Consider the following 68,806-nt stretch of genomic DNA (forward strand, 5'->3'; position numbering starts at 1 on the left):
CAGGCAAAGCTCACCGGGCGAACATCCCTCGGCCTCGGGGGGGGGGAATGCAGCCCTCAGCCTGGGGCAGAGCATCCCTCGGGTTTGGGGAGAGCAGCCCTTGGCACCGGTGACAGCACCTCCCTTGGGCAGAGCATCCCTTGGCCTTGGGGAGAGCATCCCTGCACCGTGGGGAGGGCATCTTTAGGGGAATGCATCACTCGGCCTCAGGGAGAGGATCCTTGAGCCATGGGATAGCATCCCTCGGCCTCAGGGAACGCATCCCTTTGGGCAAACATCCCTTAGCTTCAGGGAGAGCATCCCTCGGGGCACACGTCCCTCGCTGGGGCGCTGCCTGCATCCAGCTGGGGCTCAGGAGAAGGTGACCACCTCACCCTGGGGGTAACTGGAAGAGAGGACGTCTTGGCAGGTGTCTGCAACGAAAGACAGAGGTATTAAGCGTAGCATTGGGCACCGCTTCCATCAGCTGTTTGTGGGGAAAGAGAGGGAGAGAGACACTGAGCTCCACGGGACCAACACTTCATGCGGTGCAGAAAGCGTAGTGCAAAGGGATGCAGCCTTCTCCTGCTGTTCCATCAATAAACTGATAAAACTACTTTTTTAAATGCCTTCAAATGGGCTCAGACACCCTCAGCCAAGGTGGAGACGTGGGAAATGGGTGGAGAACCAAGGAGAAATAGACGTAGGGGTGGGAACGTGAGGAATGCCTCCACCTCAGCTCCTCCTTGGTTCTCCACCACTACTGGAATTGAGGTTAAAGAGCAAAGAACAAAGAAGGAAATCATCACCCTCACCGCATCCTCCAGGAAAGCTGCTTGTGACCAAAGTCTCCAAACCAACCCCCAGCCAGATGTCCCAAAGCCAAGCTGAGTGCATTAATATCCTGCAGTGGTTTATTTCTCTCTCTCTCTCTCTCTCTCTTTCTCATTCGTTATCATTGAATTAATTAACATTGATTGGAGCTCTGAGTCACAACGCCGCCCATCCCCGTGTGCCAGGTTTCCAGGGGCCGTCAGGCGGGGAGACAGCTCTGATCCTCCTGATAAGCACGGGGCTGCCCTTTCCTCCCAGCAATATTGCTGCAGAACCCAGCGCTGGGCTCTCGTGGCTCCTTTCACCCCCCCCAGCTCCAAAACTTGGCTTCCCCAAAAGAAATCTCCCATCCTCTGCTGCTGCGGGTTGGGTTCTCCACGCGCACCGTCTTTTCGATGCCACATCCCAGCCAAATGCTGAGGGATTACAGCCCATAACTCCCAGGGCAGCGTGTCCCCAGTGATGGGTTGCTTTGGGGATCTGCCTTCATCCCCGTGCAGAAACATGGGTGAGATGCAGCTGCTGCAATTCGGGGCTGTTCCCACTTTGGAGAGCAGCTGGAAGCTCTCTGTGGGTCCCTGGGCCAGCTGGAGCATCCCCAGCAGCTCTATCGATTTCCCAGGGACACAACCCAGCTTTTAACTCCCATCTCCTCCTCCTCCTCCTCCCTTCTCAGAGCCGTTCCATGCCTGAGCTCAGACCTGCTGCCCGCATCCCCCAGGGAGCTCCTTGGGAAGCAGCTCAGCAGCCCCAGAGAAATGAGCGCGACTACAAAGAAATCACAACAGATGAGAGTTTTGTTTAATCGCCGTCCCCAGATAAAGCCACTGCCAGAAAACTGCCCTCCTGTTTGCACCCATCCAATGCGAATCAGCCTCCCCAGCTGCAATCCGGCCCCAAAACCCCTTCGGTTTGCAGGAGGAGTTGCCAGATCCACCCCCAAAAATGCCCACTTTCCTCCTAATGGATTTCCCCAGACAGCCCCACCTCTGACCTCCACCTCCTGCCCCAGCACAGCGTTTGGGCAGGTCGTACCCCAATTCTGCAGGTGGTTTTCCTGTTTCTTTTATGTTCTGGGAGGTCTGTTTGAGGACAAGAGGCTGTGCAGGCGAAGCATCAGACCCGATCCCACGGAGAGGCCGCAATGGGCAGCATTGGGCTGGAGCCACCGATCACCCTAGAAAGCATTTGGGTCCAACCCACAGGATGCTTTTTCCAACTCCATAGGATGCTTTTCTTCTCTCTGCTGCAACGGGGGGGAGGGATTTGCAGAGGGGCAGAGGACCCCAATCCTCACCCAGCACTGCAGAGCTTGGGATGAACCTCAACCTGCTCCTCCAATCAGAGCCACTGCCCAAGCAGAGGAGCAGAGCGCCGGACTGCGAGGTGGGAGAAGGAGGCACTATTTTTAAGCTCAGCTGCGTCTTATTTTGCATCTGCCTCTGCTCTCTGCATTCCTCGTCAGCACGGGCAAAGGCTACGGCTGCTTTTTTTTTTATATCATTTTATTGTCATCACATCAGCACGGAGGATTTTTTCCTGGCAGTCAGGGGAAGTCAGAAACAGGCTGCTTCTGGGTAGAGCAATTACTCTCCTGACATCTTCACCTCCCGCCCCACCGCCTGACAGACCTTGCTATTTTCTCGGCTCTTTCGGGGCATCTCCTGAGAAACAGAGCAGTTGTTGCAGCAATAACAATTAATACTTTGCACGCAACCCGGGCTCCTGCCGCAGCACAGGACGGCCCCCGGAGCGACAGGCAGATGAGGGTTGATGGGGGCACTGCCCCAAAGCCCCCCCAGCTCCTGAGGATGAGCTGCTCGCAAAGTGCTGCCAGCCTCAGCAGACAGACAGACGGATGCAGGGACACAGATCACAGCCTGGAGCTCTGCAGGTGGGAAGAGCATCCCTGAGCCCATCCGTGCTACAGAGCAGCACCTGCAGCTGTGATGGGGAGGGCAGCACAGGGTGCAGTTCTCCCCGGTGCTGTGCTGGACACAGGGATGCAGCGCACGGAGCACAGCGTCCTGCTGGGACGAGGTGATTCCAGCAGCTGAGCAGGACAGGACACAGCTCTGCCTTTAGGGCTGGTGGGGCAGCAGCAAGCTCAGCCGCTGCATCTCAGCCACTGCAGCTCAACCACCGAGTTCAGCCTCTGCAGTTCAACCATCACTGCAGCTCAACTACTGCAGCTCAACCACTGAGTTCAACCTCCGCAGCTCAACCGATGCATCTCAGCCACTGCAGCTCAACTACTGCAGTCCCGTCACTGCAGCTCAACCAAAACTGCAGCTCAGCCATCACTGCAAGCCCACCACTGCAGCACAGCCATCGTTGCAGCTCGACCACTGCAGCTCGACCATCACTGCAGTTCAATCACCGCACACTGCTGAGATTTTAAACCCCGTTTTTGGAGCTGGGCAGAGGCAGCCCGTGCTGCTCTCAATCGATCCCCTTTGTCAAGAATAAATCAAACCACCTTGCTTTCTCCCGGTGCGTTTCAACTGAGCCGGAACGCGCGCTCCTCTCCAGATCCCTAAACATAGACAAGTGGCTGGGAGGATATTTGGGGGAAGTATCGTATTCACTCGCTCTATTCTTATCCTATTCTCCAGGCAGCCAATTTTGGCCACCGTTTGTGATAAGACTCCAGGCTGCAGAGCCATTTAGCGCTCTGCTCTTCTGATCCATCGCAGCTCCTCTTATATTCTTAGCAGCGGCATTAACCCCTGCTCTCTCACCCCCAAAACCCACCAGGACCTCACCCGAAAATCCCAGCACCCCGCTGCCCCCAAACTGCTATTCAGAGGAAGGCGAGGGGGGAGGGGGGAGGAAGGAGAGCGAAGATGCTGTGGGTTTTTCACCAGTTTGGTGCCTCCCACAGAAATGCCTCTGTCTCCCATTCGGGGCCCTGTTGTTTTAGAGGAGCTTTTTGCACATTAGTCATGCCTTCCACCCAGTTGCATAACGCCGAGGCTAAAAATTGCAAAGCGTGGCTCCACGTTGGCTCTAACAGGAAACCAGGGATCAACGTTGTGGTGCACCGAGGGTTTTCCACACCAAACCTGTGGCTGCTGGGGTTAATTCTCTGCTTGCAATGCTCCTCCAAACCTAAAGCCTTTCTGCACCACGCAGGGCTGCTGGCTCTGCTTGGCTTGTCCCCAACGCCAGCACCTGACCTTGAGTAAATCATTTATGATGCCGAGCCCACGGAAAGCACAGAGGGTCACCTTGTGCCTTGCATGGATTCGGGAGGGGGGGGAAAATCTCAGCTCCTCCTGCTCCAAACACAGAGAGTGCTCCGAGGGGAAGGATGTGCTGAGATGCACCAGGACCTCACCCTCACATGAGCCCCATCCCCCTCCCACCCCATGGGATGCTGTGCCCCACAGCCTGAACCCATCCCAGCAGAGCACTGCCTGCCCCTTGGGCCACCACCAGCTCTCCCATCACACCCAGCTCTCCCACTCCCCAGTTCTCAGCAGCAGCTTTCCCAGCTGCTCCTTTCCCCACATCTTCTCTCCCCCCACCTCCCAGCTCTTTATGGACCATCCCACCCTTTATCCCCCCGTCCCCCCCTACTTGAAAGGGGCTGTTGTTGAGGTTGCAAAACCCCATCCCTCCTTGAGGCCACCCCAACTCAAACAGAGAAGCAGACACAAGCAGAGAAGCAGAGTTAGGCACAGAAAAGCACCAAACAAGAGGGGAACTGCTGCCGGGCAGGGAATAGAGATTTATTCATCCGGTTCCTCCAGAAATTGGAGGCTGTTTGAAAAGGAGCCCTAAAATGAGATGAACTCAGCCATTTCCAGCACAACGATGTGTAATTTGATGAGTCAACGCATCCTTCTTGCATTCCCAGCCCAAGTGCAAATGGGCCACGGGAAGGGACCGCACACCTTCAGCCCAAAGTACTGGGGACGAGCGAGGTGTCCAGGGGGATGAAAAACACCGAGCAGCCCTCCCACCCCTGTGGGGACTGTCCCAAACGCACGGACACGAGAGGATGAAGTGCATGGAGACGTCAGGGGTCCTGTTTGCAGGCAGGGGAGCGGGGCTGGGCTGCAGGTTAAGGCCCGCTTCTTGGTGATGGGGACATCCTGGGCACCGCTGGGGACACAGCATCGCAGGGATGGGGGGACAGAGCGACACGGGGAGCGCGCGGCTGACACACAAAGCGGGATCCGGGCGGCATTTAGAGGATGGAGGGGACGGGGGAGCAGGGAGAGCTGTAGCGCGAGGCGAGGGGAGCCAACCCCCCCGCAGGTCCTGCCACACCATCTATGCTGTTTAGGCTCCGGGATTTTCCATAGCCTTTGTGAAGAAAAGGGACAGAGGTGAGGTTAGAGCTGCATTCAGCCCCGCGCCTGAAGGCTAAGCCCCCTCCCCGAAAGATCCAGCAAGAGCAGCGCCGCTCCTTGCAGCCTCTAAGAGCCTGCTGAGCCCTCTCCCCCCCCACCCTGCACCCCACAGCCACCCCTTCTGCAGGGGGTGCCCCACAGCGTGGAGCCGTGCTGGTGGTGGGGCACTGCATCACCCCACTGCTGGGCCTGGAGTCTGAATGAGGGATGAATCCGGGCAGTTTGTGGGCTGAAGTGATTGGGGAAAGCAGTGGAATTCAAACCAATGTGGGATTTGGAAGGAGTTATTTCCCCAGCTCTGGATTGTTAAGCAGCAAGCTGCTGCTGACACCTTTCTGTATGCAGAGGAGCAGGTAGAAACGCTCAGGATTTTCCGTGAGCAATCGCACTGAAGAGCAAACATTTCCATTTCTGTACGTATGGGAGCTCTTTGCAAACTCCCCAAAAGCCAGGAACTGCTTGGGCTCAGATGGAAAAGCAACAGCCAGATGTTCTCCCAGGTCAAAAGCAACACTTCTTGGGGAAAGAACCCAACTATTTGCACTGAAAATGGGATTGATGTCCAAACAGCAGCCCTGGTTAAGAGCACACGTGAGCCCTGAGCTGTGACATTTGCCCCAGCCCTGAAGGCCACCGCGGCTTCCACCAAGGGCCAGCTTTGCTAATTGCCACCAGCCCACTCCGTTTGAGGAGCCGCTCTCCCAGCAAGCCGTGCAGGTGCTAACTGAGGTCACCAGCATTGCTTTCAAAACACGTTTGTTGCCAAGGAGCAGCGTGCACCCCAGGAGCCAGCAGTCCCGTGCACCCCACGATGCAAATCCTTGTGGTGCACGTGCATGCTCACACATGCTTTGAGCCAGCAGCAGATGGGGATGGGGTAATGCAAGCAGGCAGCAGAGCCCAGCAACACGTGTGCGTTTACCAGCAGCCTGGTGCCCGCATGCTGCTTGCACACACTCACGTCCCTGGGCAAACGTGGGTTTGTCCCTGCACCCTCGCAGCCGAGCATCACCAGCAGATGCTCACACGAGCACACGTCCACATGCCAGGCATGGCTCTGCCCTAATAGCGAGAAGCAGAGCGAAATCAGCGCCGTGATGCACTGAGCTCTGGCAGCCAAGCTAAAGACTTGGTGCTTTGCAATGCTGGGTGCTGCTAAAGGTGGTAAATCCCATTCTCTCCATCTAATGCCATTCGCCATGCCCTCTCTAGAAGGGTTGCTCTGGTTTTTGCCTTGCTGTTCCTAGACCATCCTAACTCACCTTGCTTGCTGCTGGCCTTGTCCTGCCTCCATATCTCTGCATGAAAGCAGAGGATGTGTGCTCAGGTGCCAGGAGCCATGCCAGTATCTGTGTCCCAGCAGGACGCATTGCTGGAGGGAGATAAGGGGTCTGCAGCAACCCCCAGCAGCAGGGAGGAAGGAAAGGGACTCTGCTGGAAGCAGCCAAAGGGACACAAGACAAATGCCACCATGCAGGTGTCACACCGCGTTCTGGTTCCATCCGAGGGGTGGTGGGCAGGGGGGGGCTTTTCTCTTTGAGCTGCCCCCAAAGAAACCAACTGTTGGCATCAGTGCTCCAACCGTAGCAGCCGCCAAGATCTGCAGCATGTTCCTGAAGCAGCCCCGTCTCCTGATTCCCACAGCTTGTACAGACATGGGTACCTGTCCCAGCATCTGACAGATGGCCATCAGCAAATCGGGCTCCGAACCAAGCTCATCTCAATTTGCAGAGCTGCCAGCATCCCAGTACCAGAACAAACAGCCTCAGCAGGAGATAAATCAGGAAAAGGTGCTCTGCAGCTCCCAGCACCCTCGGGCACGAACACGGGAGGATGCTCTGCCCTCTGCCCACCTCTGACCCTACCCACATTGGAATACGTCACCATGGAAGATGTCAGCCTGAACCCCAGTCCCACCTGCCCATCCCCAATGGCACAAGTACTGAGGTTTTCCCTTCCTAAAGGGTCTCACACATTGCTGAACGCCAGGCCACCTCCCAGCAGAGCCTTCAGGAGGGTGGGTGACCCACGTAGACACGCATTCTTAATTGCAATGAAGCACTCTGGTATCTGCAGGAAGGGCAGCAGAACCACCCAGAGATCACCACGGTGCCCTTCTGAAGAACTCTCAGTGCCACCCCACAAGGAAAACAACAGCAGTATTAATTTCCTGGCCTCATTTCTTGGAACGAAATGGTCTTTAAGGTCCCTTCCATCCCAACCCAATTCACACGGTCTGGGAGCCCAGCAAGAGCTGCACTGCACCCTCAGTAGTTCGATCTTCCAGTGGCTTCAAGGGTTCCCAGCTGCAATTCCTCAGCTGAAGAGCTGCCAGACCTGAGCATCTCCCAAGGATGAAGGCTTCCACCCTCCCCCCCATCCCTTCCACTGTCATCCCCAGGGCAGAAGCAGAACCCTTCCCCTCTCTTTAGGGAGCAGCGAGGAAAGAGCCCAACTTCAGAGGAAACAGCACCTCCAGGCAAAGCACCGAGAACTTTGAGCACATATTTGTACAACGCTCTGCTGCCCAAAGATGAACGTGGCTTTTATTTTTTTTCCCCTTCTTTTTAAGGGAGGAGGTTGTGTGGGAACACCAAAGGGAATCCTTGATTTCCCAGGAGAACGCAACCAATTTGCTCCTGCTAATATAATAACTGCCATCATCCCAAACACCAACCCACAGCTCCAGGGCTGCTGGAGCCCGGGGAGCAAAAGGCACTGGGGGGTGTGGGATGGACCAAAGCACCACGGCTGGGGGTCACAGCCCCCAAAATGAGACCCTTCCTCTTTGCCAAGCAACGAATTGAGGGCTTGCAAAGCACAGCATCATCCTTCACCCTGCCTGGCCCCAGCTCCCATGCGCTGGGGTGAGGGACTGGGACTAACTGGGGTTAAGCAGTGCTGAGAAGAGAGAAGTAGGTCAGTGCTGCAGCTCTGCATCCTCCCACACCCCCTCGGATGTACAAGAGAGCAGGAAAACTGCACAACTAAAGAACAGAGCCATGCCCTAAGGATCAACCCAGCAATCCAGGGTGCAGGTGGATTCCATGGCTGCAGGTGGGCAGAGGATGCAAAGGGACCCAACTGAAGAAGACTGCCTCTTTGTCACTGGAAGAAGAGCTCTGTGTTTTCCTGGCTGGTCTCCCCCACAGTTTTCTCCCAACACTTCCCAAAGCTCACTTCCTAAACCCAGAGGAGACAGCCTTCCTGGCAACCCCGTGCTTTTGGCAAGGCAGCAGTTGACACAGCACGATTCCCCACGCTCAAAGCCACCAAAAGGCATCAGAGGAGGAGAGGGAAGGGACAGAGAAAAGACCACAGACTCTTTTTCCCTGCTGAAAACCTTTCGACCTGTTTCAGCCACAATCTCATCACCTCCTCAGGAGAGGCACAGCACCCTGATGGGTGGCTGAGGGGAGCAGAGGCACAGCTGTCCCCACAGAAGGCAGCGTGACAAGCATCAGGTCCCAGATCTCAAACGGTGGCAATCAGGGGAGGAGAAAACAAGAAGGTAAGAGCTGCCACAGAGAGACACAATGGATGGAAATGAAGCAGATGGAGAGGCAGAGAGACAAGGGGACTTGGGGGCCTGGAAATGGAGGGAGCAGAGAAGAGCCAGGCAGGCAGGTGGAGATGAATCCCAGCCTCAAACAGATGCAGGAAGCCTTGCCCCCAACCCACGGCTCCCAGCACCAGCCCTGACTGTACCTTTTTGGATGCCTCCATCTGCTGTGCAGGAGAAGTCACCCGTGGCCAGGAGGAAGCACGTGGAGGATTTCTTGTTCTTGTCCCTGGTGCTCGAGCGTCGCATGGGCCGCTTCTCCTCATCAGATGGGGACAGCGGCTGCTCCTCGTCTGACAGCACCACATTGGCCTCACCATTCTGCTTGGAGTCTGCAAGAAGGGCAGCAGACATCCATCAGCAGGAGGAACCTGCAAGGCAACGTGCTCAGGGCGGCCAGAAGGGGCTCAGCAGACCCCTACAATGGGATCATAGGTAGCTCAGAGCAGCTTCCAAGAATCCAGGCATATCCAAGCCAAAATACAGCTACCATGGAAGCAGAACCACGCTAAATCTTAATCCCAAGTAACAAACAACAACTCTTCCTGCTACTGAGGACTGTATACCCTGGGTCTTTGAAATCCACCTCCACAGCTGATGGGAATTTGCTCTTCCACATTCACACCATCTGCAATAGGAAGTGCTGATTTATGCCACCTGACTCTCATGCCATCTGAGAAGATGCTCTGCACGCTGAAGATCCATCCTGAGTTCCTGAATCAGTGCTGGGGTGAAGGAATGGGCTTTTGACAGCTCCTCCTGCTTCCCGCTGTGGGGTCTCCTGGGGCAGATGGGCTGTGAGGCACTTGGAAAAAATATGCTGGGTGCCCAGCATCCCCCTAGCTCAGCCCAAGTGATGCTGCCCATAGGCTGTGCAGAGACAGGGACGTCTCTTCTTCTAACTGGGAGAACACACTGGCAATGCCCCAAACTCCAGCTCAGTGCATGAGACCAAAGTACAAACGTATGGAGGTTGGTTTTGCTCCTGCCTGGGCAGCACTGGGCTCATTGCGCAGGGAGACCACATCTCATTGGAGATGAATGGGAAAGTGAGGTCAGGCAGTATCTATGGAGTTATCAGTTTTGGTGAAGCACAGCCTGATTGACAGCGTGAGGAAGGAAAACAAAACTGACCCTGACAAAGTGAGACGGGGATTGGGATGACGGTCTGCAAGAGTTGCTCTGTGGGCCATAGCAGTTGGGTCAGTGGTCTTACCTCTGTCAGGGTAAGCAGGATGTACAGCAGGCAGGGACCCCCTGAATCACACCAAGGTGGCTTGATCTGTGTTTGGAGAGCAGAACATGGCCCTTCCCCCGTGCCCAGCTCCAGTGGGAGATCCACCAACACCGCTCCCCATACCCAGGTGTCCCAACCAAGACCTCAGCAACCCGTGAGCCCATGGCAGTGTATGGGAACCGAGCCACAGCCTTGGGGGCTCCCAGAGGTCTCCCCCTCCCTCTGCCCCACCTTTGGGGTCTCACCTGACCGCTTCCGCTCGGCCACCCCTTCCTCTACCGCCAAGGGGCAAGTGTCGCTCTGGGTGCTGTTGCGGGGGGAGTTCTCCTCAGATTTGCAGTAGGTGGGGGAGTCCATCGGGGCCGGACGGGGTATATGCTTTTTCTTCTTCTTTGGCAGCTTCTGCTTGGCCATGGCCAGTGAATAGTACATCCCAAAGTTATTGACAATGACGGGCACAGGCATGGCGATGGTGAGCACCCCAGCCAGCGCACAGAGAGCCCCCACCACCATGCCCGACCAGGTCTTGGGGTACATATCACCATAGCCCAGCGTCGTCATCGTGACCACGGCCCACCAGAACCCGATGGGGATGTTCTTAAAGTGAGTCGGGTCGCTCCCGCTGGAGTCAGACGTCTTGGCTCCGATCCGCTCGGCGTAATAGATCATGGTGGCAAAAATCAAGACCCCCAAAGCCAGGAAGATGATGAGGAGCAGGAATTCGTTGGTGCTGGCCCGGAGAGTGTGACCCAGCACACGGAGACCCACAAAGTGTCGGGTCAGCTTGAAGATCCGAAGGATCCGGACGAAACGAACCACTCGCAGGAAACCCAGCACATCCCGAGCAGCTTTGGAGGACAGGCCACTGAGACCTACCTCCAGGTAGAAGGGCAAGATGGCCACAAAGTCAATGATGTTGAGCATGTTCTTAACGAAGAGAAGCTTATCTGGACAGCAGATGATACGAACCAGGAACTCGAGGGTGAACCAGAGGACGCAGACCCCTTCGATGTAGGTGAGGATGGGCTCTGTCTCCACTTTGTGCGTCAGCAGGATCGTCGTGGTGTTGCCCACCACGAGGGTCTCCGTCACGTTGACGTTGATGTTGAAGGCCTCGTGTGTCTCCAGGCAGAAGGTCGTGATGGAGACCAGGATAAAGAAGAGCGAGGCAAAAGCAACTACCTGCAAATGCAGAATTACCCAAGCTGTTAGCTGAATTTCTTGGGGATGCATGGAAAGATTTGGGTCACCTGGCTGGGGAGAGCGCTGATGTTGTGGAGCACCATGATGATAACTGCAGGGCAGCCTGAGGCAAGCTGCTGGTGTCACCTGAGTTTAGTACATCCCTCCTCATCCCTGCAAGCATATAGGAACAGCAGGGATGGGAGAAGTCCTCATCTGATAAAAATGAGGCTCAAAACATCCCGGGAGCTGTGCTGCTGCCACCCACCTCCAAGACCAAGGATGGAGAATGGGGAAGTTTTGTTGTTTGGGTGTTCCTGTGTGGAGCCAGGGGTTGGACTGAGTGATCCTGGTGAGTTCCTTCCAACTTGGGATATTCTATGCTTCTACGACTCCATGATTTCATAATTTCCCATCAGTTGCCAGCAGACCTCAGAGCCTGAGGCCATCAGGGCCTTTCTCCAATGGTATGGATTGGGGAGGGTGTGCTGAGTTCCAGCTGTGGCTGGAGATGCACTGGAGGTGACAGTGATGGGAATGAAGGCAGACCTGCCACAGCCTCTGTTTGGAGCACTGGGCGCACATGGGAGAAGGCAGCTGTGAGAGGACTAAGTCAAAGAGCAATTCAAACCAAACCCCCAACTCAGGCCATTCTATTACTCCATGAACCCAATGTGAGGTCTGAGACATGGGCAAGAACCCCTGAAAAAAGCATCAGAGCAGAAAATCCCTTCGTCTCCACCTCCACCTCCACCTCCATCTCCATCTCCATCTCCATCTCCATCTCCATCATCTCCATCTCCATCTCCATCATCTCCATCATTTCCATCTCCATCTCCATCTCCACCTCCACCTCCACCTCCACCTCCACCTCCATCTCCATCTCCATCTCCATCTCCACCTCCACCTCCACCTCCATCTCCATCTCCATCTCCATCTCCATCTCCATCTCCACCTCCACCTCCACCTCCACCTCCACCTCCACCTCCACCTCCACCTCCACCTCCATCTCCATCTCCATCTCCATCTCCATCTCCATCATCTCCATCTCCATCTCCATCATCTCCATCATTTCCATCTCCATCTCCATCTCCACCTCCACCTCCACCTCCACCTCCACCTCCACCTCCACCTCCACCTCCATCTCCATCTCCATCTCCATCTCCATCTCCACCTCCACCTCCACCTCCATCTCCATCTCCATCTCCATCTCCATCTCCACCTCCACCTCCACCTCCACCTCCACCTCCACCTCCACCTCCACCTCCACCTCCATCTCCATCTCCATCTCCATCTCCATCTCCATCTCCATCTCCATCTCCACCTCCACCTCCACCTCCATCTCCATCTCCATCTCCATCTCCATCTCCCTCCTTCCAGGGCCGCTTTGGTTTCATGGGAGCAGATTTTGCTCCAGCGCCCCTTGCTGCTAACACAGCTGCCTGCACCAGGCAGGATGCAATCTTCTGCTCCCACTGCATGGCTCATGGCATTGCAGACCCCCCTGCCCAGCTGCACTCTGCACCTCGAGCTGCTGGAGGCAACAGCCCGGGTCGTTGGCTGGAGTGAATCAGCAGAGGAGACAGCCCTGAGTCACGCTGGAGAAAAAAAAGCCCCAGCACCGGTGGTAATGTGAGAGCATCCTCACGGGGTGTCCCCAAGGGCAAACCCACGTGGGTCTGGCATTGAGGAAAGCATCATCCCTCCCTCCCAAAGTGAGGTGTGAAGTTTAAACAGACTCAAATCGGCGGAGAAACCTCTGGAAGATGATTCTCCCCCCAGCGATGGGTGCTGGCCCAGGGATGGGCTGAGACGCTTCCTATCCCTCAGCAGAGCCTGATGGTGAGACCCTGCACTGCCCTGAAGGAGCAGTAGGGCAATGGAATAGGGCTGCTGTGTGAGCCGTGGAGGTGAGAGCTGTCAGCCCCAGGAGCAACAGCATCCTCTAAAAATAGGAGTCAGGTTCACAGCCAGTGCCAAGCAGTGCCTCCCCCCCCTCTCAGTCAGCAGTGCTGCTGCAGTTTTGTGTCAGCTGAAGACCTGACCTGAGATCGCCCAGCTCTAACCTCTGTTTTGCTCCAACCTCTTTTTTTTTTTTTCCTTTCCCCTAAATGTCTTTAAAATAACATAAAATCCATGTCTATACACAGCAACCACCAACACAGCACTGCGAGTCCCACTAAACGAGTTCCCCAGAACCTGCAGATGATCCCTGTGCTTGGATGCAGCTTGGCAAGGGTGATCCCAAAAAAACCATCTCCCTCCATGGGGTCTCTAGCCTGGAGGTCCCAATGGGCATGAGGTCAGTGCTGCAAAGGGGAAAAAAAGGAGGAGATACACGTAAGCAGGGTTTGGAAGCAGAGCTAAAACCACAGACAGAGCAGCTTCCAATGGGGAGCAGTGGAGATCGAGGCTGAACTTGGATGGCATCTAACCAGATGCTGGGAGAGAGATGGTGGAGGGAGAGGAAGATGGAAATAGCCACGAACCAACTGACTCAGAGCCCCAGGGGCTGCTCCAGGTGTGAGGAGGAGCAAAGAACGGAGGAATTCAGCCCCTGAGACTCTTAGTCACCGCTGTCACAGGATGTAGGGGCAGCACTCCTTCCCCTGCGGCCAGGTTTGGTGAGAGCAGCCATGGGACGTGCCGCATCCCCAAACCCCAACAGCCAGCACTGAGCCTCTTCCAAAGAGCAGGGGCACCCCAGAATGGGGAAATGCTAAAGAAATCTTGCAGCATCGCTCCCAATTTGGAGGGGGATCCACGAACGTCGCACCAGAGGAGCATCCGAGTGCCGAGTGGTGACACCAACCTGGTGACAGATCCCTGCAATAAGGGAGAGCACTGGGCAGGCTGCTGTCACTTGGGTTGGGTGCACTTCAGTTGCCCCTTCTGCTGGAGCACTTCTCCCAGATACTGCAAGACCACGTTGATATCTCTGCATGGAAAATATGACCCTGAAGGAATCATGGCTGGAAGTTGGCCATCCCCGCAGCAGTGCTGAGCTGAGCCCTTATCTCAGAGGGCACAGAAGGAAGGGAGCAGGGAGCTCCCAGCACAGCCCAGTGCTGCTCCATCCATCCCATCAGCTCCCAGTCAGACTTTGCAGCCTGGCTCCCCCCCTGCTGCTTCTGTTTAACGGATGCCTTTCCTGTAGCAGCTCGGCACAGAACAACAAAAACCCGACCTGAGTTGCTCTGCTCCATCATTTTGGTGCTGTGGTTCTTTAATTCTTTCGACGCTCAGATGCAATGAGCCCCCCGAGATGGGGAGAGGATTGGGCACCCCTTCTGCAGCAAGGAAAGCTCAGCTGCCCCAATACTGTGTGTGTGTGTGTGCTGTTCCTGTGTCAGCTGCAAAAACACCTCCTTGACAAAGTGACCCCTGCCCTCTGCATCGCTGGTGGGTGGGAAATGCCTCCGGGATTTCTTACCATTGATGGGTTTTTGCACCTCTAAAGGCATCCAGAATTCATTTTGTTCCCAAGTGCCCACGTCTGTGTGTGTGTGTGTGTCTGTGGCATGGGTACAGTGGGGGAGCGTGGATGGATGGGCCCAGATGGCCTTGGAATGGGGTGGGAAGGTGTCTGGGGTCAGTGGGCAGCACTTTGGGGGTGATCTCAGAGCACTGGGGAGGGGAGGCTCTTTGGAAGGCAGAGCCCAGGCAGTGCTGTGAGCCCAAAGAGCCCAAAGGCAGGGGTTGGGAGCATGAGGAGATGCCCACTGTGAGAGATGGAGCTGCAGATGTGTAAGGATGCCAAATACACGCTGGGACTGCACGAGGTACATGGAAGGGTTGGGGGGGAACTGGGAGGTGAATGCTGAGCCACTCTGTCACATTTCAGAAGTTGTGGCAGTCCAGCAAAGCTTCCATTGACTGGAAAAGGGGAAGGGCAAAAAATAAGAAGACGTGGGGTAGGGCTGCCAGCCAGCCTCACCTCCGTGTCCTGCAAGGTCATGGAGCAGATCCTTCTGGAAGCAATCCTAAGGCACACGGAGGACAGGAACAGCCAACACGGCTTCGCTGGGGGCAAATGGTGCCTGACATGTCGGGGGGCCTCCTGCAATGTGGCTGAGACCGTGGCACTGCTGCCCAGAGCTGTGAGCGTCCCATCCTTGCAGTGCACGAGGCCACGGGTGGTCCTGGGCAGCCTGAGCTGGGGGAGACCCGGCCCACGGCACAGATTGGGCTTTTAGATCTTCGAGATCCCTTCCAAGGCAACCGTGCTGTGATCCTATGATTCTGAGAGGACTGTGTGTGTGTGAGAGCCGCAGCTGTGAGCCTGTGCTCACACGTGCTGATGGGGACCGTATGCTGAGCGTGGGCTGCATCAGTGTGGTGACAGCGAGGGGCACGGGTGCAGGGCACCAGCAGGGCTGCGTGGGGCACCTTCTGGGGCTTGAAGAAGGGTACGAGCTCCCTGGAGACAAAGGTAAGGATCCCATTTACTTCAGGACCCGATTTGGTATTTCCCTGCCCAGCATCTCCTGCCAGCACTCACACACGCCATGGCACAGACCCATTAAGTGCTGTTTTTTTGGTATATGCACACACACACACACACAAGCAAGAGGAAACAGTCCTGTCTGTCCTAGAGCATCCCGAAACTCTGCCAGGGCTCAGCCCTGCCAAGGGCTCTCGCAGACAGTCCCACACCTCTGTGACAGGCCAGGAGGTGCTCAGCAGCACCCAAGGGTGCGAAGGGGACCACCAGCCTCAGCCCACATGTGGTGCATCGGGAAGGGATGGGGAGATGATGGAAGAGGTTTCCCACGGGATGAGAGATGGCTGGGAGCACAGCACGCAATGGGATGGGAGGTGGTCAGGAATGGGACACCCCATGGAGCTTCCCATGGGATGGGAGGTGGTGAGGAGCACGATACGCAATGCATCCATCCCACTCTTGAAGATGGGGAGACGGAGACGTACCTGTAGCACGGCCCCAACCCCACTCACCAGCACATTTTGGGAGCTTACCCTTGCTGCCTTGGATGAATAGGGATCCTCAAAGAGCGCCCACATCCTGGGCTGCCAATTCCGACAGCAGCCACCCCCTCCGGCAGCCCCCGCTGCCCCCGGCGGCCTGTCCTCCATGCCCAGGCGTTGAAGGGCCATCTCCCTACCCCCTTCCTCTTCGGGCTCCTCTCCTCCGGCCCCTCCTCCAGGTTCAGGACTCTCAAAGATATCCAGGGCCTCTTCAGCATCGCGGTGCTGGCGGTACGTCATCCAGCAGCAGGGCTCCACGTCGGTCTCGTCGATGCCCCAGTAGGTGAGCTCCTCCTCGAAGAGGGGCCCGCAGATGTCGGCCGGGCAGTGCAGCTTGCCGGTTCGGTAGTAGTTGAGGACGTAGGAGAAGATCCCGGGGTGACGATCGAAGAAGAACTCATTGCTTTTACCATCAAAGTCAAAATTGCTCTGGGCATCGGGGTCGGCGAGCCAGGCCAGGCGGGTGCCCGGCAAAGTCCGTAAGGTGCTTTTGTAGGTTTCGTGCCGGGTGCCCCCTACGTTGATGGTGATCTTGTCCGAGTCTTCCCCTTTGCCCATCTCTTCCTTCAGGCATGTTTTGGAAGGTGGTTTGTTCCCCGACTTGCGTCCGCGGTAGGAGGAGACACACACCGAGCTGATCATAGATTTCGGTGGACGGGAGACGCGCGCTACGCGCACCCTTCCTCCGGGCGAGGAGCCGGGGGTCGGCGGAGGCGGGCGAGGGGAGCAGCGATGGGACTGGGGAGGGCAGAACGGGGGAGGGCTCAGCCTTCGCTCCGGCCTCCGCCAGCCCCGGCGCCGGACGAGGGGAGCGGGATGGAGCCGAGCCGGACACCGCTGGCTGCCGGGGGCCGGCAGGGGAGGCTGCAACCTCCACCTCCTCCCAAGCCACCCCCCCGGATTAAATCCGCCCTCCGCCCGCAGCCAGCGCGGCCCCGGCGGGCAGCAACAAGTGGAGGCGGGTGGAGCGGGGGGAGGCTGCGGGTGGAGGGCCGGGGGGGTCCGGCCGGGATGGAGAAGGCCGGGAGAGGGGAACGAAACCCGGTACCTGCAGCGCCGGTTGCCGGGGGGGGCCCCGCCGCCCGCCCCTCCCGCCCCGCTCTCCCTCCGCCCCCCTCCCCCCCCGTTTCCCGGTGGCTGCGGTGGGTTGGGGGGGGGGGGATGGAGGCTCTCCCCCCCCCCCCGGGCCCTCCCGAGGCGGCTGCGGCGGTGGCAGCGGGGGGTGGGGGGGAGGCGGCCCGGGAGGGCCCTGTTGCGCTGCAGCCCGGCTCGGTTCGGGGGGGGTTGGAAGCGGTGAGGGCTGCTCCGGTGCTCACCGGAGAATCTCCGCCGCCGTCGCCTCCCCGGGGGGTTTTATAGGGCTGGGAGCGGGCGGAGGGGTTTCAGGAGCCGGCGCCGCCCCGACGCGGGGCTGAGGACCCCCCCGCCCCAGCCCTCCCGGTATCTCCGGCCCCTGCCCTCCATCTCTCCATCCTTCCATCCCTCCCCGGCACGCTCCTCCATCCCCGCATCCCTCCCTCCATCCCCCCATCACGCCCATCCGTCCGTCCCTTCCACTCCCCACACCTCAGCCCCCCGGCTCCCAGCTCACCTCCCCGCGTGCAGCGAGGCGCTTTGGAGGGGGGGGCTCGGTGTCAGCGAGCTGTCAGCCCCGGGCACCCCAGCTCCGCTTCGCTCCGGAGGGGAAATGCAGCCCGGAGCCGCCTGCGGATCTGAAGCCAGCTCTTGGCAGAGGCTCGAGCAGATCCCATCCCTCCCTGGCTCGCAGTCCCTCAGGTCAGGAGAGAGCGACCCCGGGTGCGGGCCGGTGGCTGAGGGGGGAGCAGGGCAGCGCAGGCAGAGCCGGCCCTCCTCCCCTCCCACGACCACCCCTCCCCGATCATCCCCGCTTCGCCTTCTGCGGGAAACGTCTCCCCTCCCCGGAGCTGTGCCCGCGGGTATCGCGGGGCACCGACCACCCCCTCCCCCCAAAGCCCCTCCCTGGGGGGGCTCTTCCACTCCCTTGGGGGCCGGTGAAACTCAGCTCCATCTCCTGGTGCTGGGGAGGAGAAGAAAGGAACGAACCTGTCGCCAAGGCGAAGACCCCCAGGGACCTGGAGCTGCCTGCACTGTTTACTCCAGCAGTGGCACCGGGGGATGCAGGTGGGGGCTTTGGGGTCATGGGTAGGGTCAGAGTCTGACACGGGCACGCTGGTGGGGGTGGAGGGCTGAGATAGGGGTCAGTGGCCGAGTAACAGCATCCTCAGTGCGGAACGAGTTGACCATAAGTGGGGGACGCTGCCCCACTCCACCATCGTTTCCCCACTCTGCAGGGGGTCCCAACGGGGTCCCAGCTCCTGTCTCACCCCTTGTCCAGCTCTGTCCCCCCCAGTGCCACGCACACCCCTTTGGCTGGGGGGACACAAACACTCCATTCACCCCAAAGCCACGATGGCCATCAACACCACGCTTAAAACCTTACCCCCAAAAAGCCCAGCTCCAACTGTAGCTGCAACCCCACAGCTTCCAGGGCCGGTCCTGAGCGGGTGGAGGTTGGCACAGCTCCACACCCAAACCACCCGGGGCTGCACCAGCAGGGGAGCACGGAGCCTGAGGGAGAGCCGTGCTGGAAAAATCGAGCCTTGCATCACCGGGCAGGCAGTGCTGCTCAGCTCCTCATCAGCAGTAATGCGAGTTTGGGCAGGAGGAAGGAATGCTGCGACCTGATGCTCGTATTTTATGTGGTCACTCTCATCCCCAAGAGATCACAGTGCTCCCGAGTGGGAGGGGGTGGGCAGGCAGATAGATGGGTTGGATCCAGGGAAGGAATGGAGCTTTTAGCCAGCAGCACCCGCCCAAAGCTGGCGGCTCTGTAAATATGCCTTCAGATTTTTAATGTCCAGGGGAAAAGAAAGAGAGAGAGGGGGAAGGGGGGGGGGGGGGAAGAAAGAGGAAGAAAGAGAGAGAATAGAAAGAGCTTAATGGAGAAGGTCCTTTTTGGAACTGCAGGGAGTCGCTTCTGCAGGGACCTCCCTCGTCCTCACTGTGGGGTTGAAGGCTTCTCAGATTATGTCTGGGCGAGGGACAGAGCAAAGAGCAGGAGCACGTGGAGCACCAGCATCAGCCCAGGAGGCAGCAGCCTCTGGGAGGGGTTCGAAGGTGAGGAATGGGGTTCCCAAGTTCACCTGGTGGTCTCTGCTCTGCCTCCCCATGAATAGGGCACATCCCCACACACAGACCAGCACAAAGGCTGGAGGGAGCTCAGAGGGCTCATGGGCCAAAGGAGAGGAGGGGAAGACGTTGGGAACACGCAGCGATCACAGAGGAACAGGGGAGGAAGGTGAACTTCATCTCAAATTGGGGACAGCGGATCCTGCTTTGGGGGAAACAACAGCCAAACCAACCCTGCTCATCCTTCACCACGGATCTGCGACCAAAAGCACATCGACCTCAGCAACCCGCAGGAGCCCTGCCCTCTCCCCTTCGTTCTCGGGGTGGGACGGCTCAGCCCAGGGGCTGACGGGGGGGCTGTGAGGTCCTTTCCCATGCTGTGATCCGGTGATGTCCGTGGCGGCGGCGGTGCCCGCGTCGCTGTCACACAGTGCCACCTCGTGGGTCCCACCCGGCAGGAAAGCCGGGCAGGCGGCTCCACCTGGTGCAGATTTTCGCTCCGCAGAAGCAATTCGGGGGCTGCAGGAGGTCGGGTTGGAGGGGAGCGGCGAGGATGCTCCCGTCGCCTCCATCCGGAGCTGCTGACTGCACTCAGTGCCTCGGTTTCCCAACTGGAAGACTCAGGGTAAAGCCTCGGGTTCACATCTGCATCTCATTCTCCAGGGCTGCCGGGAGGTGGGATACCCAAAAATCGGCCCCCCATCCCAGCTGTTCATCCCACCCCGCTCAGTGCCTCACCATCAAAGGGAATTCTCCCTCATTTTATCGAATTTAACATTTCTCTGCCGGTTTTTTTCTCCCAACCCCGCACAGATTCTGTTTCCACGCACCTGCATTGCACAGAGCACCTACAGCAGGAGGAGAGGGGGGTTCAAGTGCCCTCCCAGCCCCATTCTCAGCACTGGAATTCCTCCAGGGGGAAAGAAGTCACATTCCTGGTTCTTTCCTATGGCAGCAGCCCTCCCACCCCGTGCCATAGCTGCCATCCCAAAGGCACACCAGCGCCTGCTGCACTTTGGGTTTCCTTGCTGAGTGTGTTTTTTCAGACAGCTCTGCTGGGAGAGGAAGAAATCAAAGCTCCCCCCCACCCCCCCGTGCTGTGGGGTGGGCTGGGGATGAGGCAGCAGCACAGCAGCCAGGAGTGGTATTGCAGGGCCTTCAGCATCACCCCAGGCTTTAAGGGGGGCTGCACCCATAACCCCTCATCCCTCACTGGAGGTGGCTGTGGGGAAGCTGGGAGCATCTGCTCCTACAGAGCTGCCCTTTGGCTCCTATTGTCCCAACCCTCATCCTGCAGCATGTGCCCTGCTCCCGCTCCCATGCGCCGTCCCCTCATCTCCAGAGGACGTTCAGCAAACCTGTGCGACCCTTCTGTGATGCCACCTCACCCTCAGCGTGAGTGCAGCCACAGCCAAGTGCCCCCATGGTTCCCACACCGCTGCACGGCTCCTCTGCTCCCACCCATCCTCCCCTCTTTCAGCTCTCCAGGGCTGAACCAGCAAGGGGAACTACAAAGATAGGAGGGGAGAGGCAGCCCTGCTTCCCATTGGGCTCAATACTGAGCCAGTACCCAACAGCTGAAGTAACTGGAGATCCCTGATCCTCTTCCAGCTTCCCAGTACTCCCAGTGCTCTGGTTGAGCCACCAGCACGTCAGCAGGGCACGGCAACAGGAGCAGATGTCTTACCAGTCCGTGTGCCCCATCCAGTGCAGGTTGAGTTGGTGCAGGATGGAATCACCCTGAGTGAGGTCCACTGCTGGATGGAGGCACAGAAAGGGCTCAGAGAGGAGAAAAAGACAGAAGGACAAATAGAGGTGACAGGACAGGATAGAGGCATCGACACCCATAGGTGCTGGCAGCCCTGGTGCTCTCTGCAGCCCCACAGGGACCCACAGCCCACCCCAAGGAAGGAAACAGAGGCAGAGAAGAGGCTTGGTAAGAACAGACTTTTAATCAGACTCCATCACGGCCATTACAGGGCTTTTCTCACCTGCTGAGGAGTCCGGCCGGCACAGCAGGAGTGGTAAATACACCGGCTACGAGGATACATGGGACGAGTTTCTATCAGATCTGTGCTTTTACCTGTACAGGAGGGCTTGGCCAGCATTGTGCTTACCCACTGCGGAGCAGCCCGTGTGCTGCAGGGGCTCTGCCTGAACCTGGCTGCATCCCTGGGGGTTGGCAGAGCCACCTGGGCACCTGCACACCCCGCTCCTGCTGGTGAGAGCTGGGGTGGAGGGATGAGGGAGGCAGTGGGAGCAGCTCAGGAGGAGCTGGGGGGAGCTGCAGGGAGGGCAGGAGGGGAAGCCCTTCTCCATAGTGGGGCTCCTGATCCAGCCCTGCTCTGAGCAGTAGGATCTGGGCTGGGAAGGAAGGGGAGAGCTGGGGGTAGGGGGAGGAGTATTGGCAGCATCCACCGCCCCCTGCTCCAACCGCCCAGAGGGAAACTGGAAAGTGCCTGTGCTGACAGCTAGCAGCTATTCCCTGTGCCTCTGCGGGGAGAAAACAAACCAAAAGTGATCGCCAAGGCTAAAAGTCACCGGGGATCGACCCCAGGAAGGTGAACGGGGGGGGAGAACCAGGGGGAAGAACCCCCCCATAGGCTCCCAAAGTGACCGAGTACAGCAAGAAGTGACCCCGAATGCGAGAGCAAGGCGCACACCCCACACACGGCGTGACTGACAGACAGACACACGCACACAGCGACGACACGGAGCACCCACAGCTTCACACCCCCCCACCCCATCCACCGACCCCCCCAACACCGAGCAAACACCACGAGAAATACACAACCTCCACGGATAAAAAGAAAGGCATCCGCCCCCCCCCATAGCCCCCACCTCCCCTTAATGGGGGTCTGGGGTTTGGGGGGGGGGGTCGACACACAGCCACCCACCACGCACGAGAAATAAAAAGGTAAAAATCGGTCCGATATACAGTGAGAATTGATCTGTACAGCACTGGGGGTGAAAACAGGGTCACGGGCCACTTTGTCATTGAACAGCATTTACAGTGACATTTACAGAATAAATATACAGTAGAAATAGAGAATCTGTGGGTTATTACTCCATCTCCTCTCCTCTCCTCTGTTTTATATATATATATATATATAATATAGCTTTCTTGGTACCTTCCTATTGGTTTTGCCTCTTCCTGGTGCTGCAGTAAGAGAGGTGGGAAGCGAACACCTCCCTGCCCAGTTTGGGGCTGGCAATGGGAGGGATGGGGGGACTGAAGTGTTCCCCCAAGGGCTCGAGGAGCATCGCAGCACGGCAGCAGATGGGACCTGGTGAGGTGCCCTGCTCCCCAACTCCATGGGAGCTGCGGTGGGGATCCAGCCCCTGGGCTCAGTCACTGCCACTGGGAAGGTGACACTGGGCAGCGATGGGGGAAACTGGGGACACAGGGAGGAGGAGAGGTGGAAAAAAGGGGTTTTGTGCTTCTCCCACTTGGAGGTGACGCAGTGGGGACATCTCTGTGTCCCTCCGCAAGGGCAGGAGGAGGGGAAGGTTAACCTGGATGAGGGCTGGAGAAGAGGTGGGAGCGCAGCTGATCCTGGGGCTGGTGCTTCCTCTGCCATCAGCAGGGCGAGCTGCTTTGGTTCGGTCCCCATCTTCGTTTCCCCTCTGGAAAAACAGCTAACGAAGGGCCTGTGCTAATTGCCCAGTAAGACACTCCAGCTGAGCCCACGATGAGGACTGTAAACACAGCATCCCAAACCAGAGATAGACAGGTGGGAACCTCCCAAACCTCCCACCTGTGCATGGGCAAGCAGGGCTAGAGGGGCTCGTGGGCATGGGAGCCAGGAACGTGGCCTGCAAAAGTGTTTGAAATGCCCCCAGATGTGATCTCAGCCCAACAGGACTGGAGTAAGGAGCTCACTCAGCTTCTGAGACCATAAACAAGGCGCTGCTCCCCTGTGCCCACGGAGAAAAGAAGGAACGGTCGCTTCAGGCTGTACTGCCAACAGAAATTCTTGGCTTTGTGTTTGATTCAGGGAAACCTTCAGTGTCAGAGGGAGAAACTCAGAACTGGGAAAACCCAACCGACCTTCCTCACTCGCACAGGCTTTGCATCCATGCGCTCCCCAGGCAGCGTGGAGAGGCACCAAGGAGGGCTCAGCAGTCTGGATGCAGCTCACGGGGATGCTGGGACCCAGTGCTGGCTGCTCAGACATATCCTTCCATCCGCCATCCCCAAAAGCCAGCTCACCTCCCACAGCCCAGGGCAGTTTCCTGAGAGCCGAATCAGGGCTGCTGTAGGACCTGGTACCCCACAGCTCCACGTGCCTACAGAAAGCAGCAAGAGGAGATGACCACCACACCGGGGACGGTGGTGCAGTAGAGCATCCCGTAGGTCCGGGGCCATTCCAGCAGGGCGCTCCCTGCTCCATCCCCACTGCCCTTCTAGACCTCACATGAAATCCCTCATTTTGGAGGTGCCGCCCAGTAGATCTGCCTGCCCACAGCCCATGCCATCCCGACATCTCAGAGCACACATCACCCCAGCACACCTGGGAACACCCTGCAGACCCCGTCCCTGTGCTGGTGGTGATGGGGCAGCCTCCAAAGAGCCGCCAGCTGCAGTCCCACATGTCACCATAACTCAGCCCCGCGCCGCTCCCTGCCAACCCTGGCCAAAACAGTGGGGTTATCTGAGTGTGTCCACAGCTAGAAAAACTACAGGAGATACAACAACAACAACGATGGCAACAACGGCAGCACCCTTTTGTGCTATGAACATCGACGGTTAATTGTGCTCGTTGGAATAAGGCCATGACTCCTCCCAGCTAAAGGGCAACAGACGAAGGGCAGAGCGCTGGGCTGCAGGAGGAGGCATGGCTGGCTTTCCACCTGACGCCAGGTCCTTTTTCCAACCACCAGCTGCTTGAAAAGAGAGATTGGAGCTGCGAGAGGACAACCCTCGGAAAAGCATCGCAGCATCCCTTGCTCCTCCCTTCCCTAAGGCGAGCCCCAGGTCCTGCCCTTTGCTGAGGGCTGTTGGAGGAGTCCTGCCCCTCCCGCAATCCCTTCATCATCGTAGGAACGGCTGCTTTTGGTTACAACTTAAAGAGGGGTTTCTTCTTTGATAGTTTTCCCGTTGCCTGGACAGCCAGGATCCACTCCCCACGACCTCTCCTCTCCCGGGGGGTGGTCAGCTGCCCAGCATCACAGTTCAGACTCGGGGGTGCCGGCCGTCAGGTACCCGCTCCCATAGCGTCCGTTGGGCGCGCTGCTCATCTCCATAGGGGAGTTGCTCCCAGGACCCAGGTAGGAACGGTGGGTGGGCATCGGGGATGGGGTCTCACTCGGCACCTTGCTCAGGATGAAGCGCGTCTCGTCGTTGTCTTCCAAGTTGGAGATGTCCTTCATCATCCGGCCCTTCTTGTAGGTGACCGAGAGGGTGTTGGAGCCGTCTGACACCAGGTGGAACTGCCGGAGGATGAAGACCAGAGGCAGAGGGAGGGAAGCCAGGATGATCAGGGAGATGAGGATAGCCATGGCCCAGGTTGGGTAAAAAAGGAACTTCTCTGCAGCCTGAAAAAGAGAGAGAGATTGGTGTCAGGGAGCTGCGACGCACGCCAGGTCCAGCATCTCCTAAGCGCTCAGAAGCTCCTGCCAGCCTTCATCTCAGGAAGTTATCAGATGGTGAATCAAAGTGGATAAAAGAGCACGCACTGTGGTGGAACCAAGACAAAGCCCAAGGTCACTCTTCAGCCCATGCTCTGAGCTAGCTCGAGCCTTCTGGGCAGCAGGGAAGAATGACGGCCAAGAGGGTGGGATGCGTCCCAGCTGGAGGAATAAGCAGAGCTGGGGTGGGAACCCTGCTCACCTCCTCTCTGATCCACGCGCTGTAGCCCGGGGGGCTGACTCCCAGCTGGATGATGCTGGCAGTCATGAGCACGGCCATGCAGATGGGAGAGACGTACTTCCAGGTGTAGTAGTAGAACTGATAGGGCCGAAAGCCCAGCATCTCTGTCAGTTCCTGCATGAACCTGCCGAGAGGGAGAGATGGAAACACACTGCTCCCCACCTTCCAGCAAGAAACTCCCTCCCAGGAGCCCTGCTGCAGATTAGACTCAAAAAAGAGCCTGGGGAAGAGCCCAGCTGAGCCAGGAGATCATCGCAGTCTTTCAAACCCATGGGATGGGTTGGGAACCTCCCATGGAAAAGGTCACCTGAGCCTCCCTTGCTCTGGCCAACTCCTGACAACGAGAATAGGAACTGAGGGAAAGAGCTGCCCTTCCAGAATGTTCCAGAAACCTCAGATAAGACTATAATGACAAGCAACGGAGCTCCACAACCAAAGCAAGATACCCATTAGTGGGACTTGTTCTTGGTGCTGGGTTACAGCTGGGGCAGGGTAGAGGATCAAGGCAAACAGATCTCCTGCCTTCAGGTATTTGCTCCATCAGAGCTTGCCTCTTGGAAAATCAGGACAGAGCTGGAAGGCGGGGGGGTTTTAGCCAGCAGTTACAGCCAAGAAATTCCATCTGTGGCGCCAACACCTTACTTCTTAGTGCCGTAAATCCAGGCCACAGCGATGTTCTCCAGGATGACCACGACGGTGAGCGGCAGCGTGGCTGAGTAATCATCAAACATGGTGACAAAGTAGTTCCCAGAGCGCTGCACGAAGATCAGGCCCACCACAAAGGCGAAGATGCAGCAGCCAACTGCGGGGAGAAAGGCGGGCGTAGGTTAACAGAGCGCGAATCGGTCGGCGCGGTGCTGATGTGCCACTGGTTGAATGACCTTAGTGGCCGTTCCCAAGCCTAATGATCCCATGGTCCCGAGGGTAACTGAGGCCTCTGCCATAGGGTCTGATCCCAATACACGTCCACATGTCCCCGCTCTTCTAGAATGACAGTGGGGACCCTCCAGCCCCAACCCAGGAGGATGCAGAAGACCTCACCTGTGAACACCTCCTTCCGCACCTTGAAGGTGTCGATGATGGGAGTGGTGATGCCCGACATGGTCCCGATCATGCTGCCCAGCCCCAGGTTTATCAGCATCAAGAAGAACATGACAGACCAAAATGGCGAGGCTGGGAAGTGGGTCATGGCTTCTGTGAAGGCGATGAAGGCCAGGCCGGTTCCTTGCACTGACTATTTAAGAGGGGGGGGTGGAAAAAAGACCAAAAAGGACGAAGAAACTTGTCAGGCTGCGTGTCTCAGGGCTCTGTCGTCCCACTGAACAGCTCCTCAAGGAAAGAAAAATCCACCCTAACACCTGGTGTAGAAGTGGCAGTGAGCCTATTAGACTTGCTACCATGGGCAGACCATTCCCACGCCCCAGGAAAGACCCCAGGATCAGGGAATTCCCATCCTTGGAGGGACACTGGAAACAGCTTTTCCAGATCCGTGTGCCAGGAGCAACACAAACAGCTCCCAGCAGGGACTGCCAATGGGCAAGGTGATTTCTCTGTCCCTTTAGGAATGCCGTGGGGTACCTTGTCCAGCTCATCCTCCAACAGACACGCGTCCAAGCCCAGCTCTTTGAAGTGCCCCTCTTTCACCGTCATGATCACCCTGTACATCTCGTTGTAGTCCTTGGCTGTCAAGTGGGAGAAGTTCACGTGGGGTGGGATGAGGTCGTGGCTGAGCACGTTGGTGTTCAGGTATCCCAAGATCTTCTCAGCATTCCTAAGGGGGAGCAGAATCTGGTCACCCAGAAACGTCCCCTTCCATCCAGTGTGAGAACCTGTAGACCATAGTTCCCAACCAAAGCCAGAAAAACTGTGCCCTCAGCTACAGGGGGGCACCTCTGGAAATCCAGATCTGGATCACAAGCAATCTGGGTCCTCCAAAACACAGCATCACCCAGTCCTTGAGCCACAGCCCCGCCAGCACAGGTTTCCCCCAACCCCCAGATGGACAGAAAGCAAATCCACCTACTCCACCACGCATTTCTCATTCATGATGTTGGCCTTGAAGCCCAGCACGGCGAACACAACCAGGGTGGCCAGGACAGACGTGAAGAAGTTGATGAAGGAGACGAGCGTGGCGTCGAAGTGGCAGTTGTTGTCCTGCTTGTTGTAGCTGGAGAAGGCGATGACCCCCCCAAAGCCCAATCCCAAGGCAAAGAACACCTGCGTGGCTGCCTCCCGCCACACCTGGGGGTCCAGCATCTTATCCAGCTTGGGGAGAGGGGACACAGAAAAAGGAATGAGGGCTGGTGGTGGTGCCAGAGCCGTTCCGTCCTCCAGAGCCTTCAGGATCGTTTAACCCCAGACCTCGCCCCCCTCCCCTGCAGCAGGCTGCGGGCCTCCGAGAGCCGTTCATCGGGAGATCCTAATTAGTATCTTGTAACAGCCTCGCCAGCAGAGCTGTTTCATCTGCATCGCTTCATCATTAATTAATTAGCTCGTTAATTGCATAAACACCAGCGGAGGTTTCGCTACCAGCCAGCATGATCTCACAGAGCCCCTAAGCCCTTCTATAGATGCACTGCTGAGGGTCAATCCCCTCCCCTCGCCCACCCAAAGGGAACAGGAGCGATGCCTCAGGCAGTGCTATGATAACCACCTCAGGGCTGTAACACCTCCTGCCTCGTTTATTGGGACCTTTGAGGCCGACGCTCTGATTTTTTGGGGTGGAAACAAGGGAAAAAGAGGATTCGGTGAAATGATGTGCACAAAGGTTGAGCAGCCCGGAGGATAAACCTGCTGGGAGTCTGCTGAGTTCTTACCTTGGGGGTGAACATGTGCATGATCCCATCCACCGCCCCGCGCAGCAGGAGGCCCCGCACCAAGAAGCAAACCAGCACCACATAGGGGAAGAGGGAGCTGAAATACATCACCTGGGGCAAGAAGAACGCATGCAGGCTGGGCATCATCTCCCTTACCGCTCAGCCCCGTCCCCACATCCATCCCCAGGACATCACAAACTGGAGACAGAACGCTGATGCCAGACAAGCCCTGGGGAAGGACAGCTCTGCATCCCCACCACCTCCCAGCACCACTGGTTCCCAGCATGGGGCTCCCTCCCAGTGTCCCAGTGATGTGAATGGGACTTCCTCCTGGGCACAGGGGGTGTGATACCACCCCACTGCCACGGGGCAGCAGCCTGCTTACCCTGTGCTACCCGCTGATGTGCCCTGTAAAACATCTGGCACATCTGGAGATGGGTTCCATCTGAACATCACGGAAAACCAACACATCTGGAGCACGGATTGCTGCTACCCACCTTCCCCGAGGACTGGATGCCTTTGATCATGGCCAAGCCAACGAGACTCCAGGCCACCAGCAGGCAGAGGGTCATCTTCCAATTGAGTCCCCCACTCTCTGAGATGGAGTTGGAGATGTCCAGGGCCTCCCGGTACCAGAAGTAGGTGGTGGCCGAGCTCCTCTCACATTCAGTCTCCACAACTGCAGATGAATGGGGGTACCAGAGAGTGAGGAGTCAGGGAAGAGCCACCAGCTGCCTCTTCTCACTCTGTCCGTGTCCCCATCCCAACCTCCAGTGTCCCCAGCCTGCAATAGCTGAAGGTCTTGAGGGTCTCTGGTGTCCCACAGCCCCACTCCCCATCATTTACCCCCATATCTCACCGGCCACGGAGCCATTCTTGACAATGGGGCACTCGCTCCAGGGAAGAGGGTACTGGAAGGACTTGAAGAAGTAAAAGATGCTCCAACCGATGATGACGTTGTAATAAAGACCGACAAAAAAGCAGACCTGTGTTGGGGGTTGAGGAGGACACGCTGTGAAGCAGTGGGGGCAGTGCTGGTGTTCCCACTGAGCGGGGATCCAGAAACGTGGATGACCTCATTCCCAAACCAGCCCTAAGCTCACGGATGGAGCTGAAAAACTCCACTCAACCCTTCAATCTCCAACACTGGGCTCAGTGAGGTTTGCCCCGGACCATCCCCCGTTTGCAGCCTGCAGAGCATCCCACCAACCCCAATGCATGCTCACCAGGCAGCTGGCATAACCGATGCCACCGAGGCGGGGACAGATGTAATTCCAGACACCAATGCTGCCCCGACGGATCCGCTGCCCCACTGCCAGCTCCAGGAAGAACAGCGGGAGGCCAATGATGATGAGCAGGACCAGGTATGGGACCAGGTAGGCACCTGGCAGGGACAGAAACTTGTCACGGACCCGTCCGCCTGCTCTTATATCCCCATGAGGGACAGGCTGTGTCTGGTTCATCACTTGGTTTGCAACAGAAAACACACGTGCGTGGCGGGGAACCCTGCTGCATCCCCAGGCACTGTGGGAATGTGCAGGATATGCGAGCTCTCTGCTAGGGGTAAAATGGCTCGGAACAGAAAGGAGGTTAATCTCCATCTAATTGGGGAGACCAGAGAGAAATTAGCAGTTCATGAAGCATAACCAAACGGCTGTAAAAGATGCGATGACTCACGCTGCAGCGCCCGGCTGATGGATGGCTCCAGCCTCTGCCAGGGGCTGCCGGACAGCACTGGGAGCACGTGGCTGCAGAGCTGGGATTTATGGCCCAGTGACAGCCACCAGTGCTGGGCCAGGGATGGATGGGGCCGAGGATGCGTTTGGAGCAGAGGTGAGGAGGCTCGTTAAGGAAGAGGTTCATTAAGGAGCTGGAAAATGGAGATGCAGGCAGCCGGGGTGCAGCTGGACACTGGTGGAACTGGGAACACCCACGAGCTTCCCATCCCTGCAACACCCTCACGGGCATCTCGACCTCCAGACGATGAGACAGATGGATCCGTTTGGATGCAAACTTCTCCAGCATCAGAGATTTTCCTCCCCTGACCCCTGGGAGGAACGGCCACCAGCTCCTGCCCATGCGTCATCGCCAGCACACGCGGCTCCCGGCACACCGAGTGCTGGGGATTTGGCTCAGGCCCATCTCACTGCCAGCACGAGGCCGTTCTCCCCCACAGATGTCTGCTTGGGGAGCAGGAAGGAAGCAGCCATCCCACCCTGTGCTGAGCAGCTTACTGTTGTGCCAGCCAGCTCCCAGCTCCGTGCCTTGGTACATGGAAGCCTGCTGCAGGAAGCTGTCGTATGGCAGCAAGGGGCTTCTCACAGCATCTGCTCATCCCAGCAGTGCCCCTTCATGCCCCTGCATCCCAGGGATGAGATGGATGACCGTGTGTTGGGGGGCTGTCAAACCCAACTTGACCCCATTACAGAGAGTCTCGTGGCTGCTGAGGGTTCCATTCTCTTATATGGGGAAATTGAGGCAGGGTGGCTTCAGAGAAGCCTGGCATCCGACTTCCCGCTCAGAGCTGGCTCCTGATTCCATCTATCTGGGATGAGCAGGAAATCACAGATGCAGAGAGCTCCCTACCAAAGGAATCAGGGTTTCATTGCAGCCCTGAATCCAGTCCAGTAGGATTCACTTTGTTCTCAGGGCAGGCAGGCGAGCATCCTTTAGGAAGAGGCTGCCCTGGAGGTTCCTGCAGCTCTGCACCACAGCACAGCCAGCAGCTCCCAGCTGCCCCTCACCTCCCAACCCACCCCCACCGCTCCCTCCACCCCCAGCAGAGGGAAGATCAGCCCACAGACCCCCCTGGAATCCCATTTCTCACCTCCTCCATTCTTTTGGCACAGGTAGGGGAATCGCCAGACATTTCCCAGCCCCACAGAGTAGCCAATCTGGGCCAGGATGTACTGCAGCTTGCTATTCCACGCCGGCCTGTTCTCTGCGTCCAGCTCCTCCTCCCCGTCCTTCTGCTTATCCCAAGCCTCCCCTGTCACGTTGAGGACGCTGCGTTTGTAGTCCACGGGCTCTTCGTGAGCCAGCAGGTCGGCCACTGACTCGGTGACATGCTCACTGCTGTGCTCCCGCTGTGTCACTTTGCTGTTTTTCGGCATCAGGACGGCTCCGTGCCACCCCAGGGGCTGGGATGGGGTGAAGGGAGAAGAGGAACGTCCCGCGTGAGCTGCTCGGGGCTCACCTCCTCGTCATCAGCAGGACCTGTGTGAGAAGGATTCAGCAGCATGGTGGGGTTGGTTTCGCCTCATCCCAGTGCTGTTGGGAGCAGCAGAGATGGTGGGGAGAGGTCACCATCACCCCCTGTGTTTCGGGGACATCCGTTGGGCTGGGGGATGCCAAGTGGAAGCAACACCCTGCTGCTTCCTCGCTGGGGAGAGTACCCAGGGGGCAGCACCCATGGGTGCAGGGAGATGGTGACAGAGCAGTCCCCTCAGCCCTGCACAGCCCCCCGGCTCAGTCCTGAAGGGCTACAGGGCTCGAAAGCACCTAGGTGACAGTGACAGAGGGCTCTCCATCCTCCTTGGATGGTATCAGGCACAGGTGGGTGAGAGCCAGCAGCTAAATCACCGCAGGCAGCTCTATAGCAGATAACATCTGCAAAACAGCCACGGTGACACAAAGCCATCCATCGTCCAAGCCCTGCTGCCTTCCCAGCCTTGGCCTGGGAACCCAAGCCACAAGATCTGCGCAGTCTGAGCACTGACACCAGGGATCTTTAGCCACACTGGGAGAACTGGGGCCACACTGGCTCGCGCCCCAGCTGGAGGACAACCATAGAAACTCCAAGCCGTGGAAAAATGACTCTCTCCCCAAGGGCTGTGTTTGCTTCTGTCTTCCATCCTCATTTTTCAGGGACATCAGTGCGACCACCAGTCCCCATAGGAGCACTGGGGCCATGCCCAGGGTCCCAAAGGCCCCCCGTGTTTCTCCCGAGCTTCTCCATTTACAGAGACACCCATCAACCCCAGCCCTGAGCACAGCTCACAACCCTGGGCCCTTTCAGAGCTCAGCCAGGCAGCCTTTCTCATTCCCAAGCATCCATCCCAGCGCTGGAGGGAGGCAAAGCAGCAGGACAGCTCACCCTCCTCACCCTCACCTCGCTGCTTCCTCGCCCCAAAGAAAGTTCCCCGTGTGCCAGGCCCTGTTCCTAATAGAAAAGCTATTTTCAGTCAAAAGCTGCATCTGTTGCCAGGCAACTGCATCGCCTCACAGCCTTGGCTGGATCAGGCTCCTCCAGAGAAGCTGTTTGAATTATTCCTTCAAGCCTGGCCCAGCAGTGTTTCATTTCCTAACGAGGACCATTCGTATGAACCGTTCGCAGTTCAACAGCAGCAATTACCAGCACAGGGCTGCCCACAGCCAGAGCATCCCCAGCGTGGAGGGTGGGGGGATCCCAAGGCAGGAAATCACAGAGATTCCCACCGAGTTTGGGTCGGGCTCTGCAGAGATGAGAGGATTTGGGGGTGAAAGAGTGTGCTGAGCTGCTCTGCTAGGGCTGGGATAAGGGGCTGGGGCAGCACTGGAGGAGGAGAAAGGGGTAAGGAGCAGAAAGCTCTCCCCCCGTGTGAAATCTTATGGGAAAGTTGTGCTATAAGGATAACCTTCACCAGTGTTGCTGTCCCTGTGTCCCCACTGCTTGCTTGGGGACATCCTGCTGCTTCCCAGCCTGCTGGCAGCAGTGCCCACTGGAGAAGACCCTGCCTATGGAGAGGGGTCTGCCACGATGCTCCCAGCCAAAGCGCAGCTCAAATCCACTTGCAAAAAGTACTTCTGCCCATGTGTTTGATTGGAAGGGGAATTTAATCAAGGAATTCATCTCCCAGAACAACAACAACAACGCTGCAAGGAAGGTCAGCTGACAACCAGGAGCTTCTTGGCTGCAGAAAGACAGAACCCCCTTGTAGCGGACAGATGGAGATTCAGCTTGTTGACGACCTTCACCTTCTCACATGTGAGGTTTTCTTTCTCTTCTGAAGGAAGATCACAGCCCACCAGTGGGTCTGGGTGCCTCCCCACGGTGATCATAGAGGGGGCCAGGAAGGCACCAGTACAAACTGGGAGGGCTGGGACAGCAACAGTGCCTGTGAGATGGGAGCAGCTGCCAGCACCCATGGGGAGCAATAGGGCGAGGAGCAGGAAAGAGCACCACTGCCCTGGGATAACCCACCTCCCCACGCTCCTGCCATGGTTTTTCCACTTGCTGAAGAGGTGATTGGGGAGGCTGGAATCCGTCAGCAGCAGTGGAGCTCAAGGCCCAGGGTGTGTGGGCACAGGGAAGCTCTCTTTTCTCCCAGGGACAGAGCAGCTCCTGCATCCGAATTCTGCACTTATGTTCCATTTAGGGGAAATTGAGGTAACAACAACAACAACAAAAAGCCAGGCTGGGATGCAATGAATTCAAAATAATCTTCACATTCAAACCGTGGGGTCTCTGCACTGGCACAGCGCCCTGCTCCCTCCACCAAGCTCACAGAGCAGGAAAGAAGAGCGATGGATCCAGGCACAGAGGGATGCCAGGGATGGATCTGAGGGATCCAAGCGTCCCCATCCTGGGACACCACACCGAGGGCTGAGCTTTATGCTGCAGATGAGGAGGGGACAGACCCAAGGTCACCTATGGGACCTGGGGAGCTCGCAGAGAGGTGGAGGCACAGAGCAGGCACCTCTGCCATCTCCCTTTTGCACCCAGCAAGGCCGAGCAGCGAAGCCAAGAGGAGAGCAGTGGGGGACCTGCTGGGAACAGCATCGCTCTGCATCACAGCGAGAGCACACAGAGCCCTTCAGCCCCGGCAAATCAAAGGCAGAGTGCTCGGAGCGGCATCCCGACCGCATGGCAGAGCCCCGAGGAGACGCTTCTGCCCCACAGATAAGCAGCTCGGCTCTCCCACAGCCCCCTCCAAGCACAGCTCCCATCGCACACAGACCTGCCTCCATCTTAACGCCGCTCCTCGCTCCCAAACCAGGAGACTCAGAGCTCCCGCTCGGCTCTTCCTCACCCTCCTCATCCTCTCTCCGGCTCCACAGGGGAAGGCTTTTGCCATCCGAGCTCATTAGGGTCGCTCCCTTTCTTTAAGCGATCCCTGCTAATTAGCGCCAGGCTCCGCCACCTCCCGGAGGTGACGCGCGGTGACTCGGTGGCAGCGGTCCCACATCACGGGGTCCCCCCCAGACCCCCAAACTCACACAGCGCGAAGGGAACACGCAGCCAGGGGTCAGCAGAGCAGGCCGAGGGGAAACGCCGCAGGGAGACGCGCTGGACCCCGGGCTCCCACCTTCGCAAGCAGTTTGCGTGCTGCTCCGCGGCGCTCAGCCGGCATTTATTGCAGGGGGGGAGGAGGGGGGAGATGCTCAGAGCTGCGCTCCTCATTCAGGCTCGTTTTAGCGTCGTGACACAGGAGCAGTTCGCGTTCGAGGATGAATCAGAGCTGCCTCCGCTTCTGCCTTACACCCCCCCCCCCCCCCCCCAGCATCCAGGTGGTCCAAACAGCCCCCGGCCCCCTACGGGCGAGCAGACGCGTGCTTATGGCAGCCCTGCCGCCGTTTGCCACCTGCTCCACCCCGGAGGTGGGCACAATTCCCGCAGCCCCAGCTCTGCTTTCGTATCACTGAAGGGTTTAGAGCGAATTTTTATCAATGGATTCAGAAAAAAAAAAAAAAACACAAAAAACCAAAACAGAAAGGGCAGTTTTGCGGGTGGGTCACGAGGCAGTCACAACAACCCCGGAGGAGGGGGAACCTCGGCGCCGTCGGGAGCGTAGGAACCCATTGATTCTCCGCATTCCGTCTCCCTTCACGTCTCATTTGGGATCGGATGACATCCATCATCTGCAGCGGCGTGACACGGAGCTGCCGTCACGTGGTTCCTGCTCACGGGGTGATCCTTCCCCCCCTTCTCCCCCCCCCCAAACCCCCCACCTTCAGTTCCAGCTGGAGCTGCTGCCCCACCGAACCCAGCTTCGCCCCGATCAGCAGCACGCAGACCCCGCTGTGGTTCACAAACCAACCGACCCCAAAACACAACCCCAGGACATTTCACCTCAGCACCGACCCGGTTCCATCGCATCCGTGCTGACCCCCACCTCTCTGCCATTCCAGGCTCTCACATCGCTTCCCCATAGCAACCAAACCCTTTCTTTTTTCCCCTATCGATGTCACCCCGACCGCCTCCGATTCGACCTGGAGGACGGACAGACCCGCATTTTATTTCCCTTCCTGACCCAATCCCGACTCCTCCGGGGAGATTCTAGCACTGAACTGCGCGCCCTGCCCGGAATGGCTCAGCTCCACACGCGGCATTTCAGGTTTGTTCCTTCCGAGCCCAGAAATAGTTGCATCAGCTCACGATGGATCTCAACCTCAGGTGCCTCTGACGCCAGAAGCGGAACGATTTCACCTTCTGGGTCCTTTGCAAAGAGCTGGGAGAGGGTTGGTGGTTTTTTGTGGTTTTTTTTTTTTTCCAGCCCCACATCTCCAGAATGACGCAAATCGTCCCCAAAGCGATGCAAAGCTGCACCTGGCCAAGATGTCAGCCCCAAACGCAGCCCCAAACACACCTCCAGCACAGCCACGATGCAAGAAATGCACTGATGGGGACAAGGACTCCCCACAACTCGACACAGAACGGCGTGAAACCAAAACCCCAACCCTCATTTTACTGCCTCGAAAGAAGCCGGCCGCGTTCCGAGGATTCAAAAGAAAAAGGGAAAAATCCCTTCACTTCGGGGGCCGGGTGTGAAACATTCATCGCAGCCCAATGCTTTCTCCTCTCCCAATGTTATTGTCAAGGTCAGCCTGGAGGCTCTATTTATAACCCTTCAACCCCCCCTCCCCCCCCCAGGCAGCAGCTGGGGGGGACGAACCCCCAACCAACCCCCTCCATTACTTCAGCCCCCCCCACCCGGGGGTCCCGGGATGATCGCATCCCCCCCCCCCCCCAACTCCTCAGCTCCAGGGCCGCACCCGCTGCCGCAGCTCCCCGAGCACCTTCCCCCCCCCCCCACCCAACCCCCAAAATAAAAAGCTCCGATGGATGGGGAGGGGGAAAAACGAAGCGGGGAGGGGGGGGGGGGGGAAGAAAGCAGCCTTACCTCTGCGCCGCGGGTGGAACGGAGCGAATCGCCGGGAGGAACGAATCGGATCCCACCCTCCCTACACCCCCGGGCGGCGGCGGAACCGGGTACCTGCGGGGCCACCGGGGAAACCGCCGCCGCCGGTACCGCCGCTGCCTCCGCGCCCCGCGGTGACGCTGCGCGGCCGCCGCCTGTCGGTCCTTCCACCCCCCCCCCCCTTCCTCCCTTCCTTCCCTCCTTGTGCTCCGCGGATGCGCGTTGGGTTCGGCGCTGCGCCCGAGGGGAGGCAACTCCTCTCTCCGCTCCCGGGTAATAAAATCTCTCTCTATATCTATATATTTAAATACTCCCCCCAACCACCGCACGCTCGCTCAAATAAATAAATGACAGCGGACGCGCAGCCCCTGACGCAGGCTTGACTCATCGTCACGGCTGCACGTCAAAGCTGGGGGGGCAACCTACCCTGTCCCCCCCCCCCCAGGCTCTCCGAGGGGGCCCTTGTATTAAAAATAACAGCGGAATAAAAGAGAAGGGGCGGGTTTCCTTCTGCCCACCTCGGTGTCCGCATCAGGAGCCCTGAATGAAAGGAGCGGCCTCAAAGGTGCCCTCCCGCCCCCCTCCTCTCCTCGTTTTGCCTTTCCAGGTGGGCTTCCGCGGTCCCTATGCCCCCACCGGGGGGGGGGATTTGGTGTTTTGGAGTCACGGGGAGGCACCGCGTGGTTTATTGGGAGGAAGGAAAGATACGGGCACGACCGCCTCTTCGGGGCATGCAAACATCACACCCAGCTTCCGTCGTAGGTTTAATTAACCGCAACCACTTAAGCTGCTTTGATGCTGCGGGGAGTCGAGCAGAAAGCCCGGCACACCTGAAGGGATCGGCCCTGCCCTCGGGAAGCAGCTAATTGGGTTCGCCAGGAAAGCCAGAACCCGTGGGGCTGATTATGGGGAAGAAGGACTTTTCAAAGGGGTTCGTGGTCGGTTCAGGGCCTGATGGAAGTGACGGTCCCAGAGACACAAATTCAGCCCGTCCTCAGCAGTGCAGCTTCTCCAGCTGACACATCGCTGCTGCAGGGGGGCACTGGTACCCATATCCATGGTGCAGGGGGGCACTGGTACCCGTATCCGAGGTGCAGGGGGGCACTGGTACCCGTATCCGTGGTGCAGGGGGGCACTGGTACCCGTATCCAGCTCCTGGTGCCCATGAGAAACCCCAGCAGGAGGAAAAACACCTTCAGAAGAGGAATCCTACGGAGGATTCAGACCCGCTGCCCCAAGGCGCAGAGCTCCAGCTCCCGGTGTCTGCTCACCTCCCCAACCCCCCGGGCCGTTTCCCTTCGCAGCCCACGATCGCAGAGCGATCCATCCTCCCATCTGAGCCCCCCCCCCCCCCCCAGCTCTCTCAGCCCTGTACTTTTCCGCGGGGAGCAGCCTGGATTAAAGCAGAGCGTGTGCATGAGTAATGCCTCTCGTGGAGGAGCAGCGCCCCGCAGATCCGGCGGAGGGCTCATCCCGTGCTCCGAGAGCAGCGCGTTCCCAGCAGCGTTGGGGCAGCAGCCTATAAATATCCGCCCGCATCCACCGCTGCTGCTCTCATCTGACCCCGATCCCCGCGTTTTCGGCTGCCATCTGTCACCATAGCGATGGAACGGCGGGGGCCACCAACCCCTCCATCTCCCCCCCCCCCCCCTCGCCAGTCATCCGAGGTCCCAGCGCTCGGGGAGGCACTTCAAGGATGGCAAATTGCGGATGGAAGGGAAGGAAAACGCAGAGGGAGGTTGAATGGGAGCGGGTGATGCTGCGGGGATGCAGGTGCCGAATCTCACCTGCAGAGCGGTGCAGGCAGAGAGGTGAGGGGAGCACGGGGGTGAGAGGACCCCCCGATGCAGGCAGAGCATTGCAGGGATGCTGGCAGCACGGGGAGACGCCTTTGGCCAAAGCAGGGTGAGGGTGGAGGGGATTAAACGGTGCGAGGAAGCGTGGTGAGGAAGACGGTTTTTCCACCTAAGCTGTCGTGCCGACCTACATTCAAGTGATAATAATCTAAGGGGATAATGCCCTCTGGTTTCTAAATATGCATTTCCCTGCAAAGCCATGGGCTGTCACGGCTCATCCACGGCCCAGAGCTGCTAACACAGAGGGAAGGGACGGAGCCCGTGAAAGCAGCGGCTCTGAGCAGAGGGGTTTGAGCTCTGCCGTCGCGTTTTCCAGCCGAGCATCCTGGAGGCCGAGGGATCCGTCCTCCTGCCGCTTCACTTTGCTGCTCCTCCCGCAGAGCCGTGCACTCTGGCTGGAATCAGGGACGTGGAGCCACGAGAGGAGGCAATTCAGGCACAGCCACCGCCGCCCCAGGCGCCATCCCAGTGGCTGCAGGTGGCACTGCCCGTCCTCACAGGGACATCCCCGCCCGAGGGGGAGGGGACACACGAGGTGGCCAAGGCCAGCACAAGCACAGGGGCCACCTCCAGAGCTCCTGCATGCAGCTCCTCAACCCCAGAGCATAGCGGTGACCCCGCGAAGCACCGTCTCCCCCTTTCCAGGAACTCCCCCAGCAACACGAGGGCAGAGAACTTCAGAAGGGACAAAGGAGCAGCCCGGCCCTGCCCCTCCGTGCTCCCGTCTCAGCCCTTGTTCCTGCAGATTGCCTTGGAGTTGGACCGATAGCCAAAAAAGTCGGAGAGGGGTTGCGGCAATAATCCACGTCTGAGTGGCAGAAGCAAACGGCGCTGATTCACTCAGCCCTGGGGGACGAGCATGCAGGGAAGAAAGGGGATCCTGCACAATGGAAGGAAAAATAATAAACACCAGCACAGGCACAGGAATGAGAACCATGTCTTGCTGCCCCTGGGCGAGGGCTCCGAGCAGCGGGACGACGCGCATGAAAGCTGCTGCTGCTCCCGTCTTCTGGTCTTAATTTTCTCTGCATGCCGAGCTGCCATCGGATCCCAAGCACCCGGGGTTGTGTTGTGCAATGGGAGGAGACTGCAGGCAGTGGGGCTGTGTTTCCCATCCCCTCGATGTGAGGGGGGTTGTGGGGAGGGGGGTCGGACTGTGGATTGGGGCTTGGAGCGATACCAGCTGGGGCTGGGGGGGGTCTGGGGGGCTCCTCCTGGAGCTCTGCTTGTCCACTCTCTCCCCACACACCCAACTCTGTGTCCCTGTGAGGGGTTTGGGGTGAGGGGTTTGCTGTGGGGCAGCCCCACACGTAGGTGCCCATCACTGAGGCACAGACCCGGATCTGGTCCAGGGGGTGTGGGATGGCCTCAGCAGTGCCTGCAGTTCCCGGCCCCACGGGATCCTCCATCATTTTGTCCTTGGAAATGGAAACAAATCCCTTCAAAGGGCTTCAGAGCTGCCGGTGGCGGGGGGTTGTTCCTGGGGGAGCGCAGACCCCGTGGCTCCTTGGAGGGGGATGTGTCCCCAGATCCCAAAGGATGCTGCTGCAGGAGAACACAGCCCAGCAGGGAGGGCATTTGCTCCCGCATCGCCTCACACTGCAAAAATTAGGACGTGGCTCATTGCTCCTGTGCTCATCCCTGCCTTCCAGGCTCCGAGTGCCCAAACCAGCAGGGTCCGCACCCCAATGAGCATCGTCCCCTGGAGGGGCGGGGGGGAAAAGCATCGCCCTGTGCCAACACCGCCCGGCTGGGTCCCATCCCCCCATTGGATAAACAACCCCAGCGGCTTGGCAGGCGGCGCTCAGCTAACGAGCGGCAGCCCGGTGCCACCCAGCCGGTCCCCGCCAGCAGCCGCTGCCACCAGAAGTGACACCCGGGACACGACACGGAGGTTGATGGGGAGCAGCTGGGAGCGAGCAGACCGCCCGCAGCCCCGCCTGCAGCCCCAAGGCCGCTCCTCCCCGCCGCCCCCAGCCTGGCACAGCCCCCCTTCCATCCCCCCCCCCACCCCCAGGGCACGGGGGGAGCCGGGCAGTGGGCAAAGCAGAGCTTCCACCGCGCGGCTGCGGTGCGATTTTGCCCCTGTGGGTGGATTTTAAGCTCTGCTTTTGACGTCACGCCTCCGTCCCCGTCTCCTCCGGGTGCCGCTTTCTGCACGGCCCCGATCCTCGCCTTCAGCCTCACCCCGCGGCGTCGCCTTCACGGCCCTCTGAGGCTGAGCAGGGAGGGAGAGAGAGGCGGTCGTCAACAAGGGAAAGAGAGGCGGTCGTCAACAAGGGAAAGGTGGAAACACGCGGGCTGAGGTGGCCGGCACTCAGAATCCGACCATTGGCCCCAAGGGAGAGCAGAGATGGCACTGCTCTAGAGGATGCTGCCTGCCCCCTACCCCCCAAAACCCCACCGGGAGCCAGACTTCATCCCCTCCATCCCCAACCCCACGGGAGCTGCTGACAACTGGCAGAACCTCCGTCCTCCTCCCAGCCTGGGCTTCCCCAGCAGCAGGATGCGGGCAGCCGGGGGAGGAAGGAGGAAGAGGAGGAAGAGGAGGAGAAAGAGGAGGGCCGGGGCAGCGCTGCCGTGTGCTGTTCCAGCTGGGGAGCGCTGGGCAGCACCGCAATCAGCGCACGCAGGGCTCTGCGCTCGCACATCGCGTCCCAGAAACCGCCGCTCTCCATCTCCGGAGACGTTTCACCATCTGAGCCTGCAGAGCAGAGCAGGCCGAGCACCAGACCCGCCTCCCCCGGCTATTTTTACCTGCAGTTCTTTCTTATCTCACCCCATGGATTTCTGGATCTCGGTGCATCCTTCCTCAGGGGAGCACAAGGTCGGAGCATCCCAGCATCACCCCTCTGTGACCCACCAGAACTCCCTCCCTCACCCCCTATATATTCAGCTTTACCCCTCTGAGCCCACCCTGCCCACGACCCCCAAGGGGAATTTCAGCCTTTCACCCGGGGGGGGGGGACACACCTCAGAACCCAGCTGAAACGGACAGCAGAGGGACTTTGTCGGCTGCAGAGCTGGGAAAGGTCACTTGGAGGACTAAAAAGCCGATCATCTCCCATCACAACGTCCCACATGGAAACAATCATCCCCAGGAAGACAAGCAGGTTTGGTCCAGGCTCCTCCCCCCTCGTGCCCCAAACCCCCTGAACCCCCCCCCCCCCCCACGTGTGGCATTTTGCTGTGTTTTAAGGGCACAGCTGACCCCAAGATACTCAAAACGCTGCTGGAGAAATGGGGCTGGATGGCACCTCATGCCCCTGCTGTGCTCCCACCCACCCAGCGAGACAGCCCCTCTATAGCTGGCACAGACAAAGGCATCTTCACCCCGTTAACCCCCCGGGGCTCAATTCTTGCCTCCCATCCATCATCACCACAGGGCTGGTTGTGTTACAGCAGGGCCAAGAGGAGGAAGCAGGATGGGGAGAGCTTCCAGGAGCGCGTTTGCTCCCGGATAGAGTTGAGCTGTGGGGGTGCAGCACAGGGATGGTGTCGGTGCCCCCAGGAGCACAGCTTAAGCCCAGGCACCTCCTCAAGCCCAAGAGCTCAGCCTGCATCCCGAGCCCCCCCGGCCCACAGCCTTCCAGTCCCCATCCCATCCCAATCATCCCATCCCCATCCCGTCCCCTCCCAGCTGTCAGCACGAAGTGCCACTGCCAAGACAGCAGCTCTGCATTGTCCAGGTCAGAGCTGAGCGCTGCCACCCGAGGGGAGCGTTGGATACACAACAAAGTTGGCATTCAAAGAGACCCCGGGGAGGGGGGGGGGGGAGGGAGGTTGGAGGGGGAAGAGACAAACAAGCAGAGAAATCAGCCCCCTCACGATAAAACCATTAATCTTCTTGAGCTGGGATGACTGCCATCGTCCCCACTGCGGGGCTCAACCTCTGCTGAGTGACACGGCCACCAGCCCTGAGAAAGTGACCGTGGAGGAATGCAGCCGTGTGGGGGTCCCTGGGGGGGGGGAAGGCACGGGGGGTGGTTGTGTCTGGGATGAGGGGTGACACGGGGACTGCGGAGCCTTTCGAGGCACTTTCCCATCAGATGTGGGTGCCCAGCATTTACAGCCCCTCCAAGAACGTTCTCAGAGCTGGAGCTGAGCGCACAAAGCACAGCCTGCAGCAGGGGGGGGAATGATTGGCAAAAGCCTCGGGGTGGGGGGGGGGATCCCCAGACCCCAGGCTCTATGCCCACCCCCCACTGGGGGCACCCTGTGTGTCCCAGCCCCCCTCCCCACTCAATGCCTCCATCTTTCCAGGAAGATGAGGGCTCTCCTCTTCTGGGATGAACAGATAAGGGTTGGGCTTTCTGCCCAGAAACAGAGGCTGGGGGTGCAGGGAAGGGATGCTGGGTGAGGGGGGGGGGGTTGCATCACTGGGAAGTCCTCAGGGGAAAGCCAGCAACAAGAAGAACAAGAGGAGCAGTGGAGGAGGCAGCAGGGAGATGGGGAGATGGGGAGATGGGGAGATGGGGAGATGATGGGGAGATGGGGAGATGGGGAGATGGGGAGATGCGCTGCGCCGACCATCTGCTGCGCTCCTTTCTGCTCCAGCATAGGAGCTGCCACCAACAGGAGCTGCCACCAACAGGAGCTGATCCCCCCCCTGCAGGGACAGGATGAGACCCAGACCAGCAGGTGGGGAGGTGACAGCCCAGGACCTCCTGCCCGCTCCCACCTCGACCCCCTCAGCTCCCCATGGGGGTCCCCATCCCCGTGTCCCCCATGAGTGGCTCTGGGGTGAGCTCAGACAAAGAGAGATCCAAAAAAAGTCTGGGCCTTATTGAAAAATAAGGAGAAGGACCAAATCCCTGCGCTCCCCCAAGCCCTTTTATCCCCATTTGGGGGGATGAGCACAGGAGGGAGAGCTGAGTGGCCAGCAGTGATACACAGGGTTGGGCATTGCCTCCTGTGATGCTGTCCCCGTGTATCCCAATGGTCCCTGAGGGACCCACATTTCTCACAGCCCTGCTGCACGGCTCCCAACCCCAGCACCGACCCCTCGGGTCTCACCTCCATCCCTTGCTGGTGTCCCTGAGTCCGGTTGGGATGGCATGGGGAAGAAAAAGGGTTATGCCCAGGGCTGCAGCGAGCAAAACCCAAAGCTGGGGCTGCTCTGTGGGGGGAGGTAATGGGTTGAGGGGGATTTGAGGAAATTGGGAGGATCCGTTGGATGCGATCGCTCACCAAGCAGCTTACAGCAATCAGCTTAGGGCGCTAACGAGGAAAAGCAGCTGATGAAGGAAGGCAGAGCTTTAATCTTGCTGCAAATCTCTGCCCCGTCCGTTCCCCATCCCTGTACAGATACAGACCAATGCAGTCAGCCCTGGGCTGGGGGTGTGGAGCAGCATCATAGGGAGCCTGGGGATGGAGGGGCTCTTTGGGAGCCTGCATTGGGTCGGTAGGAAAGGCTGCAGGATGCAGGAGGTGAGGAGGGGGCTCACAGAGGGGGCTGTGGATGGATGGAGGGGATGGGGATAAGCCCAAGGCAGGAATTTGGGCATGAAAGGGGCGACTGGAAAGAGTGTGAGCAGAATGCGGCCGAGCCAGAGTCCCACAGACAGAGACAACCCTCTTCTTATCTCATTTCACCAGGTAATTGCCTCTTCCAATTACACAATTAGCGCGAGCAGAGGTAATTACAGAACGGAGGCGTATAATCGCACAGCGGCTGCTGTAACTCAGGAGAGGGAGGGATGCTGGTGGGGAAATCACCTCCAAAAAGGGGAAATAGGGGCAGCCCCGTTACAGCAGGGTGAGCGATGGGGCCGGGCACTGCCAGCACTTTGGCATCAAGCTGTGTTAATTATTTTAATGCTCACAGGTCTGGCTGTTTCTTCCTCCCCCCTCGGCGCAGGGCTCGGTTCACAGCGTTCCTCTGCAGGGTCAGAGCTGAGCTGTGGTCACACAGGGGGAGATATTCACAGCCTGTGAGGATGAACTGAGCGCTGTGGGATGGAACGTGTTCATTAAGGCCAAAGCTCTGAGCAGTGTCCCTGTGCTGATCAGGTGCTCCAGAAGGTTGTGCGATGCCCAAAGCAGTCGCCCTGCTCCGGAGATCCTCGAAGCCTCCACACAGCGCATGCATCCTGCAGGCATCTGGAGCTGGAGGACCCATTTCCCTTCCATTTTTCTCCAGTTTTTCCAGGCAGGATCCCGCTGGAGCTGCTGACATGCTGCAGGGGGGAGGACGGAAGGCAAAACCACATCCTTGCAGCAAAAGGCATCACAGAGAGGGATGCCAGGAGATAGATGCTGCAGCCCCAAACCCAGCTGTCAATTCCATCTATCCCACCCCATCCCATTCCACCCCATCCATCCCATCCCATCCCCATCCCATCCCATCCCATTCCATTCCATCCCATCCCCATCCCATCCCATCCCATCCCCATCCCATCCCATCCCATCCCCATCCCATCCCATCCCATCCCATCCCATCCCATCCCATCCCCATCCCATCCCCATCCCATCCCCATCCCCATCCCATCCCCATCCCATCCCATCCATCCCATCCCCATCCCCATCCCCATCCCCATCTCATCCCATCCCATCTCATCCCATGCCCATCCCCATCCCCATCCCCATCCCCATCCCCATCCCCATCCCACCCCATCCCATCCCATCCCATTCCATTCCATCCCATCCCCATCCCATCCCATCCCATCCCACCCCATCCATCCCATCCCCATCCCCATCCCCATCCCATCCCATCCCATCTCATCCCATGCCCATGCCCATCCCCATCCCCATCCCCATCCCCATCCCCATGCCCATCCTCATGCCCATCCCCATCCCCATCCCACCCCATCCCATCCCATCCCCATCCCACCCCATCCATCCCATCCCCATCCCCATCCCCATCCCACCCCATCCCATCCCATCCCATCCCGCTGGGGTCCCGATGCCAGCGGTCCCATGTCACTAGGGGGCAGCGGAGCATCTCTGCGCCGCTCTGAGACCCCCCCCCCCCCCAACCCCTGGGGGCCGCCCCCATCGCCCCCATCGCCCCCATCGCCCCCATCGCAGCCGCGATCCCGGCGCTTCCATTGGGATGAGCGGCGGATCTCAGCGCAGCCACCAGGCTCCGGCGTTGCCCTGGATACGGCCCGTTTCTTGGCTGAGGCCGTATTTGGGTGGGAAAAGGAGGATTTGGGCTGCTTGGCAGGGTTTGCTCCTGAATCAGCCCCGGCGCCGCGCTCACGTGCGCTGCCCACGTTTCCAAGCCCGGTTATGGGAATGGTGCAGCACCCAAATTCCCCTCTCTGCCCCACAAAGCGCCCACCGATGGGGTCGGCACCCCGTGTCCCCACATCACAGCACTGTAACGGGGCGCACAAGGGCAGCCGCCCGCTGCTGCCGGCCCCACAGCGGGCCCACATCCCCATGGGCACAAAGCGACCCCAGCGGCCAACGCCTGCGCTGCCAGGAGGGGAATCCCTTCCGCAGCATCTGGCAACGGGGAGAACAGCCCCGGTGTGTCGGTGTCATCCCTTGGCCGTGCGTCGGTTTTGCAGCTCTGCTTTTGAAGCTGGGACCCACGGGTGCCCGTGGTGAAGGAACCACAGCAAAGCCTGAAAGAGGGGTGAAATGAAGCCACAACAAACCCGCAGCTGTTTGCTGGTGCTTCAGCACCTGAGGGCTTTTCCCCACGCCAAAACCAGGCAGAAATCAGCGCGCTGAGCTCCAGCCTCAAAGCAGCACCGAAGCTGCTCCCGTCCTCCGGCTGCGTTCGCCTCTGGGGCAGAGAGGGAAAGCGGTGGGACCTGCTCAGCTTCAGCTGCGTCTGCACGGCCTCCCCGCAGCCTTTCCTGCCAACGGGGCGTCGCATTTCCACTCTCAGAAGGTCTCAGAGGGGGCTGCAGGAAATTGGGGCTGATGGGAGACCCCGGGAACCCGCAGTGCTGCGGGGAAAAGGAGCCGGGAGCTGTCGGTCACCCCGCATCGGGACGGCGCAGTGACTGGGAGCTGCTCAGGGTGGGACCGACCCCCGGAGGAGGAGGAGGAGGAGGAGGAAGAGGAGGAAGAGCATCCCCGTCTGCTCCGTATTTCTGAAACAACGAACACGGCTCTGTCTCCGGGTGTCCCCGCGCAATGCTGAGCAGAGAGGAGCCGGCAGCAGCGTCGGGATCCTGGGGATGGGCGTCGCTTCTCTGTGCCCACCGCGGGCGCATCGGGTCTGGGACGTCGGAGCCAGCAGGAAATCGGGTTGGGAGGAAGGGCTGCGTGCCGCTCCCGCACCTCCGGGATGCGTTTTTCTCCCCATAGCAAAAGCTCTTCCTGCCCTGCTGCCATTCAGAGATGTTCCTGCTGCTGCTCTGGGTTGAGAGACAATAAATCAGCGGTGGGCAGAGCTCCCAAAGCTCGGCGGTGTCCCTGCTGGGGTGGATGGAAGGGTTTCAACCCACGAGACATCACCTCCTCTATGGGACCTGTGTGTCGCAGGGGCTGGATGGAAGGAGTCAGTGTGTTACTGGAGGGCACGCAGGCAGGAATGGGGGCACGCTGCAGCCCCCCCTGTGCCACAGCCCCGCTAACAACCATGACTGCATGAGAGGAAATGGGGTTAACGCCAGGGGAACAAGAGCTGAGCTCAGGGTGAGGGCACTGCATTCGGTTCCCTGGGCGCCAGGTGGGCCCCATTAACACCATTCCTGGGGATGGGGCAGCATCAGAGTCCCCGTGCCTCCGGGAGCTGCGTCCTGCTGAGCTCTGAGCCCCCGCTGCGCCGCACACCTCCTCCCCTGCCCCCGTTCTGCTGGCCCAGTTCTGCTGTTTCGCCTCACTGCTGAACGAGGAACGTGGGGGTGAGACCTGGTGACAATTGTTCCCATGGCCCCGTCCCATAAAACATTCACTTCTTCCCATCACCCGGAATTCTACGATCCCAGGTCTCCAAACCCCACGGAGCACGGAGTGTCTGCAGCTCCAGGGCCGCTCTTAGCAGGGGAAGGGGGCTGAGGAAGGGCTGATCCTGATGCTTTCTTCCTCCCCAATCACTCTGAGCTCAGAGGTTTAATGCAAAAATGCTGTGAGTTATTTCAGGAGCGGGAGGAAGACATCTTTTACTCCAATTTGGCAGGGGTCGCCTGCACTTATTGCTCAGAGCCTCCCCCCTGCTGCTCCCGAGGCTTTGAACCGGTTCAGACCCCATTAGAGGGGTTAACCAACAGCAGAGAAGCGTAGGTTTAACATCAGAGGGAGTGAAGGGAGCCTGCTGGTGTTTGGGTCCGGGTTCTGTGGGGTGCTCAGGCCCCCCAGCATGTGGGTCTGGTGGTGGGGAGCATGAAATGGGGGAGCACCACTGCTGGGAAACCCCCAGAGAGAGCTCAAGTCATGGAAGCCAAGCAGCTCTGCCAGCCTCAGTGCCGCCACATCTCCTGCTGCTGTGCTTGTGCCAATTAGCTTGCTCAGAGCAATTAACGAGCTCCAACACCTCCAGCCATCGCCTTCCTGTAGCAGCGTGGAGAGCAACGCTCACCTCCATTATTGGGCTGAGAAAACGAGCAAAGATGGGGACTGGAAGGAGGGAGAGCAGTGCTCCAAACAAGGCCCTGCAGCGCCCTACAACTGGCCTGGGTTCCCAGCAGGGATTCCTCCAGCAGCACCCAGCTGAGCCATCAGCTGTGGGGCTGAAAGCACGTGGAGCCCCATGGCACGGCTGTGTTTCCTAACACAAGGGATCCTTTGAGATAGGGAGCAGCTCGCGGCTCCTCGCGGGGAGATTTGCAGTTGAAAGGTCAAAACTGTTTCTGGTTCTCCTTATCAGAGCTTCCCGAGCCAAAGGAAACCTTTCACTGCACGGGTCGGGCAGGGGGGTCACAGCAGGGACGCGGAGTGGGGAGCAGCGGGGCCGGAGATGAGGCACTGATGGCAGGAGGTGGGAAGAAACCCTGCAGACAGCAGCTCTGCCCAATCCCCAGACTTCCAGCCATCCTTCCATCACCCCAGCGCAGCCCTTGGCCCCATCTGTAGGGAAATTCAGGGGATGTTGCTGGGTTGGCCCTACTGGTGGTGGCTTCTCGGCTCCGTGTCCCTTCCAGCACCTCTGGCTTTGGTTTGGTTTGCAGCACGGACTCACAGGAGGGCATGCGTTGGCTTCCAGAGCTCTGCACAGAACCCCTGGAGAAGGACAGAAGCAGTGTTTGATTCACACGACTGAGGTCTCCTAAGCTTAAGTGCAGTCCTGGCACCGGGAGATGCGCTTCTCCGCAGCCAAGGGTGTCCAACGTGGCACAAATAACTGGGGGCCAGAAGCAACCTCTGCTGGCAGAAAAGCATAAACACTGCTGGAGACTCAGCCGGCTCCTTCTCAGATCTCAGTTATCCTCTTTCCACCTGTCAGCCCATCCCTCCACCTACCCATCTATCCCTCCATCCTTTCATCCCTCCTCCGTCCTTCCTTCCATCCCCAAGTCCATCCATCCCTCCATCCCTCCACCCACCTCTCTCTCCATCCACCCATCCCTCCATCCATCCCCCTCCTCATCCCCAGCAGCAGCTCAGTGATGCCGGGCACAAGGAGCCCCAGGTGGCCCATCTGGTTTCCCTGCAGCCCTCACAGCGTCGTCACCTTTCATTCATGCTGACAGGTACAGGATTACTGCCGGCCCGCCCTGACGTGAACGCTTTGATCACGGGAGCTCTGTGAACTCAGGGTGAGGAGAACATCCAGAGCACTGCCACCGTGGTCCAGTGAGGCACCAGCACAAAGGTGGGACCCCCTGCTGCTCCTCAGGGCCAACTGAGCATCACCCGCACACCACAGAACCTCTGGGCGTCCCCAACCCTCCATGTGGCAAACAACCAACGCTGCTGTGCCGTGCCTCAGTTTCCCCATTGGAAAAGGGGAACGTTTGACCCCACACCAACTGCAGAGACTGCCTTTATGCAGCACATCCATCCCTCCATCCATCCATCCCTCCATCCATCCATCCATCCATCCATCCATCCATCCCTCCATCCCTCCATTCATCCCTCCATCCATCCATCCCTCCATCCATCCATCCATCCATCCCTCCATCCATCCATCCATCCATCCATCCATCCATCCATCCATCCATCCATCCATCCATCCATCCCTCCATCCCTCCATTCATCCCTCCATCCCTCCATCCCTCCATCCATCCATCCCTCCATCCATCCATCCATCCATCCATCCATCCCTCCATCCCTCCATCCATCCCTCCATCCCTCCCTCCATCCATCCATCCCTCCCTCCCTCCCTCCATCCATCCATCCATCCATCCCTCCATCCATCCATCCATCCATCCATCCATCCATCCATCCATCCATCCATCCCTCCCTCCCTCCCTCCCTCTCTCCATTCCTCCATCCATCCATCCATCCATCCATCCATCCATCCATCCATCCATCCCTCTCTCCATTCCTCCATCCATCCATCCATCCCTCCCTCCCTCCCTCCCTCCCTCCCTCCCTCCCTCTCTCCATTCCTCCATCCATCCCTCCATCCCTCCATCCATCCCTCTCTCCATCCCTCCATCCCTCCCTCCATCCCTCCATCCATCCCTCCCTCCATCTCTCCCTCCATCCCTCCCTCCCTCCACCCCACAGCACACCCTACAGCAGTAACACCGTACAGCGGTGCCCCCGGGGACGGCTGCCTCCTCCCCCCCACCCACCACCAAACCCCGATTGCTTTCAGGTGTCGGCCACTTCACAGCATCCATCTTCCCCCCGAGGAAGGAGGAGGTTTGGGGGGGGGGGGGGGGGGGGGGGGAACCATTTCCAAGGGCTAAACACAAACCAGAAGGCAGCGCTGAGATTTCTCCATCCTTTCGGGACGCAGCTGCTGATTTTTCCCTCTCCTTTCTCCCCACAAAGTTTCTCCCCCCGTTCCTATGGAGCTGCCCATCAGCCCGGGGGACTCCTCGCATTTGCTGCAGACTTCTCCTTGCCCAGCAATGAATATTCAGCTTACATTTTAAGGGAAGAAAAAGCTTTCTGGTGCTTTGCTGGCTTTCCATCGCGAACCGTGGCTCCCAGGTTCATTGGGATCAGGGATCTGCAGAGCAGCTCTCGCTGGGACTGCGCTGTGGGGAGCGCTGCTGCGCTGATTTACGGCACAGGGCTTCGTCCGTCCGTCCGTCCGTCCCGGTGCGTATCACTTTGCGCATCCTGGAAGCGCTCTGTGAAGGGATGGGAAGCGTCCGTCTGTCCGTCCCATGGGGCTGGGAAGGGCTTTGGTTGGGGTTTGGGGTTTTCTTTGGGGTGGAGGGGGGCTGCAGCCCGGTCAGTGGCTCCTTGTGACAGTGGGGCACAGCGCGGGGTTGCATTGGGAGCAGCGCCCCGAGGGCATTTGCACCCACACAGCTCCCACAGGGAGCCCTTTGCCAACCTTCCTTTGGTTTGGTTTTTTATTTTCATTATTATTATCATTATTTCGTACTTACTTTTACTATTTTGCTTTCTATCGTTATTCGTTTTAATTCTTTTCTTTCCTTCTTGTTACCTCGTCCGAACAGCTCCGTTCAAACCCCCCTTCCCCCCCCCCCCCCCCCCCCCCCCCCATCTGATCTCGGGCTGCACAACGGATCTCTGCTTCTTTGCATCACAAAACTCCGCCGGGATGGGGGAGGGAGACCCGGGGGGGGGGGGGGGTGAAATGAAGCTCACAGCGACCCCATCGCCGAGCAAAAGGAGGAGGTGAGGAGCCCCACTGTGACCCCCCCACAGCCTGCTTGCAAAACAGGGGCTGGATGCTGCATGCAGAGCTCAGCGCTCCGACAAGGACGGATCTGATTCCCCCCCCCCCCAAAAAAAAGGGCCGCTGCAAACTGAAATGGATGCCAAAATTCAAGAAAAAATAAACAGTTTGTGCATTTGTGCAACAGAGCCCAAGGCGCTGCTGGGTTTTGTGTTGGGTTTTGTGTCCCTGTTGGGTTTTGCACTGGCACCACACCAATGCCAAAGAAACCCCCAGACCTCAATGCCACGCAACCCCCAAGCCGTGCCCGGCCCCGATCCCTGTGTGTCCGTCTGTCCGTCTGTCCTTCTGCAGCCCCAATGCTCCCATCCGTGTGTCGGCGAGCTGCTCCGTCCCTGTGCGCAGCCACAACGCAGCTGTGTGCGATGGGGTTGGGCTGAGGGGATTTCAGCACAGCGTTCAAAGGGCAGAGGAAGGCAGAGGGGCTCCTCGGTGTTACGTGAGGGCTGTGAGGAAAGAAAGGAGTGGGATCCCGCTGCTGCTCAGCGCTGCACTGCTGGGCTGCAGAGACCCCAAATACAGCAGATTGGGGGGGGGGGAACCCGTTGCCATGCGGTGGGGATTGCTGAGCTTGGTGGCACTGCGCAGTGCCCACGGGTTTGAGCTGGGAGACAACATGGGGAACCAATGGGACACGGGCAGGGACATCCGCCCCCCCCCCCCGGCCAGTGAGACTGAAACCGAAACCAGAACGTGGTGGCACAGCGAGCATCCCACATCCCAGCAGCAAAACCGGGAGGGGGGCACTGGAACCAATCCCCCTTCACAGCATTCGGTGACACAGCATGCATAGGGGACAGCAGCGGGGCTCACAGCCCCTGCTCTGCAATAACTCACAGCGCACAGTGAGAAGGGACACCGGATGGGAGAGCCCAGCAGAAGAGGGAAAGTGTGGGGCAGCTGAGGGGGGAGAACTGGGAATGGGTGCAGCAAAATGAGCTGCAGCCAAAGCACAGCCCTGCGGCCCCACAGCCCTGTGGCCCCACAGCCCTGCTGTGCTCCCCTTCCTTTCCAGCTGAGTGCTTTCACCAGGAGCTGCTGTTGATCTCAGGCAGCAAAGCACACCCCAACTGCCCCGACCCTTCCAGTGAAGGCACCAGCATGCTGCAACGCTGCTATTCTGCTGCTTACCAGCCCCCAGGTCCTTCTGCACACGCTTTGCTGCTTTGATGCAGCTCACCCCCACCCTTCAGCCCCATCCCACAGCACAGAGCAGTGCCCCGAATTCACCGAAAGCTCTGTGCCGCCCAGATGGGAGAGCAGCAAATCGTGGCACAGAGCGTGGCTGCAGTGTGGGGACCCCCGGCCGTCTCTCTTTGGCTCTGATCAGCCCCACTGTGACTCTCAGCCTTCAAATCACCAAATCTGACCCCCGCCCCAGCCACGATCCCCATCAAAGCCGTGCCCCTTCAGACCCAAACAGCCCGAGAGGCTCTGAAGCACCGAGGGCAGAGGGGTGAGAAGGGAGAGATGGACTCCGACGAGCTCCGGTTGCAGCAGGGATAGAGGAGCTCTGCCAGGCATGGAGATGCGAGTCTGGCAGCACCGCATCATGGCATCAGCACCAAACTGATGCGCCCAGACCTCAGCCCCAGTGCTGGGGAAGGAAAGGCCGCAAACAGCAGCCTGGGGAGAGGAAGGGACACGGGAAGACGCGGGGAACAGGGAACGTTCCTCCCATCTCCGGGATCTGGAGGGCCTGGGGTCGAAGCTCTGCATCGAGGAAGGGCCCTGGGCGTTTCCTGCTGCTCAGGGACTGCAGAGGGGAGGCCCAGAGCCCGCAGCCCTTGTCCTGGCAGGGATGGATTTCTGCTCCCGGCCGACCCCGCTCACCAGGGGGGCACTGAGGGCTGCGGTGGGAATGGGGGGCAGCGGAACAGAGGGTTAACGCTGCGGGTGGAAGGACGCACGTGACCGAGGCGGTGGAAGTGGGTTGGGGTGGGAGTGGGTGTGAGTGTGCGGGGGTGCTGGGCGAGCCCTCCCTTCCAACCCCATATTTCCCCCCCCCACCCCCCTCCTCCCCGGCCCCACACAAAATCCCGCTCCCCGCCGTCCCTCTGCTCCCTCCAACCTGCAGCATGGAGGCACGGGGCTGCTCTCCTTTCCCCCCGACCCGCCGGGCCCCCCCAGGACCTCCGCACACCTCCGGCCCCTTCGCAGCCGGCACACATGGGGACCCTCCCCGCCGACCTCCGGACAGGGCAGAGCCCCGCTGCCTGGGGGCCGCCGGCCCGGGCCCCCTCCTCCACGGGAGACCCTTCTACGGGGCTGCAGGTACCGGGGGAGCATTGGGGTGGCGGGGGGAGCCGAGGTCGCACCCAAAGGCTTTGCTTTCCCGATCCGCTCCTGCCCCTCGCCGCCCCGCTCTCCCTCCGCTCTGCGCTCCCTAGCACCGACGCGGTCCCGCTGTCGCGACACGGAGATCGACCCGATGGGCTCCCGGCGATGCGAGAGGAGCGTAAAACGCGGCCGCGGGTGGGAGCGGGGATCCGCCCGGTGCCCGGATCCGCCCCAGCGGGACTCTCCCCATCGTTTCTCGATCTCCCCGAGCGCTCCTCGCTCCTTCCATCCCCGATAACACCGTCGGAGGCCCCGAGGGCTCCGCTTCGCCCCGGCCCCGTCCGACCGCTAATAGACCGAACAGCGAGGCCGAGCGCGACGGGAACCCAACGGCACCGGGGGAGGGGGGGAGCGCCGCTTACCGCTGCCTGCATCCTCCGTCCGGCCTCGGGAGCCCCGCAGCCCCGGCCCTCCGCTCCCGGTCCCCGCGGGCGCTGCTCTCCTCCCGGTGATGCTGCAGCTGTTCCGCAGCTGGGGGCAGAGCCGTCCGGGGCGGTGGGTTTGGGGTGTCCGCGTTGTTCCTTTCTCCCCCCTCATCCCTTTCTCTGAACCGTTCACGTTCCGCTGCACCCCGCTGTCCCGTTCCCTTCCTGCTCCTTTTAGGGCCCTTTATTTATCAGTTTCCATCGCAGCCCTTTCAGAAAAGGGCAAAACCCCCCAGAAAGGCCCAAAGCCGCCGCTCGGAGCTCATCGCTTTGTGCAGCCCACGGTTCTCCTTCATCCCCCTTTTCCCTCTTTCCCATGGCGCTGCGTTCGGGTTTTTGCCTTCACCCCTCTCCGCGTCCCCTCATCGCCAACAGCAGCGGCACAGCGCGGCCCTCCAATTGCTCAGCCCTCCAGGAGCACAAAGCTGGGGATCCCGCAGCCCTTGGTTGTTTTTTGGGGGTACAGAGACCACTCGGAACCGAGGATAGGGGAGCAGCTCCCCCCCCTCCCCACCCCCGGATGAGATTGGGCCGTTAATTCGAAGCAGCTGCCCCGCAGCTCGCGGCTGCGCGCCGTGACCCCCAAATTGCCTCAATTAGGACAAAATAATAACAATAATAGCCATCATCATCATCATCCAAAGGGAAGGTCTGGAAAATGCCACCTTGGAGGTGGGGTCGGGGGCTCAGAACCTCGTGGGGGTGTGCAGGGATGGGACACGGGGATGGGACACCAGGATGGCCCCCTCAGTAGCCCTGAGGGCTGGGCTGCGCCCCATACAGGGGCTGAGACCCCCAGGGATTCCTAATCTCCACCTGCTGCCAGCCCAGGCTGTTGGGCTTGGTTCTACTGGGGAGGGGGAGACACAAAGGAATGCAGCTGGGGGGGCTCCTCCATAGGCAGCAGAGCCCCCAGGTGCGCACAGCAGGGCTCCCCACATTGTCCCCCCCTTCTCCCCCAGCTTCCCTCTGTGAGTTCTGCCCCTTAGGGTGAGCCACAGCACCCGGCCCCATCCTCATCTGCCCTCCCCTCCATGGGACGAGCGCCTTTCAGTGGGGCTGGGATGGCAGTACTTGAGAACAGCAGGAGGGACTTGACCCCCAGAGCACAGCCTAGGGAGGGGCACAGCAGTGGGGAGGGGGGGGGGGGAACCCCCATGTTCAGAGCTGTGGCTCCATCCTCAGGGCTGCATGGGGAGAAAGGGATTGCATTGGAAGCAACGAGGACAAGATTCGGGTTTGCAAATGGATTCCTGAGAGTCAGGGCTGCAGAGAGACGCCATGGCAGCCTCCGAGATGCGCACCAAGCGGGGGTCCTGCAGCGCCCCCCTCCCCTGCCCTGCCCCCCATACCACCACCCATCCCACGGGGCGATGAGAAACCCCAGCCTTCATCCCCCCACTGCAAGACCAGCGGCTCCGTGCTCCCCCTAACCCCCCACCTCTCCCCTCCAGGCATCGAGAAAGGCTGCAAGGCCGAGTGCCACGCAATGCCCGCTGCCTGCCGCCCCTCGGCCAAAGCCCCACTGCTGGCATCCCCCCCCCTGGGCAGCCCCCTGCTGCCAGAGCCCCCTCCTCTGGGTAGGAGCAAGAGCAAGAAGCGGAGGAACAGGACGACCTTCAGCACCTTCCAGCTGGAGGAGCTGGAAAAGGTCTTCCAGAAGACTCATTACCCCGACGTGTTTGCCCGCGAGCAGCTGGCGCTGCGCACAGAGCTGACTGAGGCCAGGGTGCAGGTATGGGGCTGGAGGGTCCGGGGGGAGGGATGCCTTCCTGTGCCTGAAGAGGGGGATGCTGAGATCGGAAAGGCGAACCCACCCCATTGCCAGGGGGTGTTCCATGGCCTGGCCTCAGCTTTTCCTTTGTGCCATCCGAAGGGCAGCAAGAGAGAGACAAGATGTGGGGCAAGAGCCCAGCTCGGGGCATGGGAAAGCAGAGGGGCACGCGATGGGGAGGGCAGGAAAAGGAGGGAGGGGTTCATTCACCCCCATACCATGTCCTCCTTTCTGGGGAAGGATCTGTCACCGTCCCAAGGCACAGAGGGGACAGGCAGGAGGGTGATCCCAACCCCGAGAGCCTCACCCTACACCAAAACCAAGCACAAGAGGAAGGGAACACGGGCCTGGCACCCGCCCTGCATGGGCTCTTCCTGCTGGGACGGGCGGGGGGGGGGGTCCCCAATCCTCAGCCCCCACCTCTGCCCCCAGGTCTGGTTCCAGAACCGAAGGGCCAAGTGGAGGAAACGGGAGCGCTATGGGAAAATCCAGGAGGTGAGAACCCCCCCGTTGCACCCCCCATCACCGCGCTCCACCCCACGCCCTGCAGTCACAGCGCCCCCCAGCAAGGCAGTAGAGCACTTCACCTCCTCGCCTTGCTGCAAAACTGCCTTTTTCTCTTTTCCACCAAACACTAAAATGCATAAAAAGAACCTCAAACCAACCAGCTCTGTGCCCCCCCCCCCCCCTCCCCGCTGCTCTCTGACTGCTGTGTGGCACAGAGGCAGCAGCGGCAGCACCAGAACACGAGGCTGGGGGCTGCCATGAGGGTCCCCGCACCACAAACCTCCCAGGTCAGTGCTGCCAGGAAGGAGATCCCCATCAGGATCCCACCCAACTGAAGGAAAGCAAAGACAGCCCTTGGTTGCACCCCGTGGGCTGGGGGGGAGGCGATTCGGGATGCGGGCTGTGGATGATGATGCAGAGCCCACCGTCACTCCGGGGTCTTGGCTCCTTTCTTCCAGCTGCAGAACAACCTGTGGCCGAGCTCTGGCAGCCCTGCAGGGCCCTGCCTCGTGCCCCCCGACAGCGTGCCATCGCCGTGCGTGTCTCCGTATCCCCACACTCACAGCAACATCACCAGCTTCGTGGGCATCCCTGCCTCTCCCAGCCACCCCCCTGGCATCAACAGCCTCTATTCCCTGCACGGCCTCACCCCCCCGAGCCTCAGTGCCCCCCAGTTTGAGTCGCAACCGTCGGAGAATGACTACAAACCCCCCACCCTGGTGACGCTGCGGATGAAAGCCAAGGAGCCGGGCAGCCTGCTGGGCTGGGCCACGTAACCCCTGCAAGGGACACAGCCCCCATGGCAGCGTGGTGCATCCCTCCTGCATCCCAATGTTGCTGCAGCCCGGCCCTCTGCATCAGGAAGGAGGGGGGGGGTGAAGGGAGCAGAGAGCAGCACAGAGCAGCTGGGATCTGATGGAGGGCGCCGTTGGCTTTGCCCAGCATCTGCACCACAGAGGCGTGGGGAAATCACCCCCAAATCACACCTGCGGAGCACACAGCATCCCAGCACCCATCCTGAGCCCACGTCCTGGGGCAGGGCGGCTGCGTGGGGTGAGGGGAATGAGTGCTGGGAGAAAGGGATCGCCGGGGAGAGAGGAAAGGCTGGGGGCAGAGCCAGCCCACCTTGTCACAATGCCCACCCCAGGCTGAAGGAGCCCTCAGAGCTTCCCTGCACCCCACAGCAAAACATCAACCCCACTCTGCTGCATCCCGATGGCAGGCAGGGCGAGTGGGGAGCCCTCAGGAAGGGGCCCAGCCCTCACCACCAGCCCCATTTGGGTCAAAATAACACCCCAAAACCAACAGTTTCCGTGCAAAAGCCCCCCAAACCTCTCAGCAGCCTGAGGAAACCACGGGCACGGCCGGTGCCCCGCAGGGAATGCAGCCCCATGGGGAGACCCACGCTGCTCCACAGCCCCCTCCCACCCACAGAGATTTTGCTTCCTTACAAACAATAAAAGCACACTTTTAGGAACCTGGTTTCTCCCCCCGTGCTGCTGCCATGAGGCTGGAGGGACGCAGACAGAGGCGGGCCGCGCTCAGTTCAGGGCTATCACGAATATATATATGTATATATATTATATATGTACAGCTCATCCACCCCACCCAGCGGGGTGAGGGAACACTGCAGCCTCCAGCCCCACCACCACTGCACTCCCAGCCCCCCCTCCATTGCCCGGGGGGGGCACACAGCCTTCGTGTTCCTATCACAGCACCCAGCGATCCACAGCGGCACCAAAGGACCCTTCATTGCCCCACCGGCTTCTGTATGGGGTGAAGCACTGCACAGCCTGGAAGGAGGCAGAGGGGCTGGATGGAGTCTCAGATCCCAGCTGCACGAGGCCAGGCACCCACAGCCCCCCCCAGCACCCGAGGCTTTGCCCCCCATAACCTCGAACCTCTCCCCAAACAACCCCCAGCCGCATTCCCACGACGCCATCATCACTGCAGCAGCTCCTCCCAGGAGATGGGCCTGGAGAAGACCTCCCGCTCCAGCCACAGGTCGTAGTTGACCTGGAAATCCTCGGGCAGCTCCACTCGCTGGCCCAGCACGCTCTGCAGGCAGTTGTCCACAGGCAGAAAGTCGGGGTTGCTGTGAGCCCGGTCGTAGCGGCGCGAGTTGAAGCGCTCGATGCTGGCACGCAGGGCGCATTCCTCTGCCTGGAAGTCCCACGGTCGGGCATCCAGGTCTGCGAGGAGAGAAGAGGGCATCAGAGGACAGCTGGGGCTCTTTGGGCCATCAAATCGCCCACGGTGAGACCTGGCAAGCCCCCACGAAGCAGCACGAGGAGGGAGGCACAGGGCCAGCAGTCACCATCAGCTCCAACGCCAGCAGTGCCAGCACCACACATCTCCCCCCCAGCAGCCCAGATCTGGGGCTGCACCGGCCCTGAGCAGCAGCAGCACAGCTCTGGCACGAGGACAGCAGGTGACAGGGCACTCTGTGGTGGCTGCAGAGCACGTACCGTTGCCATAAGCCCAGTCGTCATTCAGGCGGTGCCGCACTTTCTGGTAGATGGCAGACATGGTTTTCATGTTGCTCTTCCTCCACTGCCGACCCAGGTATTTGGTCTGCACTTTGAGCAGCTTCAGCACGTAGAGCTGCATCATGGCCTGCTTCACCTTCAGTGCCCGCTTCAGGATGGGGGCTGACTTGAACACCACCAGCATCTGTGGGGACAGCCGGGGGTGGGGGGTGACACGGCCGAGATGGATGCAGGGCACCCTGCTGCACAGTGCCAGCCCCCTGCAGCACACAGACCTTGCTGTGCAGCATGCACACTCCTCCTTCCTCCCCCCCAGTGCTCTCCCACCCCACAGTGAGGCCTGGGTGCAGTGCAAAGCCCCAGCCCGGCCCCCAGCCCTCACCATAGTGCGGGAGTGCTTCCACTTGGTCAGCTTGTTGAGGATGCGCAGCAGGTTGATGCAGGAGAACAGATTCCTCCAGCAGAACTGGTTGTTGTCTCCTGCCTCCTGCAGGAAAAGAGAGGCAGAAGCAAGTCGTGAGAGTGGGGGCGCTGAGATGAAAAGCTGTGCTGCTCCAAAAACCCCCGCCTCCCAAGCAGCACCGCACAGCACGCAGCCAGGAGACACCCCAAAACCCAAGGGCATCCACAGAACACCCAGCGACACCGGGGACCGAGCAGCGCTGAGGCTGCCAGGAAGGCTGCTGGAGCCCTGCTGCCTCCCCATGCCTCTCAGAAAGCACTGCAGGGTGCTGGGAGCCTGCAGAGAAGGGAGCAGCATACCAGGCTCTCTGCTGTCAGCTCCGGCAGCTCGTGCACCACACAGTACGGGTAATCCAGGACGGAAATGCTGGAGAGAGGAGAGGGGTGTCAACGCTGCTCCCACAGAGCCCAGCGCAGTCCCACGCCTGGGTCTGCCTGCAGCCGAGTCACAGCTGGGGGTGGGGGGATTGTAGAGGGAGAAAAGCAAGCAGGAAGCCTCTCCCCACATCCCCTCCCCAACCTGTTCTTGGCAGTGATGTAGGACATGATGTTCTGGTTGAAGAACTTCAGGATGAGCGGGATGCAGTTGGCGAAGACCAGATGCTGGGCCATGTACTCAAACTGGGGGGAAAAGCCACGTGGGTGGGTGAATGCGGACCCATCTCCTGGGTGCTGTCCACCCCCAAAGCTTGGCCAGAGCCTGGCCCAGCTCACCTGGTAGATGTGATTCAGTTTGAAGTGCTTGAGCAGGAGGAGCAAAACGGCAGAGATGGCTTTGACGATGATCTCCTTGTGCCGATTGACATCCACCCCCAGCTTCATGCTCTGCAGCACCGTGGTCCTGGGGCACACGGAGAGATGCTTGGCCTGGGGCAGTGCCTGTACCCTTCCAGCCTCACCCTGGAAGCATCTGCAGGCATTTCTGCCGTTCCCTGGGCTACCAGCAGGCACCTGCAGTCAGTTCCTGCAGCAGGGCACACTTCCCAGCACACCACCAAGCTGAAGATGGTCACACCACCCAGGAAACCTTAGCACAGAGCCAGCCTACACCAGCCAGCCCGGCTCCATCCAGCTTCCCCTTCCATTCCTATTAGCACCAACAGCCCCTTCGGTCACTCACGGCATCTCCTCCGGCAAGACGTCTGCCAGGATGTTGATGGAGTCCGTTTTGGCTTTGGAAGTGGGGGCTGCAGCAAGGAGGATCTTCAGCAGAGCAATCTGGAGGAAAGGGAGAGATGGAAAATTGGACACAGGCCGTTCTCCCCAGCAAAGGATGGTGGCAGTGATGTATTTGTTGGGAGGGAAGAAAATCTGCGAGCGTGGCTGAAAAGAGGCAGAGCAGCAGGGGGAGACCTCAGGGTGAGGCACCCCCAGATCAGCTTCAGGAGGATGGAGCAGAGCCCAGGGGACCACAGTGCTCACCATGTACTGCGGGAGGCTCGGCAGGAGGCCCTGGTACAGGATCTCAGCGGGGACTTGCTCCACTTCTTCTTCCCCCTGGTGGCAGAAGAGAGCAGCGAACCTCATCCCGAGAGCAAACAGCAGCTGGTTCAGCCCCAGGCATTGTGAGGACACCTCCAGCCCCGGCCCAATGCCCCCTCTCACACCCAGCCCTCTCATCCTGAGGAACCCATTCCCCCTTCCCCAGTGAGCTGCAGAGCAAACCCAGGTCTCCCAGCAGCCAAAGCATCCCCAGCTCCACGTGGGAGCTCCATCCTGTCCCCATCTGCACACTCACCCCAGAGAGTGGGGAGCGCAAGTACTCGTCCTCCATGTGCACCTGCACCTCTGCGATCGATGTGTACTTGTGCTGCACACAGGGAGAAGGGGGGATTCACACCACGGGCCCCCACTAATGCCACACAGCACAGCTTGGGGCAGCCTCCGTTATTCCTGCTGCGGTGGTGACCCAGCACTGACAGACAGGGAGGCACAGGAGGAGGAACTCAGCAGCAGCACTCACCTGCTTCAGGGTTCGGATGCTCTCGTGGATGGGCCTGGGCAACCCCACCACGGTGTTGGTGTCACTGGAGAGAAGGGAAAAAGTTGGGCTGTGTGCAGACAGCAGCAAACCTGAGTGCTCCCAAGGGCAGGTCAGAGACCAGCACTCAGAGGAGAAGCGTGACAGCCCCCAAAGCAGCAGCTTCTGCTGCAGCCCCCTCCCCAAATCCCCCAAAACGAGCTGCCCAGCCTGGCTTTGCAGGAGCCCACCTGCCCAGAGTGTAACCAATGAACTTGCTGCGACTGGACTCCAGGAACATCTCAATGTCCTTCTCTCTGCAGCAAAAAGACAAGAGGAAAAACAACATCTTCCTATCAGCCTTGCCCAGAGAAGCTGTGAAGACTCCTTTCTCCTTCCAAAGCCACCTGGACGTGGTCCTGGGCTCTGTGTCCCTGCCTTGAGCAGGGGGTTGGGCCACTGAACTCCTGAGGCCCCTTCCAACATCAACCATTCTGTGATACAGCCCAATCCCCAGGCAGGGGGCACAAGGATAACCCTGCGGCCAGGCAGAGAGATGGCATTGAGCCCACCTTGACCAACCCCCCACCTCCACCACCTTCCCAACACCTCAGCTTCAGCACAGTACGCTCTTAAAGACTCTGCTTTTCTCTCCTTGCAGCTCAGCCTCTGGACTCACCGGACTTTGGGCGCCCAGGGCAGCCCCTTGGGGCAGGTGATGCGGTCGCTGGGGGGATGCTGGGTGGGTGGAGGCATCACCTCATCACGTTCAAGGGGGAAGGTCTCTCCCTCCAAGCTGTTGTCGTCATCATTTTCTTCCTCTTCCTCACGGGAGTCGTCAGCTTTGTACGGGTCCCTCTCGTTAAAGGCATCCAGGTTATCCTGCTTAATCAGGGCCTGGAGAGAGCAGGGCAGGAAGGTGGGTTCTGCTCCATGCAGATGAATACCCCAGGTACAGGCTGCTCCAAGATGACATCCTGAGCCCGTCTGTGCCCTGTCCCCAGCTCTGCCCTCACCTTGTGCTCCCGCCGGCCTCGCTTCTGCTGCTGCTCAATCAGGTCAGACGCTGACGCTGGTGGGGACGCAGCTCTCATGTTGCGGATGACTTTAATGCTGTCCTCTGGGAGTGGTGGGAGGCCCAGGACCTCCCTCTTCTCTGCCTTCATGCTCTGGAGCTCCTCAAAGCCCCCCAGGGTGCACTGCAAGGGACACAAGGGCACCGTGAAGGTGGGAATCCTCCACACGTGGCACTACGGGACTCTGCCCCCAGTCCTCTGTGAGTCCCAAATGCTTTCCCATGGTGTGAAACAAGAACTGTCCGTCCCCAGGTCCCAGTCAGGCATCTGCCAATGAGGCGTCTGGATCTTCTCCTTTGGACCCCAACTGGGGAATTTACTTTGGTCCACCCTTGGAAGCCAGTTCCAGAGACCAATACATCATGCTCTGCTACAGGGTGAAATCTGAAAAGTTTCTGTTCACACACAGATGGATGCCATGAATTCGAGAGCAGAGCAATGACAGGCAGCTGTGAGTGGGCAGGATTTCCTCTGCTAAAGGTAGAACTGCAAGACACGCACCGGCCCAGCCCACGTCCTCTCCCTTACCAGCACAGTCTTCCAGAGCAAAAGCAGCACCTTCTTCATGGGGAAGTGTGGAGCGTGGCCGCTGCAGAATTTGGTCACCATCCCAAAGAGCATGACAGAAAAGGGCTCGTTGTTGTACAGAGGGGCTCCTGGAACCAAACAGCAGGGACAGCCAGTCCTCACCCCGCTGCACATCAGACAGTGGCTCCCACAGCCCCAGCAGGCCTCTGGAACCCAGCAGGACCTCTGAGGTCCTCGTCTCACCCCAGGCAGCTCCCTGCTCCCTGCCCTCACCCGCTCCAATGTTCAGCACTAACAGAAACCAACCCTGAGCTGCCACCCCTGCTACCCGAGGCCCAGAGCCAAAACCCACCTCCCCCACTTCCTCTTCAGCCCTGGGAACCTCCATCCCACCCTCCTGCACAAACATGGGCTGCTCACCCAGCTCTGCTCGGAAGGTCTGGCGCATGCTCTTCCACTCAGCCTTGTCGCCCTCGGCCTCCTGCCGGACCGTCTCCACGATCAGATACATGATGTTCAGCAGCACCCTGCCCACAAAAGAAGATTGGGCTGAAAACCAGAGCTCTGGGATGAGCTACAGTGCAATGCTCTGGGGGAAGGTTTGGTCTGCCACAACCACAGCCCGCCTCCTTCACAGAGGGGAAATAGGGATTGTGCACAGGGGGAAAAACTGAGCCGACAAACTCTTGTCTCCCCTCTCCTCAATCCCTCACAGCATCTCCTCCTGCAGAGCCCTGCTCCATACCTCAGGTCCGTGCTGTCAGCCAGGGAGATTGCAGGCTTCCTCACCGCGCTGCTGCAAGCCGCGCTGTTACTGCCGAGAGAAAACAGCTTCACTGGAGCTCCTGAGGCATTTTAACTCTGCCACGAGCAATGCACGTGTCAGAATCAAAGCCTGGAGTAAACAGCACTGCAACAAGTCCCCCGTCAACCAGAGGGGGAACGCAGCTGTTTCATTTGCTGCCAGGCAGCACAGCTCTTGAAGAGCTGCTGCACGGATCTTGTGTGCCACCCGTATCCACCCGCAGCAATGCAAGACATTCAAGTGGCTGCTGGAATCAGAACGGGAACAGAGCAGAAACGAGGCAGGGGACAACACAGCTGCCACCAACTGGAAGGATCTTTGCCCAGAGCAGAGCTTCAGAGCAGCTCCTGAAGCAGCTGCCCCCACCACTCACTCAATCTCCATGTTCAGCAGCTCCACCAGCGCGTTGAACGTCCCCACTTCCAGCAGCAGGAAGATGTTGTACCTCATCCAGGCCTGCACTTCAGCCTCGGAGCCACACTCCCCAAATGTGCCTGCAACGACACCCTGAGTGGATCCCAAAGCCCCTCCTGAGCGGCCAGCACGCTTTGCAGAGGGACAGAAAATGACAACTTGGATGCTAAGGCAGGAGGTCAGATGCAAAGGACAGAACTGCCCTCGTGCAGGCAGCGAAGCCCAATCTGTCCACTGCAGACTGCTGAGTTCTGAACAAACTGCCCAGTTCCTCTGACAACTCGTTTAGCTACAAGGTGAAACGCAAGATTCGTCACCCACGTTTAGCAGCAAGGCAAAGGCCTCCAGCCCAACATCACGACGTACCTTGGGCAACATAGAGGATTGCTCGGGCAACCCTCAGCCTCTTCTCTCGTGCTGTGACCTCCAGCCCGTCCAGCAGCCGCATGGCGTGGGTGCGGTGCTGCTTCTTGTCCAGCTCTGTCCACTTCTTGTCCCGCACTGCAAAGCCAAAGCAGCGGGGCTGAAGGCATGCAGCACCTCTGCCCGTGTTCTGGGTACAAACATCGCGTGAAAAGCTCAGAAGGATTCGTTATGATGGAACACAGGGCTGCTCCAGCAAGAAAGGACGTCCCGGGAACAGCAGGTAGGCACGTGGGATCGGGGCAGAAGGGCTGCATGCTGCCTCTCATCACACAACCAGACAAATCCCAGCTAGCCAGACCGGTGCTGGCAGCTGATGGGAAATGAGTTGGATGCTCTTGCTGCTGCCAGCACGTTCCAGCACAGCCATGGAAGCTCTCAGTCACTAACACAGCAAACGCTGAGCACTCTGGACGTAGCAAACTGCACTCCAGGGCCAGCCCACGTACATAAGGAGACCTCCAACACAAACCACACCAACACCACCGCTGCCTTCGCAATCTGACGCAGCATCAGCACATCCAGCCCTGTGGGTGCCCCAGGAGACCCCCAGCTCCAAGGGAAGGGTCTCACCGTGGATCCTGAAGTCCTCCTCAAAGCACTTGCGGTTGAGCAGGAACTCCGGGCCCTCCGTGTAGCTGTACAGCTCTGCCAAAAGAACGCAGAGGAGAATCACCGCACTGCCAGATAATGCTGCGACCCGCAGAGCTTAACTGCTGCTCAACGCCAGATGAGGGGAATGCAAAAAGTACGGCCAGCACACGGCACAGAAACGCTCGCTATACAGCGCTGCACCTCTTCTAACATGAACGAGGTATTTAAAGACAACACAGCGACACTGGAGGCAACAGAACTCCTTTAGTCGTCACCAGGGGAAAGGAATCACGGCTGATGAATTGACCCGTGAGGAGCAGCCTCTTACCAGACAGCTCTGCTGCCCACTTGTCGGTGTCTGCATACTCAAACTCCAGGTCTGGGGACTCCGAGAAGCCCTGAGAGCAGAAAATTCAGCTCAATTACAGCTCGTTTCCCAAGGAAACCCCGACTCTCGGCCGTCCGCCCGCTCCTCCCTTTAGGAATCCAAACATTCACCCGCAGCACCGCCGGCGTTACCAAGGCAACCGCCGGAGCCGCATTGGGCTGCAGGCACCGCCCCCGGGAGCCCCGGAACGGCGCAAGGGGGGATGGAGGGCGGGAGCCGCGGGGAGCGGGGCGCTGCGGGCCGGACGGGGGCACAGCGCGGCCCGGCCAACCCCGACCGCGGCTCCCCTGGACAGAACGGAACGGATCGCTACGGAACCGGGCCAGGCGTGGCGCGGCTCAGCGCAGGGCGCACCGGACCGAGCGGAACCGGAACCGGAACCGACCCGCGCGGGCCCGGAACCGGTCCGGCTTACGCTCCGCCCCTCCCGGGAAGGCCTCCGCCCGCCCCCCCGCGGAGCCGGGCCCGGCTTTGGCGTTGGCGGCGCTGACCTCGGAGTCTTTCCGCGGAGGACGGCCCAAATCGCGGCCCTTCCCGGGAGGCGCCGCCCCGCCTCGGGCCTTGTTGTTGGCCGGGAGCGGCCCCGCGCCGCCGCCGCCGCCCGGCTCCATGTCTCCGCCGCGCACGCCGAGCTCTCGCGAGGACTCACCCCTCCTTCTCGCGGGAGCGGCAGGGAGAGCCGGGGCAGCGCCGCCGCCATGTTGGGAGTGGCGCCGAGCTCCGGCCGCTCTCCTGCCTGCGCCATGGCTCCTCCCGCCGGACCCACCGTTCCGCCGCGGCGGCCGCGTCACCGCCCAGCGCCGCCCGCCCCCGGCGGCCACGTCCGGCGCGGCGCCCGACCGGTGGTTAAGCTCCGCCCCCCCCCCGCCGCCATGATAGGTGTGGCGCGGCGCTGAGCCATGCTGAGAGAGGCACTTCCGGCCTCGCGCGCCGCGGCTGCTGGGGGCCGCCATGGTGGGAGTGGCAGGAAGGAGGGGAGAGGTGGGAGCAAAGCTCCAAAGAAAGGGGCTCTGAGCCCAAAACGAGGGGCTGGGTGACATGACGTGGCCCTGGAACACGTGAGCCCTCAAACCAAGGGGCTGGGAGGAGCTCAGACCCCAAGTAGGGGGAGCTGGGAGGGAGCAGATCCCAACACAGGCGGCCAGCAGAGCACATAAGCCAGACCCAGAGGGGAACAAGCCCCAAATCTGAGTGCACGAGGATCCAATCCCAACTGCAGGGCTTAGAGGAGCTGGGGGAGAGGGGGGCTGGCAGGGCCCAAACAGCCCCCCGAGATGCCCCAAACCCCCCAAGGGCTGCAAGCACTCACCCACGGCAAAAGCGTTCTGTTTTTCCTAATAGTTTTCATTAGACTTTAATGATTTATTGCTCATCTGCAAGGATTAATATTGCATTCATTAAAAATCATTCATATACAAAATAAACCTCTCTCCCTCCCAGCCCGACGCTGCCGCCACCCCTGGACATGGCTTAGATGGAGCTGCAGCCCTCAGCCTGGGTGCTGCAACCCACCCGGGGTGGGAAAGGCTCCCAGCCCACGGCCCCCAGGAGGGCTGAGGGATGGCAGAGGGGCCACACGTGTCAGGCAAGCGCTCCCCAAGAGGGACAGAGAAGGAGCAGAGGGCACAGGAGGGTGAGCCGAGCTGCGCCATCCCTCCTCACATCATCCTCCAGCCCCCAGCGAGGGAAAAGCAGCGTCACAGCCATACCCAGAGCCACAGGAGCATCTCCCATCCCTGGGATGGGGTGGCTGCAGGCAGCCGAGTGGCTCTCTGGGGGCACCACGTGCCCGTTATCTCTAACGGGTGGTGTGGTGGGGGAACAAGCGAATCCCTCCCTGCTCCGGCCTTTGCTTGGGGAAGAAAAAGGCATTGGGAGAGGGAAAAAAGCCAGGAGGAGCCTCACTGGGTTGCAAGGGCTTTCCCCCAACCCGTGACAAGCTGCAAGAGATGGAGAAGAGAAATACTTGTCGCCAGAGAGGATGGGGAAGGGAAGAAGGAGGCGATGAGAGTGGCTGGAACACTGCGGGATGCTGCTGAGGAAGCTCAGCTCGGGGGCGAGCAGCGAGGGGAGCCCAGGGTGCAGGGGCCCACTGGGGCAGGGGGAAGGCTCAGTCTGTGCATCCGCCTTGGAAAGAAAGTGAAATGCCCTCCAGAAAAATGCAGACACTCTTAACAGCACCCGCCGTGTCCTGCTGGGAGATGGGGCTGCTTGGATAGAGCCTAAACTCCACGGCCGGACACATCGCCCCTCTTTAAGGAGCAAAACAAAAAGGGAAAAGAGGAAAAGAAAGAAAAGAAACAAAGATATGTTTTCAACTCAAATTAAGGTGCAGTTTGGCTAGAAAACAAAACAAAACAAAAAAACAACTAAGAGAGATGAGGATGACGCTGGGTTAAGTGACCCCCATCCGAATTCAGATTAGCACCCTGAAACAGTGAGCTCCCCAGAGCCGGCCAGCAACCGAACGGGGGACCTCGGCCAGGTGGGACGGTCACCTATTCGCGAGGTGGCCAGCAGGTGCCACTCTGCTCCCGAGCAGAGCGAGGAGCATTGAACTAGCAGCTAAAACTGGGCTCTTTAAGGCAATTTAGAAGTTGCAGATAATCCACACAAAGAAAGAAAACGTTAAGGTAAGGTAGAAGAGCATCTCCGGATCTGCAGATATCTCGGAGAAGGTTAAAAACAAAGACAAATTGCCCTTCACACAGCAGGAGAGCGAATCAGGCTGGGAGCCACCAGCGGCCTCAGCCACATGGAAGCAGGGAGATCCCAGGCTCTGTGCTGAGATCACAGAGATGCGACCACATAGGAGGGTGAAAATGAGAAGGAAAAAACAGAAGCGACCTTAAAATCACAGCGGTCAATGTAAAAACAGGGTTCCTTGTTGGTTAAAAGAAGAAAAGAGAAGAAAAAAAAAAGTGAACCAAAATGAAATGATCTTTAAAAATAATCTCCCTAATGTTGCCTTGTGTGGTCTGGTCCTTCATAGGTATGGTCCATCAGTATCTGGAAGAGAAGGGATGGGACAGTGAGGCTGAGGGACGCAGCTCCCACCTGCACAAGAGCGACCGAGCCTCCAGCAAAGGCGCCGACCTGTAATAGTTGGGTTTGAAAGGCCCGTTTTTGTTGAGTCCCAGGTATTTCGCCTGATCGTCCGTCAGTTCCGTCAGGTGGGCGTCGAAGGAAGGCAGGTGCAAGCTGGCAACGTATTCATCTGGGGAACAGGAGAGGGGACTCAGCACACAGCAGGAGGGGGGGCCTGAGAGGCTGTCCTGGCCCTCTGCACCCGATGGAGCCCTGCGCCCCAAAAGGTGGATGGGAACCCTGCAGGGTGAGGGACGCCCGCAGCACTGCGGAACAGAAACAGAAAGACCCGCGGGCGTTTTGGGGGTCACCCTCCCCAAACTCATCCCCTCCCATCGGAGGTTTTGTTCAGCCCACCTCTCACTTTGTCCTTACATCCAAAACCTCTGCCCCGTATCAACCAGTGCAGGAAGCAGCTCGGAGAGGGCAGCTCCTTCACTCACCCATCTTCTTGGGCAGCAGGTACACGTCCTGTTTGTAGCGGCCCTCGGGAGCGTTGTACAGCTCAATCAGAGCCAGAGCCTGCAGACATCACAGTGGGGTGAGGGACAGCCGGGACACACAGCACAAAGCTCCCGCGGATGGAGGTAAGGATTTGGAAGCCCGAGGGAGGGGTGAGCACTTCCCAAATGCCCCCAAGGATGCACTTCCAGCCCTTTCCACCTCTCAGGAGCCTGCTGGCACAGGGGAGGACTGCAGGGGTTGGAGATGAGAGGTCAGCTGCCCTGGTGGCAGCACTGGGGAAAACCACAGCGTGAGAGTGAAGGAAAAGGGAGCAGCTCTAATTCTAAGCCCGAAATGTGAGGCTGCTGCACCACGTGGGAACGGACTGCTTGCTCTGAGCTGGAGGCA

At 59.4% G+C, this 68,806-nt stretch overlaps 5 protein-coding genes across 6 annotated transcripts in view; 1 reads left to right on the forward strand and 4 right to left on the reverse strand.

Moving 5' to 3' along the window:
• Positions 1 to 351: 351 nt before the first annotated feature.
• Positions 352 to 18,768, reverse strand: KCNC4 (potassium voltage-gated channel subfamily C member 4; the record flags this gene model as incomplete). 2 transcript variants are annotated; one of them, XM_079546531.1, is made up of 5 exons in its annotated part: positions 5,009 to 5,127; positions 8,883 to 9,068; positions 10,219 to 11,155; positions 16,133 to 16,879; positions 18,603 to 18,768. In XM_079546531.1, 4 exons carry the CDS (start codon positions 16,781 to 16,783, stop codon positions 5,009 to 5,011), a joined length of 1,893 nt encoding a protein of 630 aa, XP_079402657.1. The 2 variants fall into 2 exon arrangements, with proteins under 2 accessions (XP_079402658.1, XP_079402657.1); XM_079546532.1 differs by lacking the exons at positions 5,009 to 5,127; positions 18,603 to 18,768 and adding an exon at positions 352 to 413 and having other exon boundaries at positions 16,133 to 16,783.
• Positions 18,769 to 24,460: 5,692 nt separating this feature from the next.
• SLC6A17 (solute carrier family 6 member 17) lies at positions 24,461 to 31,092 on the reverse strand (the record flags this gene model as incomplete). Its single annotated transcript, XM_079546559.1, has 11 exons — positions 24,461 to 24,829; positions 25,125 to 25,287; positions 25,806 to 25,965; positions 26,205 to 26,397; positions 26,742 to 26,934; positions 27,187 to 27,428; positions 27,980 to 28,090; positions 28,477 to 28,658; positions 28,839 to 28,965; positions 29,206 to 29,363; positions 30,807 to 31,092. The coding sequence occupies 11 exons, from the start codon at positions 31,090 to 31,092 to the stop codon at positions 24,461 to 24,463; spliced, it is 2,184 nt and encodes a 727-aa protein (XP_079402685.1).
• Positions 31,093 to 52,760: 21,668 nt separating this feature from the next.
• On the forward strand, positions 52,761 to 56,504 carry ALX3 (ALX homeobox 3; the record flags this gene model as incomplete). The annotated part of the gene is made up of 4 exons (XM_079546470.1): positions 52,761 to 52,956; positions 54,902 to 55,182; positions 55,654 to 55,730; positions 56,147 to 56,504. The coding sequence occupies 4 exons, from the start codon at positions 52,761 to 52,763 to the stop codon at positions 56,502 to 56,504; spliced, it is 912 nt and encodes a 303-aa protein (XP_079402596.1).
• A 1,168-nt stretch (positions 56,505 to 57,672) lies between these two features.
• STRIP1 (striatin interacting protein 1) lies at positions 57,673 to 65,478 on the reverse strand (the record flags this gene model as incomplete). Its single annotated transcript, XM_079546369.1, has 21 exons — positions 57,673 to 57,920; positions 58,197 to 58,401; positions 58,600 to 58,704; positions 58,980 to 59,046; positions 59,200 to 59,300; positions 59,394 to 59,520; positions 59,800 to 59,897; positions 60,102 to 60,176; positions 60,418 to 60,489; positions 60,643 to 60,706; positions 60,891 to 60,956; positions 61,319 to 61,536; positions 61,656 to 61,838; positions 62,244 to 62,371; positions 62,664 to 62,770; positions 62,989 to 63,057; positions 63,422 to 63,542; positions 63,829 to 63,963; positions 64,459 to 64,533; positions 64,808 to 64,877; positions 65,359 to 65,478. 21 exons carry the CDS (start codon positions 65,476 to 65,478, stop codon positions 57,673 to 57,675), a joined length of 2,454 nt encoding a protein of 817 aa, XP_079402495.1.
• A 2,391-nt stretch (positions 65,479 to 67,869) lies between these two features.
• The window catches only part of AHCYL1 (adenosylhomocysteinase like 1), a gene marked incomplete at both ends in the record, with an annotated part of 18,320 nt that continues 17,383 nt past the window's right edge, over positions 67,870 to 68,806 (reverse strand). Inside the window, 3 exons of the mRNA XM_079546471.1 lie at positions 67,870 to 67,876; positions 67,925 to 68,084; positions 68,398 to 68,476. Of these exons, the coding sequence (XP_079402597.1) occupies positions 67,870 to 67,876; positions 67,925 to 68,084; positions 68,398 to 68,476 (246 nt within the window). The remainder of the gene's footprint in view (positions 67,877 to 67,924; positions 68,085 to 68,397; positions 68,477 to 68,806) is intronic.

Source organism: Tetrao urogallus (genome assembly GCF_951394365.1).
Source record: "Tetrao urogallus genome assembly, chromosome: 24".
Taxonomy (NCBI): Eukaryota; Metazoa; Chordata; class Aves; order Galliformes; family Phasianidae; genus Tetrao; species Tetrao urogallus.